The sequence below is a fragment of the Medicago sativa genome, chromosome 6 (assembly GCF_051527215.1).
Source record: "Medicago sativa cultivar Bolivia chromosome 6, Bolivia_mono, whole genome shotgun sequence".
In the NCBI taxonomy this organism is placed as follows: domain Eukaryota; kingdom Viridiplantae; phylum Streptophyta; class Magnoliopsida; order Fabales; family Fabaceae; genus Medicago; species Medicago sativa.
In genome coordinates this window covers 52,166,821-52,238,909 of record NC_140754.1, presented here as the reverse complement: position 1 = coordinate 52,238,909, position 72,089 = coordinate 52,166,821, and the positions used below count along the sequence as shown (strand labels likewise).

At 35.8% G+C, this 72,089-nt stretch overlaps 2 protein-coding genes and 1 pseudogene across 3 annotated transcripts; 1 reads left to right on the top strand and 2 right to left on the bottom strand.

The window, feature by feature from the left end:
- Positions 1-36,534: 36,534 nt before the first annotated feature.
- On the bottom strand, positions 36,535-39,677 carry LOC146915569 (uncharacterized). The gene is made up of 3 exons (XM_085717970.1): positions 39,494-39,677; positions 37,734-38,060; positions 36,535-36,967 (listed from the first exon to the last, which is right to left on the bottom strand). The coding sequence occupies exons 1-3, from the start codon at positions 39,567-39,569 to the stop codon at positions 36,774-36,776; spliced, it is 597 nt and encodes a 198-aa protein (XP_085574096.1). The 5' UTR covers positions 39,570-39,677; the 3' UTR covers positions 36,535-36,773.
- A 5,491-nt stretch (positions 39,678-45,168) lies between these two features.
- LOC146915568 (uncharacterized) lies at positions 45,169-50,062 on the bottom strand. Its single transcript, XM_085717969.1, has 2 exons — positions 49,321-50,062; positions 45,169-45,790 (listed from the first exon to the last, which is right to left on the bottom strand). Exons 1-2 carry the CDS (start codon positions 50,060-50,062, stop codon positions 45,417-45,419), a joined length of 1,116 nt encoding a protein of 371 aa, XP_085574095.1. The 3' UTR covers positions 45,169-45,416.
- Positions 50,063-51,713: 1,651 nt separating this feature from the next.
- On the top strand, positions 51,714-53,608 carry LOC146915567 (nuclear transport factor 2-like; annotated as a pseudogene). The gene is made up of 4 exons (XR_015016613.1): positions 51,714-51,853; positions 52,463-52,704; positions 52,796-53,028; positions 53,250-53,608. The product of XR_015016613.1 is annotated as a nuclear transport factor 2-like (transcript).
- The last annotated feature ends 18,481 nt before the right edge of the window (positions 53,609-72,089 follow it).

Genomic DNA, 72,089 nt, shown 5'->3' with positions numbered 1-72,089 from the left:
TGAATTTCATTTCCCTCCTAAGTTTTACTCTCTTGCCACATGTCTTTTTCTAATTGGCTAAGATAACTCCCCTTTATTTTCATTGTCTATGACAAGTCGCATTACTTCTTACTGGCTAAGACAAATAAAGCCTCGTTGTCATTGGTCAAGACAACACATGCCTCTTTTTCATTAGCCGTGACAGTTCATGCCTCTTTTCTATTGGCCAAGACAACATGTGTCTCTTTCTCATTGGTCACACCACCTCATCTACCTCTCTCTTTCATGAAAGTGTTCTATAAATTTACTTTCCATCAAACTCATATCACTCACACGTTTCTCTCCACATACTCTCAAACCAATATTACCATCTTGTTCATCTAAATAATTTCGAAGTTCTCCACTCCCCCTATTTTGTGTGACGTCAATGGTAAGGTATTTCCACCATTTTTCATATATTCTTCCTATTAGTGGATTGTCCCTAATATTATGGTTTGATCTTTTCAAGCGTTTAATTCAAATCCTTATGAAACCTTATTGTAGATATGGAGCGCTTTATTCTAGAGCTTGTTTTAGAAAGAAAAGTGCCTATGGTAAGAGCTTTTTTCCCCATAAATTCATACTATGTATTAGGTCAGTGTTACAAGTTTGTGGAAGACTTACTCTTGAAATTACTTATTGACGACCTGAATATATTGATTACTAGAAATTCTTTTAATGCTATCAAAGATCGTAAATAAAAGTTTGTTTTAGTTCAGGTTTTACGTAAATTTTTGAAATGGAATCTAGATCAAACAATAATCATGATATAAAATTGCAAGACTGATATAAATAAAAATTATAAGTCACCAACTATATATATATATATATAATTACTGCGATAAAAAAAAAATATTTGATAAAAATTGAATAAAGTTTATATACTTAATATAAATTTGGCCGAGTTTACAGGGCAGATGCATATCTTTGACAGAACAAATTAAACTATATGGAAGGGCAATTAAGAGTGATTTTACTAGCAATATTAGGTATCCTACTAAGTTATGTGACCATCTAAGGTGATCAATGTTTATAATTTCTGCAGGAACCAATGACTGCATCAACAACTACCTTCAACCTCAATATTTTTGACAATAACAAGCTATATCAACCTAAGTCTTTTGTTAGGTTGGTATATCTAGTTACTATCATAAAATTGAGGTTGAAGATAGTTGTCGATGTAATCATTGCTTCCTGCAGAAATTATAAATATTAATTGCCTTAGATGATCAAATAACTCAAACAGGATATCTAACATTGTTGGTCAAATCACTCTTAACTGCCCTTCCAAATATGGTAGTTTGTTATGTCAAAGTTATGCATCTGTCTTGCAAAATCGACAAAAAACGTTAATCCATAGAGCAAAAACAAAAACTAACTCAAGGCAATAAATTATTTGATTGCACACAAATAATTATTGTGCAAACAATAATTATTGTGCAAACAAAAGTTATGCATCAGAAGTTATTTGATTGCACACGGACCTTCATAGTTAGGCATCCACTTGTCCCTCGAGTCTGGTTGGAAGGATAGTATCTTTTTGGGCACAAAGTATCCTTCTTGAAATTCATGAGGACTAACCTTCTTGTTGGAAGCTTGTTTCAAGCTCTTTTGATATAGTTGTACAAGGTCGTCATGCATTTAAATTCAATCAAGCTTGGATTTCAGCAGAACTCCGACGGGACTTCGACCTCCACGGGAAGCATGGCCTTCATGATGTATGTTAATGAAAGAGGGGGTTTCCCCTATTGAAGTGTGTACTGAAGTACAATACTCATGAAAAGCAGATGGTAGCATCTTGTGGAAGTCTTTGTAAACGAAAGCCATCTTCTGGACAATCTTCTTGATTTTTTGTTTATAGCTTCGACGGCTAAGATGCCCCATTAGGCGAGAGATCTTATCGAGAATCTCTTCATTTTCCTCTACTTCAGCTTCAGATATGTGGAACTCAAAGTTTGAAAGAGAGTACATGGTTAATGTGTTCAATGGGTTTTATCAATGCTTAATCTGCATATATGATTGATTTTAGAAAGTGAGTGTATGCAGACATTCGGAAAAGATTATTCATTTAGGTTCTTTGTATTACCATTTTTCCATAAAAGCACAAAATAAAAACAAAGTCGGGATCAAAACGACCTTTTTATTAATGATGGAAAATACATGATGCAAAGAGCCCTACACAAGTTCACTTTCATCTCGGGCGGGACGAAAGGATTTTTGAAAAGCGTCAAACAACAAACCAACCCATTATTTGAACAAATAAGTAGTAGAAGGAACATAAAAAACAACCCAATTACGGCTATCCACTCCATGTGTCGCAATACTAGGTAGTATAATCTGGCAGTGGATTAACTTGCACATCCGAATTCAATCTTTGAAGACAAGATATTGGCTTCAATCAGCTTCTGGACTTCGTTCTTCATAGAGAAACATTGCTCAGTGTCGTGATCGGGTGCCCCTTGATGGAAGGCACAAGAGAGGTCAGCTCTAAACCATGCTCGCAATTTGTTAGGCACCTGAGGAGGCACTCTGGTTTGGACAAGGTTCTCCTTGAGCAATATGGGAAGTAGCTCCGTATACGTAATTGGGATTGGGTCAAATTGCATCCTTGGAGCCTATTGTCGAGGCTGCTGTTGATGTTGGCGTTGGGGCCCTTGCTGGAACTGCGGCTGATTCTGCAAAGCTACCAGTGAAACTACCAGGGTACTAAGTCTCTCCAACTCGGCCTGGAGTGTTGTTACCTCTTCACGAATGCTCGTGGATCTCTTGTTCAAACTGATATGTTCTCTCTTTTTGTTTGCACAAGTGTTGTAGGTGCTAGTTGGCTTTGGACAAGGACAGTCAGACCACTTTTGAAATGGGTTGACCTTTTATGGAAAAGGAAAATTTGTGAGATTTGAAATTGAGACTATGAAATGCAAAATGATGCATGATGATTATGCAAAAATAGACACATTTATTTTATTGAAGGACTTGTCAAAGTAATTGTAACCATCATAAGCAACATTGTTTCATTTGATAATTTGAAATTTTACAAACAATTCCCTTCAGAACAAAAGCAAAGCCAAAGACAAAGTCCCCAACAAAGCTAAGGTCTAGTTTAAGACTTTTGAAATTGTATTCCTCAGTGTTCCTCTTTACAAGGTCCACACTTCTGATGTTTATAAAACTTATTTAAGTCCTTTGATATTTAATGAGAAAAGTTTACGAATATATGCATGTATGCATGATTATGCTACACAAACGGTGAAAACATTGTGAGGTTAGGTCCATAATGATGGAGTCAAGGGTAAACACGCCATTTGGTAAGGACTATGGTTTCACATGTACCTGTATCACGGGTTCTACCAAGTTCCCAAAGTCGATGACCCTCTTTTGGACATTGCCGGCTTACAGGACTGACTCCCGGTAAAACAATGTTTGCAAGAAATTCTCGTTTGAGTGTAGTATCGCGTATCAACTAATTCAAGACTGCTCTTGGTTAGCCACCACACTACGTCCTAAAAAGGCCAAGATGGGTTAAAGGTAACTCTAAAGGTTCTCAACTTCGTGGGACTTCAAAAATAATAACGATAGTCACGACTACTCATGACGACATATTATTACTTTTGAGAGACCTCCATTGAGTGGGGTTATATCACATGCACTCATAGCACAGGACCGCTCCTGGTATGGCACTATGATTGTACCCCGTTCTATCTTATATTTCACTCAAGCCCGGGTGTAGGACTTATTATCTCACCACTCACGTTAGGAAGAAAGAAGAAAGGAGAAAATATATACACGTATTTCCATCTTTTATTTTTTTATTATTTTTAAGCAAGTTATAGCACAAAAAATTAGATAAATTCAAGTTAGGCTCAAACCTGTTAAGAGCATCCCCAGTGAAGTCACCAATTCTGTCGCGTCGTTTTTTGGAGGTCAAGGCTATTTGATTAGCGTTTGAGTCACTTTTTATTTCACGACTGAACTTGTAATTTTTTCAAAAGAAAAACTAACGGAGCAACTAAGTCAACAAAAACTAACTCAAGGCATCAAACTTTTTTGCGATAAGGATTTGGAGCTCTGGAGTAAACACTTCCATGATACAAAGTTAATAATTTTTGCCTTGTAAAAGAAGGGAAAACACAAAGGGAGAAGATCCATTGGAAAACAGTCTTTTATAATGACAAACGCAGTTAATGGGATTAACTTCTCGTCTCCCGTTTTCTCGTAATTGCCAAGTGGATAAAAGAAGGTAAAGAGGCCTCGAAATCGGAGAAAACCAATGGTCTTGAGAGGCACAAAACCTTGAGAATATTGTGAAGGAAGGCAAAGCAATCATAAGAATAGGAAGTGGCAAAAGAACTGAATATGCAGAGTTCAACCAATGGCGAGTGTTGTTTCAAGGTTAAATACAATTTCTTGGCGGTTTCCAAATGAGAAAACGTGGAGGAAAAGAAAAGGCACATGCCTTTAAAACTTCAAGCTTCCAATGGACGTGTCTGGCAGTTAGTAAAAGCGGGACGGAATGGCAGTTCCAAGATTTGGAACGTGACCCACTAAGTGGAGTTTAATGGCATCACTAAAAAGGTTGTTTTTGACTACCTTTAAAATTCTTACATGATAATTTGGTTGATTTGGACCAAAGAAATACACTCAGTGAAGTTCAAAAAATGTAATCTTTCTTCTTCTATCTGAAGATATCAATGAAAAAGACATTTTTTGGGGGGCAATTTGTTAGCCTGTATTATCAATAGGCTATAATAAATATGGTCAATTAGGTTTGACCTAGATCTCGAAGAGAAAGAATTGAGTTCAACTCTCAAGTTCGACAGTCGAAGCGAAGTCCGGAAGATATGTTGATCAAAGGGATGGTTCGACGGAGTGAAGAAGAAGTCGAAGGAAGATTGGCGTCGAAAAGAGGAGCTCATGAGCAGTTTCTCGTCGAAGAGACATTATTTGAATTTGGAATAAGTCTGTAGTAGTTATTGGCAGTTACGTCTCGAACGTGTCTGTAGGTAGTTGCTTAGTATAAATAGCATTTTGCTCTATGGAAAATAGGTCACAATTCAATCATACTGAAAACTTACGCTCAAAAAATCCGCCCGCATAAGGAGAAACGAGCAGACAAGTCCTAATGTACGAATCTGTGTACCATTTTACTTTCATATTAATGCAATTCTAGTTTAGCTTTCTAGACTCTTTTCCTTTTTTCTTTGTTTAAACCTTTTTCTTTTAAGCTTTCTCATCGATCCTTTGAAGATAATCCCGACAGGTCTTACCCTACTGGTTTTCGACGGTTATATTCAGAGTTCGCCATTAGTAACAGGAACAATCACGGTTTTATTGAAAACAATCAAGCACAAAATGCCTTGAGATTTGCTGGTTGATCTCGCTCGCCTTTGTTTTAAATCAGTTCAATAGTTTACCAAAAACCAGAGTAAACACCCTTTTATTTTAATGCATTTGCATTTTACCTTTTCCTTGAGTTTACGTGCGTAAACTTACTTTTATCTTGCTTTATTTTAAGCCTTTTTATCGCACTCTCAAACCTGTCGAGAGACAGTGCCTTATCTGTATCAAACAACAACCTGAGTGCATTTCGTGGCCTTTTTTCAAACTTTTTTTGATAAAACATTTGCACAACGATCTTGAGATTTCTAGTTCGATCTCGCTTGGAATAATCAAAAATAGTCCCCGTTTGCCAAAATCACAGGCAAATAGTAGTGAGAAGTTGAAGTCTTGCACTTTTCACCTTAGACGTGCCTTCTTGTGCAGTTTTGAGAATCTCACAAGCATCCTTAGCCACAGTACATTGTTTGATCAATCTGAACATGTTCTTGTCTACCCCATTGAACAATGCATTCAATGCATTGGAGTTTCCAAGTGCTAGTTCATCTTCAGCAGTGGTCCATTCTTCTTTTGGTTTCAAAACAACTATCTTGTTTCCATCTTTGTCAAGAACCACATGATGTTCCCAACCCTTAGAACTGCTTTCCAGGTCCTGTTATCTATAGATTTGAGAAAATCAATCATACGTAATTTACAATAGTCATAGTTTGAACCATCCAACAGAGTGGTCTATTCATATCCTCCTTCCTAGTCCATAATACTAGAAATAAACTTCCTGAGGCTGACCCCAAAACAGGCAGGGTGCTTGCTCTGATGCCAATTGAAATTCTAGCGCGTTAGTTAGAAGATGTTCTATGCCATGTTCCAACACCAGGCACACATAAAATGGATGTTGAGTTTAATGTTTGAACATCATGCTAACAATTATAAAATACTCAAAAATGAATGACAAGAAAGTAAAAGGCACAAAAGGTTTGTTGACCCAGTTCGGTGACAATCACACTTACTTTGGGGGCTACCAAGCCAAGAAGGAAATCCACTAGTGTAGTCCTTAATTATTCTAAAGTTCTTAACAAACCACGTTTACAACTTAAGACCTAGGACCTACCCATCTTGATTTCAACCTAGGAACTCCTAGATCTAAGATCTCATCTCACTTCCCAAAAACAATCACAGCCCTTGTGATTATAAGATTACAACTCAATATAATGAAGTTACCTTCAAACACAAACTACGACCTTGCTTCAAAGCTTTGGTGTAGCAACAAGTTACAACTCAATAAACAGTCCTTAACATGTATCAAGGTAATACAAGAAAGGATCACAAATAACAAAAACACATTACTAAACTTGCATCAAAACGATACAAGAGAAGACACGCAAAGAACACGACTCAAACCCCTAAAAGTTATTCTTTTGAATGACGGCTTGAATACTTAATTAGGTCTTGAAGTCTTGTATATATACTGAAGCCATATGGGCTAAAAAGTCTTGATGGGCTTCAGAACAATGTAGATCCTTCAGCTGATCTACGTAACCAGAATCAGTAACAAATATAGAAAGTCCTAAAAGGTAGCAACATCTTTAGGAACCACCAAACATATCCACAGATTCCTTAAAATATTGTTAATCCTTTAGGAATAAAAACACAGCAGATTCTAAACAAATAGCGCGTTGCATGGCCAGCAAGAAATAAGGACGTGGATTCCTTATTAAGATAAAGTGCCCGTACATCTAGGCATAAAAACAGGGCACACTAAATCGTGCCAGGATGTTGGAACATTACATACAACATCTCATAGAAATGCCAAAACATGTTGGAACATCGTATCCAACATCAACACATGGATATTTGTTTTAGCAATAATGAAGCCTACACAAATACCCAACACAAAGATAACCTAAACCTGTGAGATTAAGCGAACATTCTCCCTAAATGGTTCCCACTGAGTATGACGGATGTGAGGGGTGTTAATACCTTCCTCTCGCATAACCAACTTCTGAAGCCATCTAATGGTTCACAGACCATGTTCACCCAAGATTTTATCGATATTTTCCTTTCCCTCTTTTGGGATAATTAAAGTTCGGCGGCGACTCTATTATTTCCCTCTTTTGGGATAATTGACAACATCAGTTGAAAAACTTGAGAGATAAGAATGATGGGGTACTCTAACAAGAACTTGAGAGATATGAGGGACTTAGCCATGAAAGCTCAAGAAGAATGGAAGATGAAATATCAAGAGAAAGTTCAGAATCTTCGAGAAACTACTCAATAGTACAAAGTGCGCCTACAAAAAGAAGTTAATGAGGGACGGAAGTTTGAGAAGCTTTTCATTCAAGAAAAGCATAAGAACACGAAAGACATCCAAAGATATGAATAGTTCTTGGCATGACACATAGATTCACAAGAAAAGCATAAGAACACGAAAGACATCCAAAGATTGAGAGGATGGAGGATGGTCTGAAGCAACACAAGGTAGTTATTGATGTGGCTTAACATGATGCGGCATTTTGGAAGAAAGCTTTTACTAAACTAGTCGACCTTTCCAATGTGATCATATCCTAATTTCCTGAGAGGTTGAAGGTTGTTGAGCGGGAATTTCCTTTCTTTAGTGTTTCTAGAGGGATTAAATATTTTGTGGTATACTGCAGAGAACTCCTGGGAGATTACAAGAATGAGATCAGGAAGGCTAGAAGACGTCTTTGAGTGTACATTTGATTTCTGTTTGTATCGATGTAGCGAAATTTGAAGTATCAGTATTTGTAATATTTGTTTGACGATATCTTTGCTTATATCGATGTAGCAACTCTTTTGGAAGAATCAATGCAATTATGCGTTTGGTGTAACACCCTATTTCTAATAAGCGGTAAAACGCGCGAATATACAAACATATTCTAGAAATAGATGCTACGTCTCCGAATAAACCACAAGTACATACATGCATAAAGATCATGTTACACAACATAGCAGCGGAACATACATATAACTCACAAAACATCTCCACATCTCAACAAAATACAATTGTATTCTCCAAATCTCAAATAACAAATAACATCTCAACTCCAAAATATTAGGTCCAAAAATAAAAACCAACTTGCAAGAACTATCCTAGATCAGAGCCCTACTCTAGACACTTGCATATAAAAGAGGAACTCCACTCCTCGGCATCATCAAGCAAACAACTAAGCATCCTGCACGCCGTCTACCCGTCCATACAGAAAGGTAGGCGGTCCACCACAGACCACTGAGGGTTAGCATTACATCATCATAATCCACGAAAAACATTTATCATGAACATTGGAAATGAAAGAATATATTCTAGAATAACAATCCATACATATATTCATAAGTAATCACAACACATGCATATTATCATTCCAAGTTTATCTCCACAAGTGTATCATACACGTATCACCTATACATAACCCTCCCTCCTAGAATACTAGCATCACATGATTATTATTATCCCCCATCACTTACATTTCAAGCTATCACATTATTATCATAGCATAGCATGCATGTTCAACCTCTAATCAAGTCATCAACAAAAGCTCATCATTTATCAACATCAATCAATGAAAACATTACTCACTTCATTACTCATCTATCATGCTTATCTCAACAAGTACAATTCATCATTTCAAGTTACAAGCAATCAATCATCATCATCAAAGAAATCACCGCATCTTATGTATATACATATACAATTCTCACCTCATCATTATCATCCAATCAATTATCATCAAATAGATTCACCAAGTGTATAAGTACAAACAAATAAGACATGCAATTAGAGCATAATCAATTATTCACAACCGTCCACAAAATCCACCAATGTACATATACACCAATCCACATAATCACAACATTCACCAAATTTCACCAACACACAATTCACCAAGTCATATATTCAATTATGACACAACTCATCAATTAGTCAAATGCATGCAATGTTCTAGACTCTTCTCTAGATGCATGTGGTACCAAACTCCTCCAAGGTCGTCACCTTATGATGCAACAAAAACATCATTATCAACGGCTATAATCAATGGCAATATGGATACAAGTATCCGGTCAACGGCAATATGGATATAACATCCGACACGACATATGATGCATGAACATATGACTCAATCCACAATGCATATGTTCACAACAATTCAACGGCTATAATCAACGGCTATAAGTCAACGGCTATAATCATCATCCAACTATATCATATAGTTCATATCTCCACATAGTTCCTTACATTCCAAATAAAAGAACAATCACAACATATGATCACAAACATCATATTCATCACCTAACAACCATTCATACATCATATCATAATCATATCAATCTAATCATAGAGGGTTCATAAGCAATTGGCCCTCAATGATCATTTTCAATCAAGTTCGTCTCAAAAATCACAATATTGAAAATAATTGAGCACCTAAGCCAAAACCAAGTAAACAAGTTCAATTGCCTATGCCATGTATTCTCATAAGTCACATATGCGTGCAATAGAGATTACATAAGCAATTCATCGGCCAAACACAACGAAATTATACGATTCACTAAGTTCGTCTCTTAATTAATTCATTTCAATGCCAAGCAACATAAGAACTCAATAGACCCCTTTAAACAAAGTTATTTCCTTCATAAAACACCCCTAGATGGTTAGGATAAAGCCCCTACACTTTGGAACAAGTTTGGAAGCAATTGGATTGAAGAAAAATGCATTTTTAGGGTTCCTTGTCAAACAGGATCGTGGCACGTGGGTCTCCTATCGTGGCACTATTTTTCCAGAGTCAAAAACACTAAAATTTCTGGGCAGAATCGTGGCACGTTGGTCCCGCATCGTGGCACGTTCTTAGTTTGACAGACAGCATCAGATTTTTAACCTTCACGTTTTCGAGCATAAAAATCAAACCGTTAATCCGTTTTCGATGCCGTTTTCGCCTACATTCTCCTAACACTTAGCTCTATCATAATGTACAGAAAAATTCAAGTTTTTTCAATTTTCAACCATCCCAAAATCATTTTCCAAAACCTCACATCATACTCATTTTTCAAAACGGTTAACACTCGAATTTTCACACGAAAATCCCGTTTTCTCCCAAACGACTCGACTAACAAAATCACAACATGAAAACAGAAATTCTACCAAGTTCAATTCATCCATCAACATCAAAAACTCAGCCAACAACTTCATATATCAAAATTTCATTTTGGTCCTTCACATGAACAACTTAACACAACTTCACAAATTTGAACCACAACAACAAATCTCATCATAATTCTCCAATTCATGATACCCAATGCATCAATTCATCAACAACACATCTAACAACAACAACAACAACAACATCTAATCATGAAATCATCCACAATTTAACAACCACAACTTCATTCTTCATCAATTTCACACAAAATCATATCATATTCATATATATCCATTTTGACATACAAATTCAACAACAACAACACAATTATCATACAAATCATGTTCTCAAACATAACAACAATTATGCACGAATTTACATCAATTAAAACCAATTCATCAATTTCATGAAAATGGGTAAAAGAGAAAAGTTATGAAATTATGAGTGAAGCCTAACCCTCTTACCTTAATTCTCCACAATCAATAGCTAGTGCCTCACTTTAGCTCCAACCCTTGATTCTCTAGCCTCTTCTAGCTCTCTCTAGTCTCTTCTCTTCAAAACTCTTTTTCTCCTCTTGAGCTTTTCTCTCTAACTCTCTCTAATTGTGAAATGAAATGAAATTTTTTGTAACCCTATCTCTTCACTAACACAAGTTTATAAAGGCTCACTTAATGGGCTTATCTCACAAACCTTAATGGGCCTAACCCATTTCTAATTCAACCTCAAAAATGTTACTACTCACTTACCGGTAAAATATAACACTAACGGTCACTTAACGGTAAATAAAATAATTACTACACTCTCCAACACTTAGTAAAATAAAACCCTCACTAAGCACTAAAAATAACCTTCGGCAAAAATTACAAAATTACCCCTGCCCTCAAAATGACCAAAATACCCCTAAGTCCAAAATGACTAAAATACCCTTCTAACACCGAATTCTACGATTCCCAACCAAAAATACACACAGAGGCAAATAATCACATAAGCGCACATATAACAAACACAAATAAATAATAAAATAAATCTAACGAAAATCGGGCTGTTACAACTCTCCCCCACTAAAAAGAATTTTCGCCCTCGAAAATTACCTGAAGGAAACAACTCCGGATACGAAACCTTCATCCTACTCTCCGATTCCCAAGTGGCACTCTCACCCGTCGGTCTAACCCAAATCACTTTAACCAAAACGATCTCCTTGCCACGCAAACGCTTCACTTCACGATCCTCAATCCTAACTGGCCAAGTCTCAACAGTCAAATTATCCCTTACTTCCAAATCATCCACTTGGATCACATGAGACGCATCATACACATACTTCCTCAACTGAGACACATGAAACACATCATGAAGATTCGACAAAGATGGTGGTAACGCAATCCGATACGCTACAACCCCAACCTTCTCAACAATCTCAAAAGGTCCAACAAAACGAGGAGTTAACTTCCGACACTTCAAAGCACGTCCAACACCGGTTACAGGATTCACTCTCAAAAACACATGATCACCAACCTGAAACTCAAGGTCTTTCCTCCTCTTATCATGATAATTCTTCTGCCTACTCTGAGACGCTTTCATCTTCTCTTGGATCATCTTAACCTTTTCCGTAGTCTCTTGCACAACATCCGGTCCTAACAAAGCACCCTCTCCTGACTCATACCAACACAAAGGAGTTCTACACCTCCGACCATACAAAGCCTCAAACGGTGCCATTCCAATACTAGAATGAAAATTGTTGTTGTAAGTAAACTCAATCAACGGTAAACATTCAACCCAACTGACACCTTGCTCCAAAACACAAGCCCTCAACAAATCTTCCAAACTCTGAATAGTCCTCTCCGTCTGACCATCAGTCTGGGGATGATAAGCGGAACTCAACCTCAACTTAGTCCCCAAAGCAACTTGCAAACTCTCCCAAAACTTAGAAGTAAACCTCGGATCCCGATCCGACACAATACTAGAAGGAATACCATGCAATCTAACAATCTGCTCAATGTAGATCTCAGCCAACTTCGCCACAGACATACCGGTCTTAATAGGAACAAAATGTGCCGACTTCGTCAACCGATCAACAATCACCCAAATTGAATCAAAACCCTTAACAGTCTTCGGCGACGCTCCCACAAAGTCCATTGATATACTATCCCACTTCCACTCTGGCACAAACAACGGTTGCATCAAACCTGACGGTCTCTGATGTTCAATCTTGGACTTCTGACAAACCAAACAAGCATACACAAACTCTGCGATCTCCTTCTTCATTCCAGGCCACCAAAACAACCTTTTCAAATCTTGGTACATCTTAGTCGCTCCTGGATGAATACTCAAACTACTCCTGTGACTTTCTTCCAAAATCTGCCTCTTAAGCTCAAGAACACTTGGTACACAAACACGATCACGAAACATCAAAACACCGTTCTCATCCAATCTAAAGTCTCCACCCTTACCTTGATTAACCAACACCACTCGATCAACAAGTTCCAAATCTTCCTTCTGACCATTCTTGATCTCCTCCAGAATATTACTTGTCAGCTTCAACATTCCCAACCTCACACCATCCGGTGTCAACTCACTAACCAAACTCAAATCTCGAAACTGTTCAATCAACTCTAACTCTTTTACCATCAAAGCAGACATATGCAACGACTTCCTACTCAACGCATCAGCAACAACATTAGCCTTTCCAGGGTGATAACTCAGCTGAAAATCAAAATCCTTAAGATACTCCAACCACCTTCTCTGCCTCATATTCAACTCTTTCTGGTCAAACAAGTACTTCAAACTCTTATGGTCACTGAACACTTCAAACTTAGAACCATACAGATAATGCCTCCAAATCTTCAACACATACACCACGGCTGCTAATTCCAAATCGTGAGTCGGATAATTCTTCTCATGCACTTTCAACTGCCTCGAAGCATAAGCCACAACCTGACGATTTTGCATAAGCACACCACCAAGACCCATCTTAGAAGCATCACAATACACAACAAACGATTCCTTCGGATTCGGCAAAATCAACACTGGAGCTGAAGTCAACCTCTTCTTCAACTCTTGGAAACTCTTCTCACACTTAGCATCCCAAACATACGCTTGCCCTTTTCGAGTCAACTGCGTCAATGGCAACGCCAACTTAGAGAATCCCTCAATGAACCTCCGATAATAACCTGCCAACCCAAGAAAGCTTCTAACTTCAAAAACAGACTTAGGTGATTCCCACTGCAACACTGCATCAACCTTCGACGGATCCACGACAATACCACCTTTAGAAATCACATGACCAAGGAAACTCACTTTCCGCAACCAAAACTCACACTTCGACAACTTAGCAAACAACTTATTCTCCTTCAAGACTCCCAACACAATCCTCAAATGCTCGGCATGCTCTTCTTCAGACTTCGAATACACCAAAATATCATCGATAAACACCACCACAAAACGATCCAGAAAAGGATGAAATATTCTATTCATGTACTCCATGAAGACACCTGGCGCATTAGACACTCCAAATGGCATCACAGAATACTCATAGTGTCCATACCTCGTTCTGAACGCAGTTTTGGATATATCTTCCGCCTTTACTCTATTCTGATAATATCCTGACCTCAAATCAATCTTACTGAACACTTCTGCACCAACCAACTGATCCATCAAATCATCAATCCTCGGAAGCGGATATCGATTCTTGATTGTCACCTTGTTCAACTGCCGATAATCCACACACAATCTCATGCTACCATCCTTCTTCTTAACCAACAATACAGGAGCACCCCACGGAGATACACTCGGTCTGATAAACTATTTCTCAAGCAACTCTTCCAATTGCTTCTTCAATTCACCCAACTCTGATGCAGACATCCGATAAGGCGCAATCGAGATAGGACTCGTTCCCGGAACCAAATCAATTGCAAACTCAACTTCCCTCTCCGGCGGTAATTCGGTAATGTCGTCCGGAAAAACTTCTGGAAACTCTTGCACTACCGGCAAATCACCAACTCCTTTCTCACTACTTTCCTTCAAGGAAGCAAACATCATGAACACACTAGCTTCACCATCCAAGGACTTCTTCACTTGCTCCGCGGTCAAGAGCTTCCCACCTTCCTCAGCCACCGGCTTAGAAAACGTTACACTCTTGGTCAAACAATTAATGTTAACACCAAAAGCCAACATCCAATCCAAACCGAAAATCACATCCATAAGTTTCAACGGAAGACACACAAGATCCAACTCAAAATCTACATGAACCTTAACACAAACCACAACCAACTGAGCCTCTGCAGCCAAAGATACCTTCCCTTGCCAGACCCAACGAACCTGAAACAAACTGCTACTCCCCCACTACGCTCAAACCCACCTAAAAGAACGGAACAACACAACAAGTGTCGACAGTACTCCCGTACATGTCGCATACAACAGGAAATTCAACGGGTTTAGGTCTGGACAAGACCAACCAGGCTCTGATACCAACTTGTAACACCCTATTTCTAATAAGCGGTAAAACGCGCGAATATACAAACATATTCTAGAAATAGATGCTACGTCTCCGAATAAACCACAAGTACATACATGCATAAAGATCATGTTACACAACATAGCAGCGGAACATACATATAACTCACAAAACATCTCCACATCTCAACAAAATACAATTGTATTCTCCAAATCTCAAATAACAAATAACATCTCAACTCCAAAATATTAGGTCCAAAAATAAAAACCAACTTGCAAGAACTATCCTAGATCAGAGCCCTAATCTAGACACTTGCATATAAAAGAGGAACTCCACTCTTCGGCATCATCAAGCAAACAACTAAGCATCCTGCACGCCGTCTACCCGTCCATACAGAAAGGTAGGCGGTCCACCACAGACCACTGAGGGTTAGCATTACATCATCATAATCCACGAAAAACATTTATCATGAACATTGGAAATGAAAGAATATATTCTAGAATAACAATCCATACATATATTCATAAGTAATCACAACACATGCATATTATCATTCCAAGTTTATCTCCACAAGTGTATCATACACGTATCACCTATACATAACCCTCCCTCCTAGAATACTAGCATCACACAATTATTATTATCCCCCATCACTTACATTTCAAGCTATCACATTATTATCATAGCATAGCATGCATGTTCAACCTCTAATCAAGTCATCAACAAAAGCTCATCATTTATCAACATCAATCAATGAAAACATTACTCACTTCATTACTCATCTATCATGCTTATCTCAACAAGTACAATTCATCATTTCAAGTTACAAGCAATCAATCATCATCATCAAAGAAATCACCACATCTTATGTATATACATATACAATTCTCACCTCATCATTATCATCCAATCAATTATCATCAAATAGATTCACCAAGTGTATAAGTACAAACAAATAAGACATGCAATTAGAGCATAATCAATTATTCACAACCATCCACAAAATCCACCAATGTACATATACACCAATCCACATAATCACAACATTCACCAAATTTCACCAACACACAATTCACCAAGTCATATATTCAATTATGACACAACTCATCAATTATTCAAATGCATGCAATGTTCTAGACTCTTCTCTAGATGCATGTGGTACCAAACTCCTCCAAGGTCGTCACCTTATGATGCAACAAAAACATCATTATCAACGGCTATAATCAACGGCAATATGGATACAAGTATCCGGTCAACGGCAATATGGATATAACATCCGACACGACATATGATGCATGAACATATGACTCAATCCACAATGCATATGTTCACAACAATTCAACGGCTATAATCAACGGTTATAAGTCAACGGCTATAATCATCATCCAACTATATCATATAGTTCATATCTCCACATAGTTCCTTACATTCCAAATAAAAGAACAATCACAACATATGATCACAAACATCATATTCATCACCTAACAACCATTCATACATCATATCATAATCATATCAATCTAATCATAGAGGGTTCATAAGCAATTGGCCCTCAATGATCATTTTCAATCAAGTTCGTCTCAAAAATCACAATATTGAAAATAATTGAGCACCTAAGCCAAAACCAAGTAAACAAGTTCAATTGCCTATGCCATGTATTCTCATAAGTCACATATGCGTGCAATAGAGATTACATAAGCAATTCATCGGCCAAACACAACGAAATTATACGATTCACTAAGTTCGTCTCTTAATTAATTCATTTCAATGCCAAGCAACATAAGAACTCAATAGACCCCTTTAAACAAAGTTATTTCCTTCATAAAACACCCCTAGATGGTTAGGATAAAGCCCCTACACTTTGGAACAAGTTTGGAAGCAATTGGATTGAAGAAAAATGCATTTTTAGGGTTCCTTGTCAAACAGGATCGTGGCACAATTTTTCCAGAGTCAAAAACACTAAAATTTCTGGGCAGAATCGTGGCACGTTGGTCCCGCATCGTGGCACGTTCTTAGTTTGACAGACAGCATCAGATTTTTAACCTTCACGTTTTCGAGCATAAAAATCAAACCGTTAATCCGTTTTCGATGCCGTTTTCGCCTACATTCTCCTAACACTTAGCTCTATCATAATGTACAGAAAAATTCAAGTTTCAACCATCCCAAAATCATTTTCCAAAACCTCACATCATACTCATTTTTCAAAACGGTTAACACTTGAATTTTCACACGAAAATCCCGTTTTCTCCCAAACGACTCGACTAACAAAATCACAACATGAAAACAGAAATTCTACCAAGTTCAATTCATCCATCAACATCAAAAACTCAGCCAACAACTTCATATATCAAAATTTCATTTTGGTCCTTCACATGAACAACTTAACACAACTTCACAAATTTGAACCACAACAACAAATCTCATCATAATTCTCCAATTCATGATACCCAATGCATCAATTCATCAACAACACATCTAACAACAACAACAACAACAACATCTAATCATGAAATCATCCACAATTTAACAACCACAACTTCATTCTTCATCAATTTCACACAAAATCATATCATATTCATATATATCCATTTTGACATACAAATTCAACAACAACAACACAATTATCATACAAATCATGTTCTCAAACATAACAACAATTATGCACGAATTTACATCAATTAAAACCAATTCATCAATTTCATGAAAATGGGTAAAAGAGAAAAGTTATGAAATTATGAGTGAAGCCTAACCCTCTTACCTTAATTCTCCACAATCAATAGCTAGTGCCTCACTTTAGCTCCAACCCTTGATTCTCTAGCCTCTTCTAGCTCTCTCTAGTCTCTTCTCTTCAAAACTCTTTTTCTCCTCTTGAGCTTTTCTCTCTAACTCTCTCTAATTGTGAAATGAAATGAAATTTTTTGTAACCCTATCTCTTCACTAACACAAGTTTATAAAGGCTCACTTAATGGGCTTATCTCACAAACCTTAATGGGCCTAACCCATTTCTAATTCAACCTCAAAAATGTTACTACTCACTTACCGGTAAAATATAACACTAACGGTCACTTAACGGTAAATAAAATAATTACTACACTCTCCAACACTTAGTAAAATAAAACCCTCACTAAGCACTAAAAATAACCTTCGGCAAAAATTACAAAATTACCCCTGCCCTCAAAATGACCAAAATACCCCTAAGTCCAAAATGACTAAAATACCCTTCTAACACCGAATTCAACGATTCCCAACCAAAAATACACACAGAGGCAAATAATCACATAAGAGCACATATAACAAACACAAATAAATAATAAAATAAATCTAACGAAAATCGGGCTGTTACATTTGGTGCTTATGAAAGTGTGATTTCTTCCTTCGTATATATCCCTAAACGCTTATGTAGACCATGATTTTTGGGTGTCAATCCATTAATTGGTTTTGAACCTTCAATCGTTTGGACTTTTCAATCTTTATTCGTGGGAAGGGAAAAGATGAATTTAAAACCCTTTTTTGGATCCGGGGGTTGGTTTCGATAGAGGAAGGTGTTAAGCACCTCTAAAGATCACGGTACTCCGTGAGAACCTCTTTCTAACTTTATCTTGTGCTAGATCGTTTTTATTTGAAAATTTCTTGTCTAAAGTCTAAGTGAAAGAATGGAGGGAGAAGAAGTAGGAGTTTTTGTTATTTTTATTTGATCGATTTGGAAGGAATAAACCCTCTGCCTACGTACCCTTAAAAGGGATCAGAACCGATGTAGTTCTCTCTTAAAAAATATTTTTGGTGGGTTAGGTTGATTTTAATTATTTTTGAAAATGGTTTTAAGAAGGGTTGCGAGACCTCAAGGTATAGAAGAGTAAAATGGAAGTGAGGTTGTTTCATTTTATTTATGAAATTTAGTCTAAGCTTATTTAAGATTCGTTAGGAATTTGATTAAGAAAAGACAAAAGGAAAAATCAACTTGGATTTGGATCCAAGGTTTATTAAGAAAATATTTTTGACTTTTTGCTTATTTGATTTTTTTTTGAGGTAAAAAGAGATTTTCTAAACTAACGGTAAGATAGAGTAACGACATGGAAAAATAAAGCGAGCGTAAAGCGATAAATAAAGTGATATGGTGTCGGTGCAAGTGTCGGTGTGTGCAATTACTACGCTATTACATTCCCTTCCTAGATCCATTCTAAGGCAAGAAATAAAAAATGCGAAAAGTAAATTACATCAATTACCTAGAATACACACTAATATTATGAAATTTAAACCAAATAAAATACCCAAAGTACTAATAACAGAATAAGAATACCAAATGCGACAAAATAAGCATGTATGTTAAATAAAGCAAGTTTAAATCAAATATGCATGCAATGATTTTTTTAAAAGCCTACATAAGCTATAACACATACGATGAAGATTAAATCGATAAACAAACCATGTAATAAAGACAATGCATGACATGAAAATAATTTGAACAAAAAAATGCATGAAGGCATGATTGAAATTTAACAACTATATAGTAACAATGCATGATTTAAAAAAATAAATTGAGTTAAAATTGCACGAAACCACAACCAGACATTAATATGTAAAAAGATCTTTCAAAGCAAACAGAGGGGGTACAGTAGTGAAAAGGGGGTGCAGCCGGTAAAAGTATAGAGAAAGTTAAACAGAACAGAATAATTTGGCTCAAATCCAAATCAGATATGAACCATCAGATGAATCAGATGGCTCAGATCTGATCCTAGAGAAGTTGTATCATAGCCTCTAGATTAAAATTAAAAGGAACAGATACAAGCGAGCATTGTAACAAAGTGAGGAAACACGCACAGAATTTAAAGCAATTAAAAAGGGTATATAACCGAAAATTAGTAACAAAAAAAACATAAAACACAAACTCCCTTTCTCTTAAAAAAATTTCGCTCTCATTCTTCTCTACTGAAACAAACAGCGCCGCCCATCATCATCTTCTCCGGCGAGATTTAACATTCCGGCACGGTGGCCGGTGGTGCACCACCGTGCCGGAGTTTTTAAAACGCTCCTTTTTCAAAAAAACAATTACATATTCGCACATCCTTTTTCGTCCTTTTTCAAACCTTAACTCAGAAATTTCAAAATCAAAGCATACAATTCCAGATCTAGACAAAAAGGATGCGAAAGAGTACCTTCTTTTCTCTGCTGGTTCAATTCGACACGCTCTTATCCTTCTTTGTTTCACATTTTCACGAGCTCCTCCCTCCCGTCTCGGCTTCTTCGTTGCGATTGATTCTGAACCTTCTTCTTCTTTGTTTTACGTTTCTGTTTGTGAGTGTTGTACGGCGACGAGTTCGACTCACGATCTGTATGGCTTGTGGTCGAGATTGCTTCTTCTCACTGAGAATTGCTCGTACTCTTCTTCTTCGATTCAACACGTCTTGGTCTGAACGTTGCTCGAAAATGGAAGATGACGTGATGACGAAAATGGCGCAGCTACTTCTCTACGGTGGAGGAAACGAATGATTCAGTTTGGTGATTGAGTTTTTATGCTTGTCTGATTAAAGTTGTTTGGTTATGAGGTGAATGGTTCTGTTGAAATTATTATAATATTGTGTTAGTTGAGATTTGGATTTTCGATTTTATGTGATGGTGGTTTAGTGAAATGGTTGTTGTTTGTTGATTTAGATGATGGTGTTGTTTTGGTTGTTTGAGGAATTTGAAAACGTGCTGTGGTATGGATATTTGAATTGAAACGAAAACCTATTCATGCTTGAAAGTGTTTATGAATCTGGAAAAAAGTGTTGATGTTCTTGAGGAAATTTGGAAAGAAGAATGATTTTGATGCAAAAAACTCATGTTGCAGCTTTCAGATGTGTTTGTGAGAAATTCAGTGTAGCCCCCCTTTTGCCAATGATTGGCACCACTACTTATAGGAAAAAACTAGGTTAAGACTAGTGAATGGATTGGACAAAAATACCCTCTCAAAGGGACCTATGTTACTTGGCCAGCAAGACACTTGTGACTTGAACAAAAAGTTTTGAAAAGAGGACCAATAAACAAAGGACACATGGACTAGATTCTAAGGACTAAGGACCTAAAAACAAAATAAATAGAAGCTTGGTAGCGAAGAAAGAAACGTGGCACCTCTTTTAATGAAAATGATAATAGAAAATAAGATAAATGCTCAAGTAAAGGATAAAATAAATACTGAAAATAATTAATACGGCTAATAAAATAATAAAAAATAATGAGAACAAAATGTCCCTTGAGGTATTTTAAAATACCTCTCTGCCAAAAATTCGACTGAAATGGATAAAATAACGCGGTGTTTCAAAATGTGAACAAAACTCTTTTAATGTGGTTTAAAAATACGAACAAAAGGGAATTTAATTAAAAGCTTTAAAAGGAAATAAAATAACAAGACACTAAATGTTAAAAAAAAAAAAGAGCGCGTAAAAGTAGAGAATTTAAAATGCCTAAAAAGACAAATACAGTGATTTAACTTACACAAAAACTTGACCAAAATGATTATTCACTTCAAACTGTAAAATAAAAAGCTTTAAGATTTTAAATGACGACTAAAAGACTTTAAATGGTTAAAGCGAAAAAGAGTTCCAGTCGTTTTAAAATATGACTAAAACAACTAACTGGTCCAAAATTGGGGTATGACAGATGCCCCTATTTAAGTTTCTTCGTCACGAAGATTTGAAAGAAGATTTTTAAATCGATGGGTCGAAGAGACTTAAATACTTAAGTACACCACTTTTGGACCAGTTGAAGTGCTAATAATGCAATGCTCATGAGTGTTATGGTATGCATGCGTACAATGTCATTATGAATGCAACAACGACGAACATATACTGATTGGGGTATAAAACTGATAAGAAACACTGGGGAGATAAAGCCTGTCTATTACCAACTGACGCGGTAAAGACGAAAATACAGATGATAAAGCTTGTCGGAATGTAAAGCTTGAACAGACGGTAAAGCTTGGATGGAAGATAAAGCTCAGACAGCAAATAAAGCTTAAGACGGGAAGTAAAGCTTGAGACAGAAAGTAAAGCTTGAGATATAAAGTAAAGCTTGTCTATTACCAACAGCCCGTGGTAGAGACGAAAATAGGGAAGATAAAGCTTGAACAGAAGATAAAGCTCAGACGGAAAATAACGCTTAAGACGGGAAGTAAAGCTTGAGACGGAAAATAAAGCTTAAGACGGAAAGTAAAGCTTAAGACAAGAAATAAAGCTTGAGACGGAAAGTAAAGCTTGAGACAGAAAATAAAGCTTGAAACGGAAAATAAAGCTCAAGACGAAAAATAAAGCTTGTCTATTACCAACAGCCCGTGGTAAATGATGAAAATGCAGAAGATAAAGCTTGTCTATTACCAACTGCTCGTGGTAACGACGATCAAACAGAAGATAAAGCTTGATTATTATCAATACCGGAGTACTTTAAGCAGGGTACTGGCGAACTGATTAGCATTGGTAAAGTGATCATTTGATGGGACCTGCCACTTGAACACAAACTGATTGGTGACATTTATGAATTAAACACCTTGGGGATGACATTTTGTGTATTGGAGTAAGACGCAGGAAAATAATGCCACTATGCATGAATGATATTTGTATGCGTGCTATGTATTCATGGATGACTGAATGCATATGAGGCTTATTTGACAGTATAATGGTGAGACTGTTGAGACAAGATTGGGCAGGTCCAAAGAAAGTGGTCCGACATCACATTACAAGCATTCAACACTCTTCATTGGGGATAACATCACTGGGGATGAACCAAACACTGACGGGGTAAATCCCTTCAAACCACTGACGGAGTAAAGCCTTTCAAACCACTGATGGGGTAAAGCCCGCATTCTTAACCATTGATGGGGAAAAAACCCAAATTCAAACCAAGCTGATGGGGTAAAGCTCATATTCAAACCAAACTGATGGGGTAAAGCCCATATTCAAGCCAACTGATGGGATCAAGACCCATAATCAACTACTAAAAGGGGAAAGGGTCCTATAACCAATTACTGAAAAGAGAATGCCCCATAATCAAACCGCTTGAAGGGATAACAACCCATTGATCATACTGTTGAGGGGAGAATGCCCCGTAATCAAACCACTGAGGAGGTACCAAATACCAACCCATTAATTGAAACACTGAAGAGGTAACAAATACCAACCCATTAATTGAAACACTGAAGAGGTAACATACTCTTTAATCAGGCCACTGAAGATGTAACATATCATCAATTCAACCACTGGAGGGGTAACAACACATTAATTATACCGCGAAGGGGTAATGACACATTAATTATACCGCTGATGGGATACAAACCAACAAACAAAACTGTTGATGGGGATAAGACCCAATATAATGTCTCAGTTGATGGTGAAGTAATCATTCCTTGGGGTGAAGCCCACCAATCAGAAACCTGACAGAAGTCGCCATTTAGTCAAACCACAGGCCAAAGATGCCATTAATCAAGCCACTGGCGAAAGTTGCCATTTATCAAACCACAAGCAGAAGTCGCCATTTGTAAGCCAGCACAAAGTGCATTCTTCCATTTGGTCCACTTGAATTGTGATGCCTCTGTCTTTATTTTTTTCATCTTATTTTTTTTGAAAATTCCCTAACTTTTGCCTGGACCGCCCTTTCGGGTTTTTAGTCCACCGGGAAATTTTTTTTTGTATGCCCCTAATTTTTGCCTGGACCGCCCTTTCGGGTTTTCAATCCACCGGGACGCTCATTTTTGGTTTAAGCCGCCCTTTCGGGTTTTCGACTTAGCGAGCCTCTTTTTGTATTCTTTTTTCCTTTTTTTTTTGACAGAGGTCATCTCACAGCTTTTGGTCATACCTACCTTGCAGAGTTTAACTGCCCTTGAGGCGAATGTTGATGTATGTTTCTACTACTCATGAGCTCAAAGAACATGTACCTGTTGTTTAGGCTTTTCAAAAGACATTTAAAAAAAGTTTTAAAATTTTTTGCTTTAAGTATTCACCTCAAAAATAGAAGAAAATTATGCAAACAGAATAAATGAGAATTTCAAACAAATGGGCACAGGTTCAAATTAGACGTAAAGGAGTGGTGACCTGCCAAAGGCGTGGCTCCACAGATTTTGAAAGTTTGGAAAATGGTAATTATATTGGAAAGGTACATTGAACACAATAACCGCTATGCTCTCTAACAACTTTGAATTCCACTGTTCCGAGTCTTTGATTTGCAGATGCTTCATGTCGGAGATCCTTTTGACAGTTAAGATGCCCCAGATGAATCATATCTGATTTGATGCAGTTACCTTGCCATAAGACGGAGATCTTTTGACGACTAAAGTGCCCCAAGTGAGTCATGTCCGACCAGATGCAGTTACTTTGTCATAATCCTTAACTTTTGCATAGGTCGCCCTTGCGGGTTTCAACCTATCAGGATAAACACACATTTTTTATCATTTTTTTTATATGTCTCTAACTTTTGCATGGACCGCCCTTTCGGGTTTTCAGTCCATCGAGACGCTCTTTTTTGCCTAAGCCGCCTTTTAATGTTTGCGACTTATCGAGCTGATTTTTGATTTTCTTTCTTCATGTCTCTAATTTTTGCATGGACCGCCCTTTCGGGTTTTCAATCCATCGAGATGCTCTTTTTTGCCTAAGCCGCTTTTTCAAGTTTGTGACTTATCGAGCTTTTCATCTTAACAAAGTATTTCTTGACTGCATTGGCATTCACAGGACATACAAGTTTGTCAACGTTCTTTGTAATTAGGCATTCCTTTGCCCCTGGAATTCGGTGATGTATTTTTGAGCACAAAGCCACTTTCTTGACATTCACGGGGACGAGCCTTCTTTGTCGAATACTTGATATAACTGTCGGTGGCACACAACAATAACACTTTTGAATTCAACCAAGCTTAGCTTTCCTTTGAACCTCTATTGACGGGACTTTGACCTCCCTCTAGAGCACTGCCTTTATATTATATACTGAGGGATGGTGGGGGGTTGCCCCTGTTAAAGTGTGCACTTGAAGTACAATATCCCTGCAAGGCAGATGGAAGCATCTCGTGCCAGTCTTTGTGTATGAAAGTCCTCTTCAGGACGATCTTTCTTGATATTTGCAGCTTCGATGGCCAAGATGCCCCAGTTGGCGAGAAATCTCATTGGAAACTTCTTCATCATCCCTTTTTCAGCCTCGGACACAGGGAACTCAAAGTCGAGAGAGAGTACAGGGTTTAAGTGTTCAACGGGTTTATTAATGCATGATTTGATTATTGATATAAACACTATGAATATGCAAATATGTGGAAATGATTAAAGAAAAAGAATTTTGGTTTTTTGTATTACCATTTTTCCAGAAAAAGCACAAAATAAAAACAAAGTCGGGATCAAAGCGACTTTTTAATTAATGATGAAAATACATAAAGCAAAAAGCCCTAAACAAATTCACTTCCGTCTCGGGTGGTACGAAAGGATTTTTTTTTTGAAAAACATAAAGCAACAAACAAACATATAATTTGAACAAATGAGTAGTAGAAAGAAACATCAGCAAAGACCCAATTGCAGCTAAACATTCCATGTATCAACATCATGCTCCAAGATCCGATAGCGGATTAACTAGCAGATTCAAACTCAAACTCTTCAAAAGGTATGACGTCTTTTCGGATCAACTTCTGAACTATCTTTTGAAATGCAAAACATTGTTCAATATCGTGACCTGGTGCCCCTTGATGGAAGGCACAAGATAGATCAGCTCTATACCCTGCTGGCAATATTGTCGGTACTGAGAGAGGTGCCTTGGTGTGGACCAAATTCCTTTCAAGCAACCTTGGGAACAGATCTGCATACTTCATAGAAATAGGATGAATCAGAGTTCTTGGAGCCTGTTGTCGAGGCAGCTGTTGGTATTGCTGAAACTGGGGCTGATAACCCGGATTTTGAACAGTGTTGGTGATGGGCTTAATAGCAGCAACAGAGTGAGAAACCGGATACTGTTGTTGACATTGTTGAAACTGGGGCTGATAACCCGGATTTTGAACAGTATTGGTGATGGGCTTAATAATGGCAACAAAGTGTGGAGCTAGATGTTGTTGCTGAAGTAGCACTTTTATATCCGGGTCTTCGAAGAAACCGGTGTTATTTTCAATCAACTTCTGAACTTCTTCCTTCAAAGCGCAACATTGCTCAGTGTCATGACCTGGTGCCCCTTGATGGAAATCACATTTGAGATCAGGGCAATACCAAGATGGCAGCGGATTCAGCACCCGATGAAGTGGCCTGGTTTGAACAAGTTTCTTCTTAAGCAGGATGGGAAGCAAAGTTGTGTATTTGATACGAATTGGGTCAAACTGATGCTTTCCGAGCCTGATTTTGAAGAATAAGTTGCTGAGGAGCCTGGTTCTGGGAGGTAAACGACTGAGGAGCCTGATTCTGGGAAGTAAATGGCTGAGGAGCCTGATTCGGGGAAGTAAATGGCTGAGGAGCCTGATTCTGAGAAGTAAATGGTTGAGGAGCCTGAGGAACCTGTTGTCGAGGTCGTTTCATGCACATTGGCTGACATAATGGCTGAGACCTTTGCTGAACAAGCGGTGGATCCTTTGCAGCCATCAGTGAAGATACTAGGCTAGTTAACCTCTCTACCTCAGCCCGAAGTGTTTTTACCTCTCCACGAAGCTCATGGACCTCTTGCTCAAGTTGATCCATCTTTTGTGTTTGAGCGAGTGTTTGCATATGACAGCCGAACTTGGATGAAGACATCGGACCACTTTACTGATGGATAAACCTTTGTGGACAGAAACAAGGTATGAGACACAGACTAGAAACTATGAATGCGAATGATGCATGACATGTTTATGCAAAAATGTACAATTTTTTTTTATCGAAGAATTTGTCAAAGCGAATTGCAAACATTGCAAAGGAGCATGGTTTCATTTGAAGATTTGTAAAGATATTGCAATCGATTCTATTTTCAAAAGGTAAGAATGAAACCAAGGAAGAATTTCTTTAACAAAAGCAAAAGCTTAGTTAAGATTTTTGAAGTTGTAACTCTTTTGGTGTTCATTCTTACAAGATTCATACCTTTGATGTTTACAAGACGACTTGTCTAAGTCCTTCGATATTTTTATGGATGAAAAAAAAAGGTTTATGGATGAATGCATGTATGTATGACTATGCACGGAAAACATGATGAGGTTTAAGATATACAATGTTGGAGCTTAGGGACAACAACGCCATTTGGTAAGGACTATGGTTTCAATTGTACTCTGTAACAAAGGTTCTACCAAGTTCCCAAATTACAACTACCCTTATGAATATATCGGTGTATAGGAATGCTCATATTCCAATATCATCCACAAGGAAGTCTAGTTTGAGTGTAGTATCGCATGACGACTAAATTCAAGAATGCTCTTGGTTCAGCCACCGCACTACATCCTAAAAAGGCCAAGATGGGTTAAGGGTTACTAAGGTCCACGACTTCACCGGATACTCACATTGAAAGTAATAACGCCAACACGAATGCTCATGTTAATAAGACTACTACCTTCCGTGAGGCCTCCGCCGAGTAGGGTTATCACTTGTAAACATGGTCCAAGAATACTTTTGGTATGTCACTATGATTTTACCCCGTCTTATTCCTATGTTTCACTCAAGTCCGGGTATAGGACTTGTCTCACCACTCACGTAAAAATATTCTACAAGGTATATACAAATAATAAATCACAAAATAAAGAAAGAATGGTGGGCTTAACCCGCGTAGGATCCCCAGTGAAGTCGCCAATTTTGTAGACCATGATTTTCGGGTGTCAATCCATTAATTGGTTTTGAACCTTCAATCGTTTGGACTTTTCGATCTTTATTCGTGGGAAGGGAAAAGATGAATTTAAAACCCTTTTTTGGATCCGGGGGTTGGTTTCGATAGAGGAAGGTGTTAAGCACCTCTAAAGATCACGGTACTCCGTGAGAACCTCTTTCTAACTTTATCTTGTGCTAGATCGTTTTTATTTGAAAATTTCTTGTCTAAAGTCTAAGTGAAGGAATGGAGGGAGAAGAAGTAGGAGTTTTTGTTATTTTTATTTGATCGATTTGGAAGGAATAAACCCTCTGCCTACGTACCCTTAAAAGGGATCAAAACCGCCGTAGTTCTCTCTTAAAAAATATTTTTGGTGGGTTAGGTTGATTTTAAATAATTTTGAAAATGGTTTTAAGAAGGGTTGCGAGACCTCAAGGTATAGAAGAATAAAATGGAAGTGAGGTTGTTTCATTTTATTTATGAAATTTAGTCTAAGCTTATTTAAGATTCGTTAGGAATTTGATTAAGAAAAGACAAAAGGAAAAATCAACTTGGATTTGGATCCAAGGTTTATTAAGAAAATATTTTTGACTTTTTGCTTATTTGATTTTTTTTTTGAGGTAAAAAGAGATTTTCTAAACTAACGGTAAGCTAGCGTAACGACGTGTAAAAATAAAGCGAGTGTAAAGCGATAAATAAAGTGATATGGTGTCGGTGCAAGTGTCGGTGTGTGCAATTACTACGCTATTACATTCCCTTCCTAGATCCATTCTAAGGCAAGAAATAAAAAATGCGAAAAGTAAATTACATCAATTACCTAGAATACACACTAATATTATGAAATTTAAACCAAATAAAATACCCAAAGTACTAATAACAGAATAAGAATACCAAATGCGACAAAATAAGCATGTATGTTAAATAAAGCAAGTTTAAATCAAATATGCATGCAATGATTTTTTTAAAAGCCTACATAAGCTATAACGCATACGATGAAGATTAAATCGATAAACAAACCATGTAATAAAGACAATGCATGACATGAAAATAATTTGAACAAAAAAATGCATGAAGGCATGATTGAAATTTAACAACTATATAGTAACAATGCATGATATAAAAAAATAAATTGAGTTAAAATTGCATGAAACCACGACCAAACATTAATATGTAAAAAGACCTTTCAAAGCAAACAGAGGGGGTACAGTAGTGAAAAGGGGGTGCAGCCGGTAAAAGTATAGAGAAAGTTAAACAGAACAGAATAATTTGGCTCAAATCCAGATCAGATATGAACCATCAGATGAATTAGATGGCTCAGATCTGATCCTAGAGAAGTTGTATCATAGCCTCTAGATTAAAATTAAAAGGAACAGATACAAGCGAGCATGGTAACAGAGTGAGGAAACACGCACAGAATTTAAAGCAATTAAAAAGGGTATATAACTGAAAATTAGTAACAAAAAAAACATAAAACACAAACTCCCTTTCTCTTAAAAAAATTTCGCTCTCATTCCTCTCTACTGAAACAAACAACGCCGCCCATCATCATCTTCTCCGGCGAGATTTAACATTCCGGCACGGTGGCCGGTGGTGCGCCACCGTGCCGGAGTTTTTAAAACGCTCCTTTTTCAAAAAACAATTACATATTCGCACATCCTTTTTCGTCCTCGTTTCAAATCTTAACTCAGAAATTTCAAAATCAAAGCATAAAATTCCAGATCTAGACAAAAAGGATGCGAAAGAGTACCTTCTTTTCTCTGCTGGTTCAATTCGACACACTCTTATCCTTCTCTATTTCACATTTTCGCGAGCTCCTCCCTCCCGTCTCGGCTTCTTCGTTGCGATTGATTCTGAACCTTCTTCTTCTTTGTTTTACGCTTCTGTTTGTGAGTGTTGTACGGCGACAAGTTTGACTCACGATCTGTATGGCTTGTGGTCGAGATTGCTTCTTCTCACTGAGAATTGCTCGTACTCTTCTTCTTCGATTCAACACGTCTTGGTCTGAACGTTGCTCGAAAATGGAAGATGACGTGATGACGAAAATGGCGCAGCTACTTCTCTACGGTGGAGGAAACGAATGATTCAGTTTGGTGATTGAGTTTTTGTGCTTGTCTGATTAAAGTTGTTTGGTTATGAGGTGAATGGTTCTGTTGAAATTATTATAATATTGTGTTAGTTGAGATTTGGATTTTCGATTTTATGTGATGGTGGTTTAGTGAAATGGTTGTTGTTTGTTGATTTAGATGATGGTGTTGTTTTGGTTGTTTGAAGAATTCGAAAACGTGCTGTGGTATGGATATTTGAATTGAAACGAAAACCTATTCATGCTTGAAAGTGTTTATGAATCTGGAAAAAAGTGTTGATGTTCTTGAGGAAATTTGGAAAGAAGAATGATTTTGATGCAAAAAACTCATGCTGCCGCTTTCAGATGTGTTTGTGAGAAATTCAGTGCAGCCCCCCTTTTGCCAATGATTGGCACCACTACTTATAGCAAAAAACTAGGTTAAGACTAGTGACTGGATTGGACAAAAATACCCTCTCAAAGGGACCTATGTTACTTGGCCAGCAAGACACTTGTGACTTGAACAAAAAGTTTTGAAAAGAGGACCAATAAACAAAGGACACATGGACTAGATTCTATGGACTAAGGACCTAAAAACAAATTAAATAGAAGCTTGGTAGAAAAGAAAGAAACGTGGCACCTCTTTTAATGAAAATGATAATAGAAAATAAGATAAATGCTAAAGTAGAGGATAAAATAAATACTGAAAATAATTAATACGGCTAATAAAATAATAAAAAATAATGAGAACAAAATGTCCCTTGAGGTATTTTAAAATACCTCTCTGCCAAAAATTTGACTGAAACGGATAAAATAACGCGGTGTTTCAAAATGCGAACAAGACTCTTTTAAAGCGGTTGAAAAATACGGACAAAAGGGAATTTAATTAAAAGCTTTAAGAGGAAATAAAATAACAAGACACTAAATGTTAAAAAAAAGAGCGCGTAAAAGGAGAGAATTTAAAATGCCTAAAAAGACAAATACAGTGATTTAACTTACTCAAAAACTTGACCAAAATGATTATTCACTTCAAACTGTAAAATAAAAAGCTTTAAGATTTTAAATGACGACTAAAAGACTTTAAATGGTTAAAGCGAAAAAGAGTTCGAGCCATTTTAAAATACGACTAAAACAACTAACTGGTCCAAAATTGGGGTATGACAGCTTATAACAACTGTATGTCCATATTTTCCTAAAAAAAACAAAATAAAGCATAACTTTTTTTTTTGCATTCATAAAAAAATTATCATCTCATTTTCATCTGTTTACATCAACAGTCATACTCCCAACGCAGTTACTGGACATGAAGTGTTTCAAGGTTCGTCATGGAAAACTGGCAAGAGCAAGATGATTCCCTAAAGGGGGAGGTAGCCCAGTTGGCTAGCAAATTAGATCAAGTTTTGGAATTGTTGGCTAACTTGAATCAGCCAGCACTGTCGGTCGTGACGGATATGCCCACACCTGTGGTTGTGGTTCAACCAATGGGGTCCTCAACAGTCAACGTGGAATGGCCACCATATGGTTTACCTCATGGATATACCCCACCAGGGTATGTACCTACGCCAGTTGAAGTTCCACCTCTATTCATGCCCGACCAAAGGGTGAAGTGCAACGCTCTACTTCTATTAAAGCGATAAAACACGCGAATAATACATTTATTCAAGAAATAGACATTACGTTCCCCAAAATATCTCAAAACATGCATAATAAAAATTCCGCAAAATTCGCAGCGGATATAAAACATACATCTCCAAAATATACATGTCATAACTCAAACATACGTCAACTTATAAAATCTCCAAATCCCGACATATGGTTAAAATCTCAACAACATAATCAATCCAGGATAACATAAAGACAGATATCCTAATCATAGCCTAATCTAAGACTTTAAACAGAAAAACCAAGGAAGCTCCCGCTATCCTCAAGCAACTCACCAAGCTAGCTAAAAGATAGGCGGTCAACCACTGGCCACTGGGGGTTTGCTTCACACCAATCATAATCAAACATAAGCAATTGAAAAGATATCCATTGAATTAAGTTTCAAGTAATTAGACAAGAGATAATTCGACTTCACATTGTTCATCAATACAAACAAGTTCACAACATCACCTTTATACAATTATTCAATCACATCAAAATCACCAAACACATAGGAAATTAGGACTCATGCACAAACATATTATACGCCTAGACACGACTCCTATATGGAGATGGAACCATCACCAACAACAGTCGTCACCCCATGATGCAACAAAAACATCATATAACCATTGAATACAAAGTATTCAAATCACTCCACTAGATATAAATATCCAAAGCCACCTCCACTGGATGTAAACATCCTAAGACTCATGATGCATGAACATATGACACACCATACATATATTCAACAACACATTCACCAACATCATCACCATTATTTACCATATATGCATCAATCGACATCAACTACATCATTACAATTCAACAACTCATACAATTTCTCACAATTCAAGCAAAGGAAAAAATACACCATACTATGATAAACATCATATTTAACACCTATCAATCATTCACACATCTTCATATAATTATATCAACCTATTCACAAAAGATTTGCAAGTTGTTCGGTTTTAAAGATCATTTTCGACAAAGTTTGTCTATCGTTTCACAACTTTAAAATAATTGAAGCAACACAATCAAACTAAGAAAACAAGCTCTAATGCCTCAACTATGTATACTCTTAAATCACATATGAGTTCAGTTGAGTATAGATGTGCGTTTCACCGGCTAAAAACGATGAAATCATAAAAATCACAAAGTTCGTCTCTCTATATCGTTTTTCCAAAAGAATGCCATTTTCAAAGCAACACAAGTTAAAACTCATTGAAATCAATCACAAACTTTTTTGAAAATTCATAAAATCAGTATGCAACCTTAACCCCACCCCTTTTCCTTAAGCAAAACAAGTTTCGGAAAAATCAATGTTCTTCACGTTGTTCAAAAGTTTGAAGTATGATTTATCAAACCACTTTCAAATCAATTCAATTGATGTTTACAGATGTTTAAAAAGCTTAATTACATTTAATTACATCAAAAGAATCAGTTTGGAATGGTCCGGATCGACCCCAAAACCCTAAAACGACAAAATCATGAGTTGCTGTACTGAGCAACTCGCCATGGCCACCATTTACTCGCCATGGCGAGTTTGACAGACTGCTTCACTTGCCAAAAGTTGGAATTGGTTAGACCAATTCGGGGCTCAAACAAGGTGGATCTCGGTATATTTGCGTTAATGGAAGTGTTATGAAGGTTTTCCATTGATTAGATTTGCTTAAATCGTTGTTTTTGGGTTTTTGATTGTTTTTTTGGTTCGAAGTTGTTGTTTACGTTTTTCTCTGTACAAACTTCTATCTCGAAATCAAAGCATACATTCATTATTAGTGCGAAAAATCTAGCAAGATGGTATATTTATTCGTGAGTTTTGTGGTCGATTTGTGTTTTTGAGTGAAGTTGTCAATGGTGTGTGTTGGCCGCATGAGCTATAGAGGAAGAAGAAGTTGACTTTCTTTCGCAGGCCCCAATTCTTTATTGTTGATTTATTTTAGGCTTAATAGCAGTTTTGGCCCCCTACGAAAAAAAACTACAAAATCGCCCCCTAAGTTTTGCATCTGTGGCACTTTTGGCCCCCAAGGCCAATTTTGACTCGGTCTACGCTGACGTGGCACCGTAAGTGAGGTGCCATGTGTTATTTTTTTTACCAAAAATTAGCCTTATGGGGCCAAAACTGCTACAGTTGCAAAACTTTGGGGGCGATTTTGTTGTTTTTTTTCTTAGGGGGCCAAAATCGCAACTTCGTGAAAGTTCGGGGAAAAAACTACTATTAAGCCTTTATTTTATGAAATCTACTCTTTATCCAAACAGTTTTGCTCATTCCCAAAGTAAATACCCTTTTTACCCTTATGTGACTTAACCTACGCTAGTACCAAATGCTACGTGACTTAAGTAACGTAGCGTGACTTAACCTACGCTAGTACAAAATGCTACATGACTTAAGTAAGGTAGCATGAGTTAAGTCACGCTAGTGTTAACACTGGTTCAAAGCATGCACCAAAACAGACAATGAGTAGTGTGAGTTAAGTCACCTAGTTTTAACACTAGCGTGAGTTAACTCACGCTGGTGCTGGTGCTATGAACGCACCAGACCTGACTGGCAATGGCAGTGGCAGTGGCAGTGGCAATAGCTACTGCCTTGTTCCTTCATTCCCTGTTTAGAGAACATGCATTCATTCAATAATAATTTAGGTACAACCATTCATTGATTCAACCAAAACTCATAATTTAGAGAACATGCATTCATTCAATAATGATTTAGAAACGCAATTTAAACAAAAATTAACTCAAAAGTCATTAAGAGGCACAACCGCGCAAATGTAAATATCATACAACCAAAATGTCAAGAAAAAAAATACAAATAGCAAAAAAAAGTCATAAAAACAAGACACTACTGCTGCTCATGTGGACTATGACTCCTAGACCTCCTCCTCGGAACCTGCTGATGGTCAAACAAGCTATAATCGGTCCGAAGGCCCTCCAAAATGCCGAAGAAGAGTGGATTTGAAACCACCTCTGGAACCTACATCGCATTCTCCATTCTGGCTCTCATGCTGCTGATGACCTGCAATGGATCGGGAGGATGTCTGGCCCACTCCTGGTCAACAATAATATCCTGGTAGACAGGTCTCGGCATGACGTTGTCAGGCTCTGGAGCAGGGTTGACGATCAGAGAATGGTATACACGGTAGAACCACCTAATGTACCTCTCTGAATGCTTCCAAGGCTCGTCGTCTAGGACCGGAGCACCCCTCTGCTGCTGGGGAACGATATGCAGAGCAAACTCCAAGACGACAGCAACCACATCTGTTGGGGTAAGAGGCATAACCGTAGTAGGAGGTCGGGGAACGGTCTGAACATGTCAGTACTACCTCATAACCCGCTCCGGCAAGTGACACACCATCTTTTTGAGACGAAAGGGGCCAAAATTGTCATTTTTTTGAATAGGGGGCCAAAATCGCAACTTTTTGAAACTTAGGGGTTGAAAAGTGTTGTTTAGCCTTATTTTAATTATTTTATTATTCTTCAATGCTCATCTATTTATTTATTCATTTGCTCCATTCACACATGGTTTATTTGTTCATTTATTTATTTATTCCAAGTCTTGCATGTATATTTACTTACTTGTGTATTTACCGCATTCTCATTCATTCATTCATTCATTTTCATATTCATATTGCATTCACTTATCTTCTACCCCTTCACTTTTCTTCTCATTTTTGGACTGTCTGGTTAAACACAAATGATACTTTTATAATAAACATAGTGAAAAAGGTTTGATCTGACAAATGACTTTTCACACCCGGATAATTCTTGCCCCTGACGCATGACTCGTGATCTTGGGATTATCCTCACTATTAATTTAAGATATTTTCATAATAAGGAGAATGAAAAAGGGTTGATCTGACGTATGGCTTTTCACATCCCGGATGGTTCATAACCCTGACGTATGGCTCGTGACTTGGGATCATCCTCATTCAAAAAAAATTAAAATCAATCCAACACACTTAAATTTCTTTTTTAAGGAAAAATGGATAATTTTTTATCCATGCCTCGAACACATGCAAAGATTAAGTCTCCTAATGCGAGCACACAAGCTTTTGTTGTATCGGTGGAATGTGATATAAACGTTATTCGTTAATAACTTGTTTTCTCTAACCAGATATTGTTTTATTCATTCCTCTGACACATACACATGCCTAAGCCTTCTAATGCGAGCATACAAGCATTGTTGCATCTGCGGAATGCGACATAAGCATTATTCGCTGAAAATAACCAACCCAAAAATCTTTTTTTACAAAGAACTACAAAGTTTTGAGTTTCTCATTGCACACAGGAATACGTAGGAGCACGATCGCAACATCTCGTCAAGCACCCCAAATAAATAAAAAATCTTTTTCTTGTCTTAATAATGTAGAAGTGAGAAACCAGCACATAGACAGATAACTTAAACCTGTGAGAGTAAGCGAACCTTCTCCCTAAATGGTTTCCGTTGAGTACAACGGATGCGAGGGGTGCTAACACCTTCCTCTCTCATAACCAACTTCCGAACCCATCTCATGGTTCACAAACCATGTTCACCCAAGGTTTTATCAATATTTTCCTTCCTTTTGGGATAAATAATATTCGGTGGCGACTCTGTTATCGTTTCGAGGGTTTACACTTGTGACCATTTATTTTTTTTGCGCCGCGACAGATGGTGATATTGTAAACGATGTAAAGAAGAATTATAAAGGGCTAAGTGAGGTAAGTAACCACGAGATCCCTGATTTTAACAATGTATCGAAAGATATCCAAATGAATGAAGTCAGCTAGAGTAACAAATTTCCTATTATGTACATTGTTGGTTCTTAAAGTGATACAGTGACAGAGAAATACTATACTCGAGAATATACAGGTAGAAATCTTTTGTAATTTGAAGATGTTTTTATATTTCTTTGTATTTTTTTTTCTTTTTTGTTTTAATGTTTTACAGAGTTATGTTTACGTTTCTCCAGTTTTTTTTTTTCCTCCTTTTATTTCTTGAATAAATTTCTAGTTTCTTAAAAAAAAAAAAAAAAAAACTCAATTATAAATAGCTTTATGTGACGGATCCATGATTTAGTTGATCAATAACGTTCATTAATTTGAAAGAATTTCTTGGCAGGCAAAGAAATAAAATGGTTGGTTCAACATCATAACAATTATATAAAATTGAAGTTGCTATTGCACTTCAATTATTCATTTATTTAAATCCTCTCATACAACAGTTACACACATTATTTTGAGTGGACAACAAAATATATTACTAATACATTCCAAAACCCTATATATTATTTGTGATCAACTTCCTTATTATAAATAAACTGGACATAATATAACTCAATAAACATTAAATATATTTATCATAATTTATTTCTTTGTTTTGCAAAAGCTCTCCTACTTAGAATGGTGGGATTGTTGGTGCAACTGGAGGTTCAACTGTGAGTTTCATGGCTTCAGAGGATTCTGGAGATGTAGCTATGAACTTTCCAGAATGCAATGGTCCTGGTGCAACAATTCCAGAGCTTTTGATCTCAGCCATTTCTCGACGAGCATTAGCACCTTGAGCCTCACACAACTTTGGAAGAAACACACCTATACATAATTAAAAGAAAATTCAATATGTTTTTTTGTAATGCAAATCAAGATTGAGAAATTTAAGCATCATTTGATTCAAATTAATATAAAGGCTTTGATCTTATTTAACAATTAAAATATGTAAAATTATAATTCATGAAGATAATGATGGTATATACCAAGGTTGTTAAAATCGAGATTTTGCTTCCCGTCGGAAGGGAGGAGCAAAATCGAAATTCATAAAATCGCAATCAAAATCGAATGATTTTACTCAATTACTTTTGTAAAATCGATATTGAAAATCGTAAAATCGCAATCAAAATCGATGGATTTTACCGAATCAAAAATGCTAAATATATGTTATAAATCGTATAAAGTCATAAATGACTCAGTTTAAAGTCCACAAAATACATGTACATAAATGACTCAAAACAAAAATAATGTTAAATATATGTTAGAATTTGTATATTGTCATAAATGACCCAGTTTAAAGTCCACAAAATACTTGTACATAAATGACTAAAAAAATGGACAAAATCCTTCAAAATCCTTTAAAATTCTACGATTTTGTATGGATTTCACGATTTTGATGCGATTTAACTAGGATTTTGCTTGTTTTGGGATTCTACTATGAATTTGAGTCATTGAAAGTGAATAAAGTTGCAAAATTATGAATTTTATGATTTAAGTCGGAATTTTGATTACAATGTTATATATACAACAAATTAATTTTACAAATGTATAAAATGAAAACTCTTATTAATATTGTTCAATATATGTGTACCTTCACCAGCAGCAAGGTTGAAGTAGAGATCAACAATGTTGGGACAACTTTTGTAACACCGAGGAGAACAAAGGTTTTTTGTGAAACTAGATTCAAGAAGAGAATCAGATGATATTCCAAAGGATTTTCTGTCCAAACCACAAGACTTAATGCATTGGTCACTTTCAATATGGTCCTTTAATTTATCAGCTTCAATCTCTGATGTTCTACATGTATATTTTTCTTCACCATTTCTCTTTACATGCTTCTCAAGCACACAACGTTTTCCTGCAGATGACACTGCAAATGCGCATGTGTCTTGGTTCAAATTCTCACATTCTATGCCTCCTGCAATATTAATTTCACCACATATTAGAGATCTATATGAACAAAACAATTATTTTAGAAATATTGATTTTTTTTTCTTTATCTTCAGATATATACACGAAGAAAATAAAACTTCCTCAGTCACATTTATAAAAAAATTTGCTTTTTCAGTTATACTAAGAATAACTGATGTATATACACTATATTATAGTCCAGATACATAAGTTGTTCAGTGAGCATGAAAAAAACAAAATTTGCTTATAAATGTGATCGGATGGGGTAATTAACACCAAAAATTTAAGATGAAAATATAAATTCATATTTGACTTTTCCACTAAACTTAATGAGAGAATTAGAGACAGATTTTATGCCTTGCTAATTCAATTTTTCTATCAACCATTAAAAGAAAGGTTTAAATATGCTTTTGATCCCTATAAATATACCAAATTTTCGTTTTAGTCCCTCTAAAATTTTCCTTCAACTTTTAGTCCCTATAAAATTTTCAATCACTACTTTTGCTCCCTATTATTAAGTTAATTTTTGTATTTTTAAATGAAATGTGAAGAATATTGTAAGAAAAAAATCCCAAAAAAATTTATAATTTTTTAACATAACACAAATTAAATATGAATTTTTAACCTTAAAAAATATAAAAATTCATATTAAATTTATATTTTGTTAAAAAATTCTATTTTTTTTTTGGAGAGATTCTTATAATATTATTAATTTTTCTGCATGATTTCATTCAAAAATATGAATTCTACATATGATTTTACTTTAAAAGAGGGAGCAAAAGTGAAGATTGAAAACTTTTAAAGGACTAAAAGTTGAAGAAAAATTTTAGAGTGACTAAAGCGAAAAGTTGACATATTTATAGAGACCAAGTTTAGTTATCTAGAAGTCATTATCAACTTCTATGAATTAATTCAAGTCAAATAAGGTGAAAATCACCATCAAATAAGGTGAAAATCACCATCAAAACTATCAAAATAAGGTGAAAATCACCATCAAAACTATCTAGTTTAGTTATCTAGAAGTCATTCTCAACTTCTATGAATTAATTCAAGTCAAATAAGGTAAAAATCACCATCAAAACTATAAAAATTCAAAACTCTTACTCTGTTTTACAATTTTCTATTTCCAGCATTTAAATTCAAAACTTCACTAAAATTGAATTCATTTTTTTTAATATGAAAGTATTTAAATTAGAGACACACACCTCCATGTAAGATAGGACGAAATTTCATAGCAAGAGTAGAATTTCATACAGAAAGTCTAACAACTTGTATGTCAATCGCACAATTGATTATAACTAAACTAATTAACTTGTTCAAAAAAACTTAACTAATTTAGGTTAACATGAATGGCTAAAATTATCTTATTTTATGAAATATGAATTTATAAACTTAAGAAATGAAGTTTAAGATCATGATGGGTTTTGAGAGATCACTTACCCAGAGTTCCTTCCACTGCAACAAAAAATACAAAGGCAACTATTACCAAATTTCTCATGCTAATGTTAAGGGCCATAGCTCAAGCACAAGAAGGTGTCGTTGGGAATGGCCTAAACACCTTGGGAGTTTGGTATAATTGACTATGCCAACTTTATGGTAATAGGAGGAATAATATTGTTGGGATGCATTAGCTTTAGTTACCGAGTGTATTTATAGTGATTTTCTAGAGAGGAACTTTTGACACGTTTTCAAAAGAGTAAAGGAATAATATTTATTAGTTAGTTGAGTTTTCAATGAAGTCATAAAATAGGGTAGAAAAAAATAATGGTACTACAACATTTAGACTCGATTATAAAAGCAAAAAAAATTGCATTAGATTAATTTTCCTTTTAATATTTTTTTCTCAAATATATCAAATCTTAATCTCTCAATGTACATGGCGCGATTACTGTTAACAATTGCAATGCAATAATTCAAGATCAAAACACGAATCATGTTTGTTTAGGATTTTTAGAAAAATCATTTTATTAAAAAAAAACTATTTTGACCCTAAAATGAAAAGCTATTAGGATTAGCTTTTTTTCAAAATCTATTTTTTTCAACAACAAGGAGGTAACACATGTCCAAGTTAAAACTCTTTTTTTTTTTTAAAATGGATTTTTATGAGTAGTAGGCAAACAAAAATAACTTCAGATTTTTTTTTAAAATCTCTAAAAAAAAATATTCTTTTAACATAAAATCTATTTTTTTTTTAAAGCTGAAACAAACGCACTCTTTACCTACCTTACTTTCATATCGAAAAAAGTTGAAATACGGTAGAAATTAGAGACAGATAAAAATAAAACGAGTCTTTAAAATTGACATCTCTAACACAATGCAAGAAAATTAGTAATTAACTTTGCATTTACTATAAATTAATTCAACTAATGTCCTCGCATAATTTTTTTATAGATGGATTAAATGACAAAGCTATTATAAACTCACACTTATAAAGGAGAGGAGTTGGAGTTCGAACCCCAATCGTAATGTTCGACCTAACAATTTTGATATTTTTATCAATAGAGTTAGGACTATGGGACAACATATTTTTCTTTTTAATGAAAGAAAGAATGGAAAACTGTTCAACCAAAAAAATGGAAAACTGGTACTCCCTCCGTCCCAGTTTAATTGACCTATTTTGGTTTTTCACACAGATTAAGAAAAATGTATAAATAAAGGAGAAAGTGGAATATATTGTATTGGGAATGATAAAAGTAGTATTATTTAGTGTTATATTGTATTGGGAATGATAAAAGTTGTATTGAAAATTGAAATGAGTCAGTTATTTTGGGACACTTTTTTTTAGAAAATGGGTCAGTTATTCCGGGACGGATGGAGTCCTCGTTAATTATTGTTGTTAGCTTATACACCCTCCGGTCACTATTATAAGCAAAAAACAATATTGTAGGTTCATTCATTTAATGATGTATGTGGTCTTTATTATAGACCACATACATCATTAAATGAATGAATCCAGAATGTTGATTTTTGCTTATAATAGTGACCGGAGGGTGTAGTCAATTATAGTTTACTAGTCATCTATAGTCAATTACCGCTGTAGTCTCTGACAGGGTCACAAGTCTCTGAGGCGGGTGTGATATTTTACTAGTCATCTATAGTCAATTACCGCTATCAATGGAGGATAGATTGATAGACAATTGTGACACTACATACAATTCTTTCAGCAACAAAAAAAGTTTGATAGAAAACAAAATAGTATTGATATGGCTCCTCCTATTGCGTCAATACCGTATCGAGAGGGTTCAACGTTTTGAGCTATATAATATACGCAATGAAAATAATATGAGTGAACAAAATTCAAAGTCAATCATGGGGTCCCCACGTCCTTCTTGATTGACTTGAGACATTGAAGTGTTTGAAGTGTGTTCGTCTTAAAATATCAATTTTTATCCTCTTTGATGTTAATTTGAATAGGCCGTTAATTTGACTTCTTCAATGAAACAAGCACAAATCATATCTGTCTCAAAATATACGACGTCTTGAACATTTCATACGTATTAAAAAATGTAATTAATTTGTATGAGAAATATATATTATAAGTTATTTTACAAAATTGTCCTTAATAAAAGGTATGAGAAAGATCAATTAAAGAGAAAAAAAATAGAGTAACATATAATTAAAGATAGAATAAGGAAAATAACATTAATGTTTCATTGATATTGTAAAGTGACATATAATTTAAGATGGATGAAGTAGTAAGCAAGTTTAAGAACTTTTTTTTTTAGGTAAAATATAAATTAAAATAAGTTTAAGAACTTATACAAAGGCGTTGTGAATATTTAAGAGAACTTTTTTATATTAAAAAAAGTAATTATTTTTTATATTTTTATGGGAATTCAATTATTTTTTCCTATCATCCTCTACTATATATCCTCTACTATATATAAAGAAAACTACCCCTTTCAGCACACTTTTGGGTTGGACTTTTCTTTCCAAAAATACCCTTAATTTCAAATATAAAATAACGCGTGGATTAGTAATCCATGTCACTAATTGTCCACGTTAACCCTTTAAACTCACAAAAAACTAGCACAAAACAAAAACTCATGTTACTTTTTTATCAACCACTTTTATGTTGTACCTCTGTGTAGTTCCCCTCAATACAGCCAACAAAGATTGTCAATTATTTTCATATCCTTTTCATTTTTATCAGCCACTTTTATGTTGTACCTCTGTGTAGTTCCCCTCAATACAGCCAACAAAGATTGTCAAGTATTTTCATATTCCTTCCAAAAAAAAAAACAGTATTTCCATATTATTTTATTATTTTATTAATATAAGCTACTCTTCCTTAGCCTTTGATCAATTGTAACAAACGTGAGAAAAAATAATGGTAAAGATTGGACTTTAAATCCTCTAAATAAAGATTAGTAACAAACAAGAGCAAAAATTAATATCAAATATTGGACTTTAAATCCTCTAAAAAAAGATTAGTATTAAACGTGAGCAGAAAATATTGTTATAGATTGGACTATAAATCCTCTAAAAAAATGATTAGTATCAAACGTGACCAAAAAATAATGTTAAAGATTGGACTTTAAATCACTTTAAATCCTCTAAAAAAAGATTAGTAACAAACGTGAGCAAAAAATATTGCTAAAGATTGGACTTTAAATACTTTAAAAAAAAATTAGTAACAAACGTGAGCAAAAAATAATGTTAAAGATTGGAATTTAAATCCCCTAAGAAAAGAATAGTAACAAACGTGAGCAAAATATAATGTTAAAGATTGGACTTTAAATCCTCTAAAAAAAGATTAGTAACAAATGTGAGCAAAAATTAGTGTTAAAGGGCAGATCATTTCCAACGTCGGAATCTATCTTCCACGGCATGTTTTCTGCCATGGTCAATTATATGTAGCTTTATCAAGAGGAGTTTCTCAAAATTCAATCTTTATTTTATATGGTATGATGTTAATAATTACTATTAGAATAAACAATAAAAGATCATTATTTTATCTTTATTTTATATGCAGGCAAACTAAAATATGTTGAGTTCATAAATAATTGTTAAATGCATTGACAATATTTTGTTTATAAATCAATATATCAATAATTTCCATTAATATTTAAAAATTTAAAAATTTAATCAAAATTAAACAAACAAACATAATAAAATAGCACGTTAGAAAGAGCGAACAGACGGTACGATTTCTGCTAGTACGATTTCTCCTTAACCACTGCGTCGAGTTTTTTTTTTTCGTTGGAGGAAAGGTTTCATGGAAGGGGTGTGTCATTTTCCAAGGCGGCATAAAGGGGTGGGGATATGGAAGATTGGTCTGAGATGAGAAATAGACGGAGGAAAGCGATGGAATCGGGATCACATGTACAATACAGACAGCGGGAGGACAACATGAATGGAGGTTTTGAAAGCGATGGAGGATAGGTGCAGCACATGTATCGGCAAGGACGGTATATTGGGATTACAAATATGCAGAATAGGAATCGTTTTTCTTCAATTGCGGCTTCAGCTGAATTGCGGCGTGGCAGGTCCCGAATTCGAAGGTTTGAGCGTAATGCATTTGTTGCTTCATGTGGGATAGTCTGGCATGGGAAAGGAAGGTCTAAGCGTGATTTCTCTGTTGATTCATTTGTGTCCTTTTGGAATGGAAAGGGAAGGAACATCGAGCAATATAATAGGAAGCATGATGACTATTTAGGGAGGGCTAGTTATGCAGGTACAGTAAACCGAATGCAAGGAGGTTATCAACTGCAACTTCATGATAACATTGTTAAGGAGGACGCGGGACGCGTCGGTATCATTTTACATTGCAAATATTCCTGAGCATTAACAATATGTTTATCTAAGAAAGAGTTCGGAGGTTTATGGGATGCTATCTGATGTTTTTGTTTCTCGAAGACGTAATGTTAGAGGTTAGAGATTCGGTTTTACTAAATTTGATAGAGTGCGAGATGTCGATAAATTATGCAAAGCTCTTGATAATGATATTTTTTGGGATAACCAGTTATTTGCTAAAGTGGCCACTTTCGATAGGTGTGGGAATAATTCAGGCGGTGGTGTTGTTTTGGGTGAGGGAGAAAAAATGCGTAGAGTGGAGTGAGGAGGAAAGGGAGAAGGGGGTGATTAAGAAGGGGGGTCGATTTTGGTGGGGGGGGGGGGGGGGGGGTTAATTTGGTGTGGAGAATGAAGTTAAGGATTATGGTGAGTGTGTTAAAGGGGTGAATTTAACGCGTATAGTAATGGGGAAGAATAAGGAGACGGGGTTATCTCATGATTTTGTTGAAGAGCTGGAGGTGGAAGGAAGGAAATATAAGTCTTTGTCTGACGATATTTTGTGGGCAAGTAGAGGTTTGACGACCATAATTAATAATGGTATTACTGTTACATCGTTACGACAATATTGCTCTGATGTTGGGTTTAAAGATTTTATGGCTATTTCTATGGGAGGGGACAATGTGTTTTTATATCATAAGGGAGATGTGGTTGTGATGTCAGTGTTTAAGGAAGTGGATGAATTTTTTAATCAGTATTTGCACAATTGCTGGCCTTGGTCAACAGACAATGTTGTAACTTATGAAAGAGCAGCCTAGGTGAGATGTTATGGTATCCCTATTTAAGCTTGGAATAGTGTATTTTTTGTGGAACTAGCTTCGGTTCTAGGTAGGCTTCTAAGGATTGATGATATGACTTTCAATAAAGAAAGGTTGGACTATGCTAGGTTGTTGCTTACTACATGTGTTAAAAGAAGTAAATATTTCATAAGATTTTTGGATTGACGGGAAGAAATGTTCTATTCGTATTATCGAAGATCTTGAATTCGGTTTAGAGGATGATGCATGTATGGTTGAATCTGAGGAGGATAATAAATTGGTGCATTTTGAACCGGTTTATATACATGATGACGAGCCTCTTGTGGAAACTCTTGTGAACCATTTGAAAAGTGATTGTAATAAGGAGTTACAAAGTGTCTCAGCAGGGGATGCAGGTGTGAAGTCTAGTGTTAAGATAGGGTGCAATGGAGCAACAAATGTTGAAGCTAAGAGTGAGGCTAACAGCTCTTCTGCGAGTAAGGAAGTTAAGAAATTATGTAATTTTAAAAAAATGGTGATTCTAGTAGTTCGAATGACGTGAAAAAGACAGGGGGGTTGATGGGTTTAAGAGAACAAGCAAAAGAAATGAACAGAGAATTTAATGAAAAGATGATGGATTATCAGATTGTAATAACTTGGATCCACAAATACAGGAAAATGAGAGCAAAATAGAAATAACAAGGTAGCAAACTGATAGTAGCTACCAGTCCCTAAGCACGTAGGCTTCCCAAATCACCAAAGGTGACCCCACAAGATCATAACAGATTTTTCCTCCCCTCTATCTTTCCTCTGCTACAATATATATAACATTCTTATGCATTCTTCTTTCCCACGTCATCATTTACTCCTTTTGTCCTTTTCCTGGTGTAAACCTTCCACACTCTTGGTTTAAGCCCAACATCAAGGCCCACTTCACTTATTGCATTTCTATCAACTACTTCACTTATTGCATTTCTATCAACTCCCTCCTCCTTAAAGACAGCCTTGTCCTCAGGGCTGAATTCAGGGAACTGTCCACGCAGAAACTCATTGCCCTCCCAGGTAACATCATCCATAGATTTGTGCTTCCATTTGACCAAACTCTGATGGATTTCAGTACCTCCCTGCACTGTAATTCTGGAGCCTAACACTTTATCCGGGTACACATTATCAGCATCACTAACTTCCAATTCTTTAGGTAATTCACCTTGCACCTGATATTCTCCCACATCCTTTTTTAGCAGAGACACGTGAAACACGAGGTGTATTTTTGACTCAGCTGGCAGTTTCAGCTTATACGCTACTTCACCAATTTTCTGTTCAATCTGGAAAGGGCCATAGAACCTGGCAGCTAACTTCTGGTTAATTCTTTTTACCCATCCCCCCACTTCAAAACACAAATCTCTTCTCTTCTTATTAGCATATCTTGCCATCTGCTCTTGAGCTTTTAGTAGGTGCAGTTTGAGTTGATTGAGAGCTTCATCTCTCTCACTGAGTTCTACTGCCACAGCAGCCACTTTAGTTTCATTGGACAGAAATTTTAATATAGTAGGTGGTTGCCTGCCATACACAACCTCAAAAGGAGTCTTTCCAATAGAGTTGTGGTAAGTTGTGTTGTACCAAAACTCAGTCCAAGGGATCCAATGAGACCAAGTCTTAGGATGATCAGAGGCAAAACATCTCAAGTAACCCTCCAAACACCTATTGATTACCTCAGTTTGTCCATCAGTTTCAGGATGGTAAGCTGAACTCATTTTTAACTTAGTTCCCTGCAGCTTGAACAACTCCATCCAAAAATGGCTTACAAATAAAGGGTCTCTGTCACTGATTATTGAACTAGGAACCCCATGTAGTTTGACTACTTCTCTTACAAACAACTCAGCAATGGATTTTGCAGTGTATGGGTGCTTGAGCAACATGAAGTGACTATACTTGGATAGTCTATCCACAACCACTAATACAGCTTCAAATCCTTTATACTTTGGCAGCCCAGTAATGAAGTCTAAGGATAAATCTTCCCAGACTGCATTGGGAATTGGTAAGGGCTGCAACAATCCTCCAGGTGTAGTAGCACTGTACTTCTGTCTCTGACACACATCACATGCTCTGACAAAGTCCCTGATGCGCCTCTGCATTCCCACCTAATATAACGTGTCAGCCAATCTTCTATATGTTCTCAAAAATCCAGAATGTCCTCCAGTGGGAGTGCTGTGAAACTCTTCTAGCAGCCAAGGGATTGAAGGTGATTCAGGTGATATCACCAATCTGCCATGATACAATAATATCCCTTGTTTCACCTCAAATCCTGGTCTCAGTTCTGGTGTCTGTTGTACCTCTGCCATCAGTTTCTGAACATAGGAATCATGAGCTAACTCATCCAACATCTTCTTTTTATCAGCCCACACAGGAAAGGACATGATAGTATTCATTTCTATTTCATCATAACATCTGGACAGCGAGTCTGCAGCCCTATTTTCCAATCCTGGTTTGTATTTAACCTCAAATTGATATCCTAACAGTTTGGCCAGCCAACACTGTTGATCAGGGGAAGAGATTCTTTGTTGCAGAAAATGCTTCAGACTTTTATGATCTGTATACACAATGAATTTTTTGCCTAGCAAATGTGTCTCCAATGCTGAATGCATAAGACAAGAGCCATCAATTCCTTCTCATAAACAGATTTTGCCAAATTCCCATCTGAGAGTGCCTTACTGAAGAAAGCAACCGGTTGCCTCTGTTGCATCAATACTGCACCTATACCCCTTCCAGGAGCATCACATTGAACCTCAAAAGGCAATTCAAAATTTGGAAGCACCAAAACAGGAGGAGATGTCATGATTCTCTTCATTTCACGGAATGCTCTCACAGTCTCTTGATTCCAAGAAAAATTATCCTTCTTTGTCAATTCTGTAAGGGGTTTTGACACTTTACCGTAATCCTTAATGAACTTCCTATAATACCCTGTGAGACCTAAAAATCCACGTACCCCCTTCACATTCTTTGGTTCTGGCCACTCAAGGATGCATTTTACCTTCTCAGGATCCACAGCTACCCCTTCTCCAGAAATAATGTGGCCAAGATAATCGATTTGTGCACAACCAAATTTACACTTTGACTGATTTGCCACAAAACAATTATCCAGCAACACTGATAAGACCAGCCTCAAATGCTGCTGATGCTCCCCAATATCTCTGCTATATATTAAAATGTCATCAAAGAATACTAACACAAATTTGCGTAAATATGGTCTAAAAAGATCATTCATATTGGCTTGAAAAGTAGCTGGGGCATTCATCAACCCAAATGGCATAACTAAATATTCATAATGACCATTATGAGTCCTAAAAGCAGTTTTATGAATGTCACTCTCATGTACCCTAATTTGATGATATCCAAATTTTAAATCAATTTTAGAAAACAAATTAGCACCATTAAGCTCATCTAATAATTCATCTACTATAGGAATTGGGTACTTATCTGGAATGGTAGCCTTGTTCAGAGCCCTATAATCCACACACATCCTCCAACTCTTGTCCTTCTTTTTGACCAGTATCACAGGACTGGAAAATGCACTCATGCTTGGTCTGATAACTCCTGCTTTCAACAACTCTTCTACTTGCCTTTCAATCTCCTCTTTTTGGTGGTGATGATATCTGTAAGGCCTTACATTGATAGGACCATGTTCTGGAAACAAATTAATGTGATGCACTTGAGTCCTTTCAGGAGGAAGCTGTATCTGATCTTGAAACACTTCATGAAATTCCTCCAGAATCGCATTCAGCCCTTCAGATACCACCACTTTGTCTGCTTCTATGGACTGGAAATGAGTCCACCACCAATCTGTTCCCATTTTGCAGTGAGTGTCTCCCAAAAACGTGTTCAAATAACTCCGTCGTATGTTCTTGTTACCTTGACCTTGTAACTTCACCCACTGATTCCCAATAACAAATTGCATCGTGAGTGCCTTCCAATCCATAAGCACCTTCCCTAATGTGCTCAACCAGGAGACACCCAACACCACATCTAAACCTCCTAACTCCAACACCAAAGCATCAACGACTACCTCAATCTCTCCCATCCTCATACGAACTCCTTTACACATCCCTTGAGTCAGAATCTTGTGTCCATCTCCCAACTTAATTCTCTTAGTTGCGACAGGCGTGATGACAAGTCCCAGTGCCGTAGTGACCTTTGGTGAAATGAAGTTATGACTCGCTCCACTATCAATCAGCACTAGGAGATCAACATTCTCAATCCTACCTCCAACCTTCATGGTATGATATTCACCCAAACTTCCCAGAACACCCATATACTTATACTCCACCTCCACTTCCCCTTCGCTATCCTCAGATGCATCTTCTAAATTCACAATTTCACCTTCATCATTCATCGTTTCTCCTTCACCCAATATCAAAACCCTTAGCGTCCGTTCTGGGCATTTATGCAACGTAGGGTGATACTTTCCACCACACATGAAACACAAACCCTTTGCTCTCCTTTCTGCGATTTCATCATTTCTCATGTTTCGTATTCCTTTCCAATTTTCAGAAGATGCAGTACGAGTTTCGTTATCCCCTTTTCGAGCCATTGATGCGATAGATGCACTGGGATTACCGTTGGATCCAATTGAACCCGTTTTCTAAGTTGGGTTAGATGAACGGGTCGGATCCCTAGAATTTGACCCACTTTTTCCCTTCAGCAACCCGGCCCAATCGTTTTGGCCAAAACGATCGTAGCCATTTTTCTTGAACACACGTTTCTCACCATCATCGTCTTCCTCCTTCAATTCTTCTTCTACATCTTTAGCAATCCTCATCATTTCCATCCTACTACGAGGATTCAGGGTACGTACTCTTCTTCTGATCTGAGGCTTCAATCCGCTCATGAAATACCCCAGATACTGTTCTTCCGGGAGCCTTCCGACTTGAGATGATAACAACTCAAAAGCTTCAACAAAATCCTCCACACTTCCTTTTTGCCGAAGAGTTGATAATTCTTCGAATGGGTTCTCCAACCGCCTTCCGCCGTAACGAGCAATCAGCGCACATTTCAACTTCTCCCATGATAACGCATCCTCTGTCTCCATCAAAAGGTTGAACCAATGGATGGTTGAACCTTCCATGCTCAATCGTGCTAGCTTCACACGCATATCATCAACGGTGTTCTGAACGTCGAAGTAGATCTCCGCTCGTGTGATCCACCCCACTGGGTCATCACCGTTAAACAACGGAAGTTTCACTTTCTTCCCGGCGAGACGTGATTCGCTCTGAACTGAATCACCACTAGAGGTTTCACCCTCCTGAGTCACCCCTTTTTTTCCAATATGTTTGCTCAATTCTGTAAGAATCAGACTTTGTTGATGCATTTGTTGTGCATGTTGCTGCATCTGAGAAGCAAGACTCTCCAGTGTGGTTGTTACAGTTTCCATCTGAGTTTCTAATGCATCAATTCGGTCACCCATCTTAGGTTTTCTTGGCATCTACAAATCTCTGGTGGTGGTGAGATTGATCCGGTAGGTCGGACCAATTTGATGGGTTTAAGAGAACAAGCAAAAGAAATGAACAGAGAATTTAATGAAAAGATGATGGATTATCAGATTGTAATAACTTGGATCCACAAATACAGGAAAATGAGAGCAAAATAGAAATAACAAGGTAACAAACTGATAGTAGCTACCAGTCCCTAAGCACGTAGGCTTCCCAAATCACCAAAGGTGACCCCACAAGATCATAACAGATTTTTCCTCCCCTCTATCTTTCCTCTGCTACAATATATATAACATTCTTATGCATTCTTCTTTCCCACGTCATCATTTACTCCTTTTGTCCTTTTCCTGGTGTAAACCTTCCACACTCTTGGTTTAAGCCCAACATCAAGGCCCACTTCACTTATTGCATTTCTATCAACTACTTCACTTATTGCATTTCTATCAGGGGTAAGGTGGATCCAACAGTTCCGAAACCAAGAAGAAGAAAATTAGTGTCATATGTGCTTGATTTGAAAAGGGTGGCTTGATTGTTTGATAAGGATAGAAACGCGTTGATTGGTTCCAAAGGCAAAAGTTATGGTGCATAAGCCATAACTTATGCACCATGCATAAGTTAATCACAACCATCAGATAATTGGACACTTGTAATGATCCTATGGTTCTCACCTCAGACCCCACAATCAGTCCCCACAATCTTCTCCTACCTCATACAACTCAACCTTGCTCGCGCGCCACCTTAACCTCCGTAACTCCGACGTCGTTTTCCGGTTGATTCACAGCGGGATTGCGCCGACTCAATGGAAGCAGCTCGCACCAAGGTAACCACCGTTCACCGCCGTAATTGAAAGTCACACTAAAATTGACACTCACTCACTCAAACCGCGTGTGAAGTGAAGAAGAGAAGACAACAGAATCCGAAACAAACTTCACTTCGCTCTTTGACCCATCAGTCAATTCTCAACTTCCAATCCCACTGCCTTCCTCCGCATTTCCTTCCTTAAATCACTTTCTACTTTTACATATTTTTTAACGGGGCTTTTTTTTTTCTTCTGAGAATTGGTAAGGGTGTTAAATTTGCTACTTTGTTCTGTTTTCAATTTTGGGTATTTATATATTTTCATCAATGAATTTTGCAGGTTAACAGTCTTTGATTTCGCCAAGAAAACGCTAGGTTTGTTTCTTGTCTTTTGTCAAATTGTTTCTAGATTCTTTGTTATTTCTTACCTATCATTATGTTTATTACGATGAATAACCCTAACAATGTATAACATCAAAAGAAAATTAGCTAAATCAACTGCAATGACTCAACATTGTTTTAGACATGTTTTTGGGTTCCCCTTTCTGGGTACCAATTTGTTTCTGTATAGTTAGAATTCGCTGTGATTGTCTCAGGAACATGATTTTCATTTCTAGGTTTTTAATTAATTTTCAGAAATTTTCATATCTCTGTGTCTTTCTCCTTGTGTCTCTTTTTCTCAACAGTCTTTGTCAATTTTAGAATGTGTAATGACTGATTTGTTGAATTTTCTTTACAAGATGGAAATATTCCCTTTCAAATACCTAACTTATTGTTTTATATTAAGTATGGTTTATAGTGGAAATCTCAATTTTTGTGATTTTGAATTTAAAGATTATTGGTAACATGGATTTAGAAGGAAGTGTAAAAGATTCAGTGCTTACTACTACTCAAGTCAGCATCGGTGGATTTGACTCTGATGTCAAAGCTTCTGATTTGGTGTCATACTTGGTAATCAGTGCTTTTAATTGTAATCTGGCCCTGTTGTGATTGTGATTATATAGATTGTAGAAAGTATAATGTTGTGAAACTTTCAGTATGTAAAATAAGTTTATTACAGTTACCTTGAAGCTTAGTTGCATACAACTTCCTAGCAATTTACAAAGGTCAAATCATTCGAACCAAGTTCTATTCCTATTCCCCAATAAGTATCAAGACTTTCAACAACCCAGTTTATTCCATTCCCTCAACAAATCCTTAAGACCCCCATTAAAAAATATAATTGAAGTTGTATTGTAATTCAGTTATATTGCTTTAATGTATATATGAAATGAAAATGGTATTTTTGTGAACTTGGATATGATTTCTCCATTGTAATTCAGCTATACCTCATCTTGAAGAGTTAATAGCTACTACTCTTGATATCTCCATTGTAATTACTTGCTGATGCCTTTTTAATTTATTTCCATTGTATGATCCTCTAAAATGTCCATTTGTTAACTCAGATTCTAATAAACATGGATTCGGTATTAGAAGTGGTTGAATTTGAAAACAATGAGCTTAATATTAATATCTCTAAATTTTATACTTTAACGTATCTTATTTCATTTCACCAAGCAGGGAATTGACAAGAAGATACAGTCATCGGATTAAAGTGGACTTAGTGCAGAGATCATATATGTGGATGCACAAGAGTCTTTTGGTGGGGGAGTCGCTGTCTTCGTCACCGAGTTTATGATAGGAAAGGATGGCATTAAGCAGAAATTTACTCAATCTTTCTTCCTTGCTCCTCAAAAGAAGGGCTACTTTGTTTTGAATGATGTTTTCCGATATGTTGATGAAATTGAAATCAAAGAACCCGATCATGATATCGGAAATCCTGTCTCTCTTGACAATGGTAATATGATGCATAAGGTGTGATTTTATTAACGGTTTTTGTTTCCTTTATCTGTTAACTTAAGTTTCCTATTTCCTCAACCTTCTTTCAGTGTCAGATCCTCCTGTACTGGAGACATAAGTTCCAGAGCAAATATCTGTGACTGTTGAGGATGGCGATTGGGAAAAACTAGACGTCTACAATCCAAAAAATGAGCAAGTGTTTGTTGAAGAAGAGGAAGCTCGTGTTGCTGTGGTTCTTGATGAAATTCCTGATGATTCACAGAAGGTAGCTGGATTGGCTTCCCAAATCGAAGAAGTGTCGAAGAAGTCATATGCCTCTATTGTAAGTCTATGTTCTAAAATTCCCTCTTCCTTTCTTACTCTTTTGAGACACTCACTGCTTTACCATCGTAAATGTCACTTGTTATATTCTTAACTATCACACTAGTTGAAATGCTGAAATTTGAACTGAATGATACTTTAATTGTCATTTTATCTAGAAGAGTAATAACTGCTTCTGCTACTAATTATTGAGATTGCTTCTGTTATATTCTTGCATTTTAGGCTAAATGGCTAAGCACGCTGGTGCAAAAGATGAATTTAAAGATTTGAAGATGAGATTTGCTGGTGGACAGTAGGTCAACAATTGATCCTCCTGGAAAGCATTCAGTTGGTCGTGGTAGAAGAAAGCATATAGAGACACGATTCCGTTTTCAAAGTTAGCTAGTATGTTAGTTAGATAACTTCCTCTATAAAAATGTTAGTTAGATAAGTTGGTTGATAAGAAACAAGTTAGTAAGTGAGATTACTTGTGTTACAGATAATGAGTTAGTTTAGAGTTTGTTGCTTACTCACTTTGTATAAATGACATGGTAACAACTAATTCATCACCAATTAAGAATTTTTTGATTCTTCATCAAACACCTCACTCTCTCAATCTGTATAATAATATCTAAATCCCAAAATCTATCATATTGTTCTATGAATGATTTCATCAAAACCCTTTTCTTTCAGCTCGTCCATTCTCTCAATAAAAGTCTTTCATTGTTTTTTAATTCTTCAAGCTGTTAAAAAATTATCCAACCAATTTAATTTTTTAGACAATTAGTTTGGTTTCGTGTAGAACACTATCAAAACCATTAAACCACACTTATGGTTTCAGTAATAGTTTTTATTTAAAACCATTTGTCAATAATAATTTTCACTATTCTTTTATTTTATTTAGCATTTGACAATTATTTTTCTTTCACATACAAGTCTATTAAAACCATTAAAGCGCAATTATATTTAGACAAAGTCAGAAATTCGTTTTACAACGTAAGAAATAAAAGAGAGATGACGAGACTTTACAAAAAAGTGGTTACTTATTGATTAATTCACACTAGGTTATAAGTGTGTACTATTAAGTGGTTACTTAGTAATGATTTGAATGTTTATCACAATTTTTTTATTACAAAACCATTAGACAATTATTTTGGTTTCACATTGAAAACTATCAAAACCATTAAACCATACGTATGGTTTCAGTAATAATTTCAGTGCATAACATGGATCATGATAATGTAATTTTTTATTGTTAATTTAATTGTGCTTGAGTATTTTATATTTAATTAACATTCACGAAGCTGTTCAGTCGGTTATTTGTGAAGTAGGAAATGCTTCGATGTGAAATCTGTTGGTATAAGCTGGAATTCGGATTTGATGAATTATTGAGAATGTTGTGATGAATTGTGTTGTTTATGATCAATCCGGTTCGGATCTGGTGTTAGCATTACTCACGGAAACCATTTTCACTGCAAAATGGTTTTGGAGTCTAACTCACGGAAACCATTTTCACTGCAAAATGGTTTTGGAGTACAACTCACACAAACCATTTCCACAGCAAAATGGTTTTGAAACCAACTCACAGAAACCATAGACATAGCAAAACCATTAGACAATTATTTTGGTTTCTCATAGAAGACTATCAAAACCATTAAACCATAATTATGGTTTCAGTAATAATTTCAGTGTATACCATCTTAATCATTATTCAAAACCATCTAACAATAATAATTTCATTAAAAACCATTACACAATTATCTTGGTTTCACATACATGATTATCAAAACCATTAAACCATAATTATGGTTTCAGTAATAATTTCAGTGTATAACATGTTAAACAACGTTCCAGTAAAGAAACTCATAATCCATACTCATTTCTCTCTCTAACTCATAAAAAGCTTATTCAAAACAACTTAATTTGTGCAAAATAGCTGTTTTGCACAAATAAGCTGTTTTGTATAAATAAGTTGTTTTGAATAAGCTGTTTTGCACAAATAAGCTATTTTGTATAAATAAGCTGTTTCGAATAAGCTGTTTTGAATAAGCTGTTTTGCACAAATAAGCTGTTTTGTATAAATAAGTTGTTTTGAATAAGCTGTTTTGCACAAATAAGCTATTTTGTATAAATAAGTTGTTTCGAATAAGATGTTTTGCATAAATAAACTGTTTTGAATAAGTTGTTTTTGCATAAATAAGTTGTTTTGAATAAGTTGTTTTTTAAAATGAAATCGGAATAATCTGTTTTGTATAAATAAGTTGTTTTGAATAAGCTGTTTTGCACAAATAAGCTGTTTTGTATAAATAAGTTGTTTTGAATAAGCTGTTTTGCACAAATAAGCTATTTTGTATAAATAAGTTGTTTGGAATAAGATGTTTTGCATAAATAAGCTGTTTTGAATAAGTTGTTTTGCATAAATATGTTGTTTTGCATAAATAAGTTGTTTTGAATAAGTTGTTTTTTAAAATGAAATCGGAATAATCTGTTTTGTATAAATAAGCTGTTTTGAATAAGTTGTTTTGCACAAATAAGTTGTTTTGTATAAATAAGTTGTTTTGAATAAGCTGTTTTGCACAAATAAGCTATTTTGTATAAATAAGGTGTTTCGAATAAGCTGTTTTGCATAAATAAGCAGTTTTGAATAAGTTGTTTTGCATAAATAAGTTGTTTTGAATAAGTTGTTTTTTAAAATGAAATCGGAATAAGCTGTGTTGTATAAATAAGATGTTTTGATTAAGTTGTTTTGCACAAATAAGCTGTTTTGTATAAATAAGTTGTTTTGAATAAGCGGTTTTAAAAAAAGTGATCCTAATAATTGTTTCGAATAAGCTGTTTTGCATAAATAAGCTATTTTGAATAAGTTGTTTTTTAAAATTAATCGGAATAAGCTGGTTTGCATAAATAAGTTGTTTTGAATAAGCGGTTTTTAAAAAATCATTCTAATAAGTTGTTTTGCATTTATAAACTATTTCGAATAAGCTATTTTGCATAAATAAATTGTTAAGAAAAAATTTATAATATGGGGCTTTATTAGGCCCACAAATAAATAGATTTTATAGTGGGCTTGACCCCAAATAATTCTTTTCACTTGGGGTGTAGAAAACAATTATGTTGGGTATAGAAAGCAATTATGCACGGTGCATAAGGATCTCCTTATGCACCATAACCACACCCGGTTCCAAAAACTAGCTACTTTATAGAGAATGTCTTGTCGAGAAAGAAACGAAACTAGCCATTTTGAAAAACTAGTCGTTATTTTGTCATTTTTGTTTTATATTAGTGACCAAGTTTCTTCTAAAAAGTAGCTATGGTACTTTTGTTATTGCTTCTTATATTCTGATGTATCAATCAAATCTTCTAGGGCACATTTGGTTTCGTCATTCTTTTTTGTGTTTCCTGGACTTTCCATTCTAAAATCCATTTTGAACTCCATTATGATCAACGGAGGCTCAATCTTGTATGCTTGTGACTTGCTATTCTGATCTGCAACTGAAGTACACTTGATTTTAATTGTGATATCAAAATTTTGATCTTGGATTTAGGGATGAGATTACATCTGAACTTTGAACTGATACCTTCTTATAACTTGATTTGAAGTGATTCTGACTTGTTATTATGATCTCACTAGTATGAAAACTAAAGTGTTTTGGATGTTCAATCTTAAGACATTGTGGTTCATGAGAATCTTATATTTAACCTGATGTGTTGGTGAGACATTTCTGATATATACCTGGTTCATTGTGATTCTGACATAGCATCTTAGATCTTATCTACTTGATCAATCTTATCTTTAACCTGATGTGTTGATGAGACGTTTCTGATATAAACCTGAAGTACTTTATATTAATATAAAATCTTTCTTACCACATCTTATGTTGATATCAATGTTTCTTTGGATGTTTTTTTTTTATTTTGTGCATTTTTGTAATTTCCTATTCTTAGAGAAACATATCCATAAACAAAACATATTAGAATCATTTCGAAATATATATATATATATATATATATATATATATATATATATATATTTTAACAAGGTAAAATAAAATATATTAATCAAGGAGTTTTACCTAGTACAAGGAGTGCAAGGATAGAATTGAAGAGTGCAAAAAGTTGATTAGAGGACCATAATAACCATCTAAAATACCAAACAAAAAGAAAAACTTGAAAGTTAAGTGACAAAACTCATACACAACATTGGATTAAGCCACCAAATACGAAGATCAAAAGTTAAATTTGGACTTTTTGCCTTTAACCACAAAAATTATAAATATTTGAATTTGTCAAACAAGTGAGATATTGATTTTGCCTTATCCTGAGAAATATAAATATTTCTTTCCTTCGAACGAGTCCAAACACATACTAACCAAATCAAATGTAATGAAGATCGAGTAGTTTTGGAAACACCTCCTAGATTACAAAATTGCAGAATATGATCAGAAGAGTGTAACAGGTGTATTGAATGTATTTTGAGCCATTTCATAACTAGGCCCCAAACGATGCAGCCTAGAAATAGATGATCAAAACTTTATGTCGTCATGCCGCCGTTCACACACAAAGTAGCATTAGTTTTAAAAATACCTTGCCAAGCCAGATTATCCTTTGTAGGTAAACGATTATGCAATAAGTGTCAAGCAAGCAAAGAAACTTTTAAAGAAACTAATTTGTTCCAGATTAAATCATTAGTTACCCCCCGAACAGCTGACTCCATCTTAGGCAGCATATGATAAACACCTCTCACAATATAATCTTTGTCTAGGTCTAAAAGCCATTTCCACCTATCTTCCACACCTAACTGCGAAAAAGTGTTATTTAACATCTCACAACACTCTCCTACCTGTTGCTCCCAAGCTAATAGCCGTCACCACCATTTCCAAGCCTCTCCTCATACCGCCAACCTAAAGAATACTTCTCTGTAGCTGACAACAAATGATTATCTGCTAACTCAAAAAGACGTCTAAACTTATCACACAGTGGTCCCCCCCTCCAACAATGAATCCAGCCAAAAAAGCGTTTTGGCCCCATCGCAAATCACCATTTCCAAATTACCATCAAACCAAGTACCCACTTCCAACTCGTCTTTGCTATGGATATCCATCATATGTTTCCGCCAAATTGATTGTAACCGCCCACCTTCCTTAATACGACCACCTTCAAACTCATACCTTGTCCCAACACCTTGTACCATAAACTCCCTTGAATATATAAGCGTGATATTTTTAATGAATTATATTACATAATTAACTCATTGAAGTTGTTATTTAAGGATACTCATTGAAGATTTTTTTTATATTTCCAATAACTCTCGGTTATTTATCTTTGAAAGATATAACTCTCGGTTATTTATGTTTGAAATATATAAATCTTGGTTGAATTAAGTATTAGGATACCTGAAAATACTAAATGGACTTTTTAGCGACTACCAATATAATTCGCCATCACTTTTCCCAACCTATGAGCTTCTCGCGCACCCTATTCTGATTCTAAAATTTAAAATATTTCAACGTATTTTTAAAGTTTTTATGGGGTTTCTATGCAATTCGGATTCTAAAATCCGAACTGCATAGGGTGCATGAGAAGCTTATAGGATGGGAAATGAAACAGTCAATAGAATTTTAGCCGTGTTCATGAATTTGCAATCTCTATTGTTGGTATTTTATGTTTTGTTTTTTTATAATAATTTTAACCTACAAAGGAGGGTGGCTGAAAATCAAGTATCATTCTTGGCATTGTTAGGAAATCACAAGAGGATATTGACTGTCATAGTGTGGGAACGGACAATGCAATTTCTTCTAAAATATGGCATTGTGTTACAAAAAAAAATATTGAAATTGGCTTAATTTCTTCCATTATTTAAATCTTATGAAGAATTTCTATGGAAAACAATGAATATAGTGAATATTCAAACATTAATCTTATGAAGAATTTCTTCCATTATTTAAATCTTATGAAGAATTGGCTTAATTTCTTCCATATTATGAAGTATTATTGATTTCTATCGAAAGACAGTTATCTTCATACAAAAAGCAGTTTTATTAATCTTGTTCATAAAGAAAACAATGAATATAGTGAATATTCAAACATTTTATGGAAAAAGATTACACAACATGTCCTAAGATTTTAAGTTTGATCCAACAAATAATTAATTAAAACTAATCTTATTGTTTACCAAAAACACATGGATACATCCACCTACTCATTTGATAACTATTAGTTACCAGACAACTAGCTGAACACACATCAAAATAGCTGACCCACTAAGAGGCAAACCGCATCTTCAACACAACCTCTTTGTCATATGCCCACCCATTATTGTCATTAGCCTTGCTTATATCCAATGTTCTTTTTTAGGGATACTTATATCAATGTTATTTAATCTTCGTACGATGCACCACTTAAATATCTATCATTACATTATCTAGAATAGAGCACACATGCATAAAAGTTGATTTATTATATGAGAAACACTTATGAAGTACTTTATAACTATAATAAGTAAATTTGACAAATCATGGAAGAAAATAACTACTTAATCTAATCATTTAACATGTGGATATGCAGTATTTAATTTAGGATTAAAAATATTTTTATCCTTTTAAATTAACCAATTTTTGGTTTTAATCCCTTTAAAAAAATTCTACAACTTTTAGTTCTAAATAAGTTTTCCATTTTCACTTTTGTTCCCTCATTTAAATAAACTCATACGTAAATTCATATTTTTAAATAATAATTTACATAAAAATTTAGAATATTATAAGAATTTTTCTATCATTACATTATCTAAAATAGAACGCACATGCACAAAAGTTGAAGTACTTTACAACTATAATAAGTAAAATTGACAAATCATGGAAGATAATAACTATTTAATTCAATCATTCGAAATGTGCATGTGCCATATTTAATTTAGGAATAAATATATTTTTGGTGCTTATAAATAAACCAACGTTTTCTTTTAATCCTTCTAACAAATTTCTTCAACTTTAGTCTCTAAAAGTTTTCCATCTTCACTTTCGTTCCCTCATTTTAAATAAACTCGTATATAGAATTCATATTTTTAAACAAAAATTTATTTAAAAATTCATAATAATATAAGAATCTCTCTATCATTACATTATTTAGAATAGAACGCACTTGCACAAAAGTTGATTTATTATATGAGAAACACTCATGAAGTATTTATAACTCATGAAGTATTTATAAACATTTTTTTTATCTCTCTCTCCATATATTTATCAAATTGCTTCTCTAGATTATTTGGCCTTTTCTTTATAAAGTTCTATTGAGCATTCTTGTCCCCTTTTAGATAATTTGTTTTGTTGATTTTTTGGTGGTGGCCGAGGTTTGAACCTCTGACCTTGCATATATTATGCATTGTCCATACCAACTGAGTTATGCTCACGTGGACATTTGTTTTGTTGATTGTAAAGACTCTTGTAGTCCTTTTTTTTTCATTGTTAATTAATTTTTTCTACAAAAAAATTAAAATAGATAAAAAAAAAGGCTTAAATATGTATTTCATCCCTGTAATTATAGGCCATTTGATTTTTCATCCCTGAGCTTACTAAGGGCATTATGGTCATTTCGCGTGCATATGATTCAATTAGCAGTGCCACGTCATCAAATCAGTGACGTGGCAGTGATTAACTCTGATGAGGGACGAATTTTCAAATGATTAATTTTTACAGGGGCAAAATGGGAGGATTAGTAAGCTCAGGGATGAAAAGTCAAACGGCCTATAATTGCAGGGATGAAATGCATATTTTACCCCAACTATAATAAGTAAAATTGACATATAATGGAAAATAGTAACTACTTAATTTAATCATTTGACATGTGCATGTCCCATATTTCATTTATGGTTAAATATGTTTTTAGTCCCTATAAATATACCGATTTTTTGTTTTAGTCCCTCTAAAAAATTTCTCCAACTTTTAGTCCTCCAAAAGTTTTCTATCTTCACATTCGGTACCCCATTTTAAGTGAACTCATATGTAAAATTCATATTTTTGAATAAAAAATTTCAATTTTTTTTATAATATTATAAGAATCTCTCTAAAAAAAATAGAATTTTTTAACAAAATATTAATTAAATATGAATTTGTATATTTTTGACGGTTAAAAATTCATATTTAATTCATGTTTTGTTAAAAATTTCTTTTTTTTCGGAGAGATTTTTACAATATTATACCAATTTCAACACAATTTTATTAAAAAAATACAAAGGTTACACATGGATTGACTTAAAAAAAGGGACAAAAAATGGTGATTGAAAATTTTATAGTAACTAAAAGTCAGAGGAAAAATTTAGAAGAATTAAAACAAAAAGGTGGTATAATTATAGGGTACAAAACATATTTAAACTTTTAATTTAAGATTGATTTTTTTTAATGGCTTATTGGGTTACGATTGGTCAAGGAAAAATGGATGAAATATTACTTTATTTTGTTCTTAACCCTTTGATTCTTAGAGGAAGGTGACCTTGACAGATCGAAATTTAACCGTAAGGTAAATATAAAAAGACCAAGCATCGTTCCATTCAAAAATCATACTCAACTTCGTTCAAAAGATTTGTATTTTGATGAAACTCATTAATTATTTGAATCTAATCACGTAAGCTAATGAAAATATATTTTAACACATAATTTAGGTGCTACTTTCTTGGAAGTTAGGCAAAGACCGATGAAAAATGTAAACATTGACTGATACGTTAGGAATTGTAATTCAATGTTCTTTTTCTCCTTCACATGCGGAGCAAATTACAACTCTACGCATGGTCAAGGAACGGACCAAATAAAGTTGATTATTTTTTATTTTTGTTTCAACAAACTGTTAAAAGTCATTTATGCATTTCCTTCACAAAAAAAAAAGTCATTTAGGCATTGGTTTTTTTTTCTAAATTATCTTGGAAGAATTGTGTGGTTAAGTTTTTCAACAATCAATAAAAATTACTGTTATATAAAAAATTTACGCCATTTTCAAATTTAAAACCATATAGCAAATTTTGATTTTTTGGTGGAAAAGTCATCTATAAATCTTCAAACGGCAACATAAACCTCACATTTATTATTTTATTTTTTTTTATTTTTTTTTATTTTACTATTTTTGAGGGGAAGAGTTAAGTACTATGAAGTTTCAAACTCAAGTGTAATTCATGGATTGGGTTTCAAACAGGTACAATTCGAGTCACACTGTAAATCATGTAGCTTTGAAGGCTTCCTGCTCAATGGTTTTAGAAGTAGCTAGGCTCCAATTTTCCCAATGCTATAATTTACTTTCATTATCATTGGTTCTTGCTAGAGTATCCATATTAGATGGATGCTAGTTTTTTTTTGAACAAATCAAAATAGAATATATTGCTCAAAAGCAAAGTGATTCACCCTGCACAAGATGTGCTAAAAGTGATGAATCACTCAAAGTCTGTTACAAACCACATGCACCTAAAACAGATGCCTCCACCAAAGGGAAAAAAATAAAACAGATTACATGACACTCATACAAAGTAGTGGGTGTCTCCACCAATCATGAAAGCCAAACGCAATAGGAACAAAGTTCGAAGAGATCCATAAAAAGGAATTCAACTTCACTTTTTCAACAATACTGAGATGATCGATAACCGCATTTTTAAAGATACAGTTGTTTCTCTCCTTCCAAATTGCCCAAATACAAGCAAGCCAAATAACCTTGAGATAAAAATGAGAAGATCGCGGTATACCTACCAAGTGAATAAACTAAAAAAATATGTTCCTTTGCCGAGCTAGGAAAAACACAAGGTATACCAATCCAATGACAGACTGAATACCAGACACTCCCAAATAAGTCACATCCAAAGAAAAGATGATCCGCCGTCTCAGAGTTACCACATCCTGTAACGCCCTACTTCTATTAAAGCGATAAAACACGCGAAAAAGCATATATTCAAGAAATAGACGCTACGTCTTCAACAAAAATCCAACACCTTATGCATGTATAAAAATTCTCAACAATCGCAGCGGATAAAGTCATACATCTCCAAAATATACATGTCATAAGATCAATATACATCATCAAATAAAATCTCCAAATCCCGACATAAAGGCAAAATCTCAACAACATAAACCAACGTTAAAATAAAGGACAAGACGACCTCCTAATCAGAGCCCTACGCTAAGACTCCAAAAACAGATAGACGAGGCAGCTCCGCTATCCTCAAGCACACACCAAGCAAGCAACAAAACTAATCCTGCACACCGTCTACCCATTCATACAAACAGGTAGGCGGTCCACCACAGACCACTGGGGGTTAGCTTCACATCAATCATAATCAACATAAACAAACATAAGCATTCAAGGATTCATGCATAACATATATACATAACCATCCCTCCTAGAATACTAACATCACATGATTATTATCTCCCATTTTATACACCTCAAGCTATCACATTACTAACATAGCATAACAAGCATATTCAATCTCTAATTCAAGTCATCGACATAAGCTCATCATTTATCAACACCAATCAATGAAAGGATTACTCACCTTATTCTTCACTTAGCATACTTAACTCAACAAGTACAATTCATCATTTCAAAGTCATGAGCAAGCAATCATCATTATCAAAGAAATCACCACATCATGTATATATACATATACAATTCTCACCTCATTACTATTACCAAAATGATCATCATTAAATAGATTCACCAAGTGTATAAGCACAAGCAAGTAAGACATGCAATTAGAGCATAATTCAATTATTCACAACCATCAACAAAGTCCACCAATGTACATATACACCAATCCACATATAAAGCACAACATTCAACAAATTTCACCAATGCACAAATTCACCAAGTCACATATTCAATTATGACACAATTAATCAACCATTCAAATGTATGCAATGTTCTAGACTCTTCTAGATGCATGTGGTACCATCACCAACAACAAAGGTCGTCACCCCAAGATGCCAACAGAACATCCTATGTAAGAGTACACCTCCTCTTACAATTCAACTATGTAAAAGTACACCTCCTTTTACATTTCTCATATGACTCAATATGACTATGATGCATGGACATACAAGCAAAGACCGAATAATGCAAAACTCCAACATATATATCTACCAACAACAATGTAAAAGTACACCTCCTTTTACATTGATCAACTTCCACAACAATTGCATTATCAAGTATTTACGTCCACACAATCAATCAAGTCATAATTCAATTAAGAGTCATCACCACATTATCATCATAATTATCAACAAACATCAACATCATCATCATCGCACTTATCAACAAACATCAACATCATTATCATCATAAGTAACATATATGCATTACTCAACATCAACTATGTTTAACATATATGCATTCACCAACAACATCACCATTAATCAACATATATGTAACAATATCACCATTAATCAACATATATGTATTCACCAACATCAACTACACAATATAGCTCAATAATTCCATATACTTTCTCATAAACCAAGTAAAATGGAACCATACAACACTTCATGATAAACATCATATTCAACCTCTAACAACCATTCACATATATTCATTTAATCGTATAACACTATTCACGAAAGATTTATAAGGTAATCGGCTTTAAAGAACCATTTTCAACAAAGTTCGTCTCAAGTGGTAAAACGGCCAACGTTGATATTTTTCAAAACAAAACCATTTGTTCAAATTCGAAAACTTACAATTCAATCTTAATTAACAATGTAAGTATGAGCATAGGCCACTTATGAACTATCAAGCATTAGTTCAAAGATTAGCCTAAGTTCGTATGAGAAAATCCCAAGTTCACATATTCCACAATCCCACCCGAAAATCAAGTTTGGCATGATTAAGACATTGTACCAACTTTACAAGCCTTGCCTAAGTCTATAGGAATTGTAGACCAAGCTTGCAATCCATTATGTTCACAAAAGATCACTTTCTGACATTTTCTGAAAAACCGAAACGACACAAATCCAACTTTCAAACTATTTGGAAAATTAAAGTTTCGACAAAGCCAATGGTGTTCCAGTAGAAAAGTGATTGAAAACAGTAAAAGTACACCTTCAAACGATCGCCACGGGCCCCCATACGTGTAACACCCATACCAGACGTATCTAGAAAGTCTAGCACGTGCGTTAATATTAGTACTGGATACATTAAACTTTACAACATAAACTACATACGAATGAATATTTATACAACAAATTGCGTTCGAACATAAGTAACATAAACATCTCAACCATACATATATAATTCATCCTTAAAATCCAAAGCATCCTGCAGCGACACGAACGCACACTTGTTGAAATATCCATCCGACTTCAAGCTTGCAAATCACACCTGTTTATCTGAAACAAACAAGGATTGGGATGAGACATAATGTCTCAGTGAGTTCCCCTAAATCCTAGGCTATAGGCAACCTCAAGGGGAAACCTACGGTCACCACGTGTCTACATTACAACCTGACGGTTGATTATACGTGTGTGGGGCCTTGCATACTTAGACGGTAGTGCATACTATAGCCGTCATATTCATATCTTACTTGTTATAGGCTTCTCATCTATACATGTCATGGCGGTTGAGGGAACCTAAACCGCATTGCCAAGTGCACGCTTTACGTAACAAGGCTTAAACATAAATAACATAGCATATTCATGACATGATTCTAATCCGGACGATTAGGGAAACCTAAGGTTGTCACGGGCATAGCTTTCTTTACTTGTCCTATACACATCTTGCTCTCGTCTAATAGCATTTCATGCTATTGTTCTTGTTCTTAAACATAATCATACATGGGCTCGATCATGAGCATAAACATAACATAATCATAATCATAATAAACATAATCGTGTCTAAGTTCATTCATTAGGTTAGCGTTGAACAAACAATTATTATCTTGATTCAGTTTACGGATAGTCCCGGGTGGAGTAACCCCGAGATCAATCCCATACATAACCGATGTACGTACACCGGACTCCCTCGGTGTCGTGCGGGTCCCTTGCGGCTTAAACCGTTCCTCTTAGGTCGAGAACCTCCCGTATCCCCCTGGCGTGGATAACAAGAGACATGAGCACCTACGTCTTGTTACTCAGTGACATGCGGGTCCCTTACGGCTTAAATCGTTCTCATAATGAGAACCCCTTGTATCCCCCTGATGTGGATATCAAGAGACATGTCACCTACACTTATTAATCATAGTCTTGACGTACACATAAGTTAATCATATACATACTTGCTTATTTACCTCGGAACCTTGATCGATCCAATTAGCGGTAACTTATACTAGTTCATACTTAACATGGTGGAGAGAAATAACCTATCAATCCACAACTTACATACTTGCTACGTCATTCTAGCTCATGTGCGAATAGATTATCCTTCGCGTCTTACTTACATATGTATTCATGTTCCTATACTTGACATACTTAGGGGTTCATGCTATCTTGCTAGTTCTCAACAACTATGTCGAGGCTCTACATTCAAGCCCTTTCTTATTTCATCACTACCCGGACATATTGCATAACATATCACTTTTGCGTATCATTTATCAACTAGTATTGTTAATTATATGCCATGCCTTTCCCTTGATTAAAACCTTGTTTGGAATTTCACTTTAGGCACTTAGAATTGAGGGGTTCATAGTTTAAAAAGATTCTGCAAGATCGAGCCTCGGATAGCCCTTGCTGGCCACAAAGCGAATTGACAACACATGTTGTGCAGTCAATTTTGCCTGGCCAAATTCTCTCCGCCATGGCGAAAAATTTCGCCATGACTAGCTAAATGGCGAGCTACTCCAGAGAGCCCTGATCCCCAGCTCGTCATGGCGAGCTAAATTCCGCCTGGCGAACTGTAGCAGTCCAGAATTCTGCAGAAAACGTGATTTTGCATAAAAACCTCAATTCAAGTGTTCTAATTCATTCTAATCATCCATAACATCATAAAAACAACTTATATCATGTGCATGGCATCAATTAACAATATTTGATCATAAATGATACAAAGGGGTACCAAAACCCTAGTTTTATAAACTAACATAATTCATGTTTTCTTCACAAGATTATACAAACCCAAAGGTAGGTAATCTATCTATGGAACTCACCTAATCATGTTTGCTTGCTTTCCTTCAAGTTCCAAGCTCAAACCCTAGATTCCTCTTCATTCTTGATTCTTGACTTTCAACCCAAACCATGCTTAGATCCTTTCTTTCACTTGTTTCTTGCTTGCTAAACCATGCTTGATCATGTATTGAAGAAGTATGGATGACTTAGAGAGGAGAGGGAGGCGAAAATTCTTAGAGAGAAGGGGGAGAGAAAGGTTTTCCGAAACCTAGAGAGAGAAGTGAAATGGGAAAATGAATATTTTGGTGCCAAAACCACTTATATACTCCCTTGCGCGCAAATACTTAAATGCCCTTCGTCTCAGTCGTGTTTACCTGACACTGATACACAAGTCCATATTTAACTGATACCACATAATATTAGCTTCCCTCGTACTTAACATTTTTGTCATACTTGCTCTCCATGAATCTTAGTCCTCTGATACATTTAACAGATAAAATTTCCATTAGCTGACGAGAGGGATATTACAATACGACTGCTACCAAGTACCCGGACACGGTGCAACAAGCATGTTGCCCTGTCCTGGGTGCCTGGTGCCAGGGGTGCAGCGCTCAACGCTAGCTCTCTGACTATGGGCGCCTGGCGCCCTAGCTCAGGAGCAGCGCTCCGTAACGCCATTTTTGACCCAAAATCGAATATTTGAAACCCCCAATTGTCAAAAATGATCCGAGGCATAACTCGAGGTTCTAACACGATGAACTCGTTCGTTACACGGCAATTGAATAAGTTTTGAAATTGATTTAAACGGTTTTTCTCAAAACAACAAGTCTTAACAACAACAACAATTCATCTCTTCAATTCAACACAATTCAACAACAACAACCCAATATAATTCATACCTAATCCATGATATGACATTAACAAAAGCAATCATCAACAACCACAACTCATAATCATTAATCCAACTACAAATCAACAACAACATATCATAATTCATCATCAATTTCACACAAAGACACATCATGTTCATATATACCCATTTTGACATACAAATTCTACAACAACAACACAATTATCATCCAATTCATGCATATAATCTTATCATTAAAATTAAGCACGGATTTCTACAACAAAATTCAAATTAATCACTTATCCAAAATAATCACTTAAGCAAGAATTAAGGAAGAAGATAAACTAAAGATTATGATTAAAGTTTAACCCCCTTACCTCAATTCTTCACAAACCTCAACTAAAGCTTCACTTTACCTCCAATTCTTGAATCTCTACTCTCCTCTAGCTCTCCTCTCTTATCCTCTTCAAAACCCTTTTCTCCTCTTGCTCTTGCTCTTTCTCTCTCTACCTCCTCTTGAAAAGTGAAAATGATTATGAAACCCTATTTTCTCTAAAGACTAGAGTTTATATAGGTTCTACATAATTGGGATCAACTCACAATGCCTTAATGAGCCTAACCCATCACTAATCTAATTCAAAATGTTTCTATCCACTTAATGGTAAAATATAACAATAACGGTCACGTAACGGTTCTAAACAAATTACTACACTCCTAGTAACTTAGTAATATAATAATAGCTTTCACTAAGCTTTAAAAATAATTCTCATCACAATTACTAAATTACCCTTTACTCACAAAATAACCAAAATACCCCTAAGTCCAAAATGACTAAAATACCCTTCTAACACCGAATTCTACAACTCCCAACCAAAAATAAACACAGAAGCAATTAATCACATACGAGCATATACAACGTATATTAAAACAATTAAGAATAAATCTAGCGAAAATCGGGCTGTTACAACTCTCCCCCACAAAAAAGAATTTTCGCCCTCGAAAATTACCTGAAGGAAACAACTCCGGATACGAAACCTTCATCCTACTCTCCGATTCCCAAGTGGCACTCTCACCAGTTGGTCCAACCCAAATCACTTTAACCAAAACGATCTCCTTGCCACGCAAACGCTTCACCTCCCAATCCTCAATCCTAACTGGCCAAGTCTTAACTGTCAAATTATCCCTTACTTCCAAATCATCCACTTGAATCACATGAGACAAATCATACACATACTTCCGCAACTGAGACGCATGAAACACGTCATGAAGATTCGACAAAAATGGTGGTAACGCAATCCGATACGCTACAATCCCAACCTTCTCAACAACCTCAAACGGTCCAACAAAACGAGGAGTCAACTTCCGACACTTCAAGGCATGACCAACACCGGTTACAGGATTCTCTCTCAAAAACACATGATCACCCACCTGAAACTCATTGTCCTTCATCCTCTTATCATGATAACTTTTCTGCCTACTCTGAGACACCCTCATCTTCTCTTGAATCATCTTAACTTTTTCCGTAGTCTCTTGCACAACCTCTGGTCCTAACAAAGCACTTTCACCTGACTCATACCAACAAAACGGCGTCCTACACCTTCGACCATACAAAGACTCAAACGGTGCCATTCCGATACTAGAATGAAAACTGTTTTTGTAAGTAAACTCAATCAGCGGTAAACATTCGACCTAACTGACACCTTGTTCCAAAACACAAGCTCTCAATAAATCTTCCAAACTCTGAATAGTCCTCTCTGTCTGACCATCAGTCTGGGGATGATAAGTAGAACTCAACCTCAACTTAGTTCCCAAAGCAGCTTGCAAGCTCTCCCAAAACATAGAAGTAAACATCGGATCCCGATCCGACACAATACTAGAAGGAATTCCATGCAATCTAACAATATGCTCAATGTAGATCTCAGCCAACTTCGCTACGGACATACCGATCTTGATAGGAACAAAATGTGCCGACTTCGTCAACCGATGAACAATCACCCAAATCGAATCAAAAACCTTAACAGTCTTCGACAACGCTCCAACAAAATCCATATAGATACTATCCCACTTCCACTCCAGCACAAACAATGGTTGCATCAAACCCGACAGTTTCTGATGTTCAATCTTAGACTTCTGACAAACCAAACAAGCATAAACAAATTCCGCGATCTCCTTCTTCATTCCAGGCCACCAAAACAACCTCTTCAAATCCTGATACATCTTAGTCGCTCCTGGATGAATACTCAAACTACTCCTGTGACCTTCTTCCAAAATATGTCTCTTAAGCCCAAGAACATCTGGTACACAAACACGATCGTGAAACATGAAAACACCGTTCTCACTCAATCTGAAGTCTCCACCCTTACCTTGATTAACCAACACCACTCGATCTACAAGTTCCAAATCTTCCTTCTGACCATTCTTAATCTCTTCCACAATATTACTCATCAGCTTCAACATTCCCAACCTTACACCATCCGGCGTCAACTCACTAACCAAACTCAAGTCTCGAAATTGCTCAATCAATTCCAATTCCTTAACCATCAAAGCAGACATATGCAACGACTTCCTACTCAACGCATCAGCTACAACATTCGCCTTTCCAGGATAATAACTCAACTGAAAATCGAAATCCTTAAGATACTCCAACCATCTTCTCTGCCTCATATTCAACTCCTTCTGATCAAATAAGTACTTCAAACTCTTGTGGTCACTGAGCACTTCAAACTTAGAACCATACAGATAGTGTCTCCAAATCTTCAACACGTACACAACTGCCGCCAATTCCAAATCATGAGTCGGATAATTCTTCTCATGCACTTTCAACTGCCTCGACGCATAAGCCACAACTTGACGATTCTGCATAAGCACACCACCAAGACCCATCTTAGAAGCATCACAATAAACAACAAACGATTCCTTCGGATACGGGAAAATCAACACTGGGGCTGAAGTCAACCTCTTCTTCAACTCTTGGAAACTCTTCTCACACTTAGCATCCTAAACATATGCTTGCCTTTTCCGAGTCAACTGCGTCAATGGCAACGTCAACTTAGAGAATCCCTCAATGAACCTCTGATAATAACCTGTTAATCCAAGAAAGCATCTAAATTCAAAAACAGACTTAGGTGATTCCCACTGCAACACTGCATCACCTTTCGACAGATCCACGACAATACCACCTCTAGAAATCACATGACCAAGGAAAATCACTTCCCGCAACCAAAACTCACACTTCAACAACTTAGCACACAACTTCTTCTCCTTCAAAACACCCAACACAATCCTCAAATGCGTAGCATGCTCCTCTTCCAACTTCGAATACACTAAAATACCATCTATAAACACCACCACAAAACGGTCCTGAAAAGGATGAAATATCCTATTCATATATTCCATGAAGACACCTTGCACATTGGATACTCCAAATGACATCACAAAATACTCATAGTGTCCATACCTTGTTCGGAACGCGGTTTTGGATACATCATCCGCCTTTACTCTAATCTGATGATATCCTGACCTCAAATCAATCTTGCTGAACACTTCCACACCAACTAGCTGATCCATCAAATCATCAATCCCCGAAAGTGGATACCAATTCTTGATCGTCACCTTGTTCAACTGTTGATAATCCAAGCACAACCTCATGCTTCCATCATTCTTCTTAACCAACAACACTGGAGCACCCCACGGAGAAACACTCGGCCTGATAAACTACTTCTCAAGCAACTCTTCCAACTGCTTCTTCAATTCACCCAACTCTGATGCAGACATCCGATAAGGCGCAATCGAAATAGGACTCGCTCCTGGTACCAAATCTATTGCAAACTCAACTTCCCTTTCTGGCGGCAACTCGGTAATGTCGTCCGGAAAAACTTATGGAAACCCTTGCATTACCAGCAAATCACCAATTCCTTTCTCACTACTCTCTTTCAAGGAAGCAAACATCATAAACACACTAGCTTCACCGTCCAATGACTTCTTCACTTGCTCCGCGGTTAAGAACCTCCCACCTACCTCAGCTACTAGCTTAGAAAATGTTATACTCTTGGTTAAGCAATTAGTGTTAACACCAAAAGATAACATCCAATCCATACCAAAAATCACGTCCATATGCTTCAACGGAAGACACACAAGATCCAACTCAAAATCAACAGAAACCTTAACACA

Bases quoted from the DNA above. Each gene is read 5' to 3' on its own strand.
- LOC146915569 (XM_085717970.1), bottom strand. From the start codon at position 39,569: ATGGCCCTTAACATTAGCATGAGAAATTTGGTAATAGTTGCCTTTGTA. The intron at 38,061-39,493 runs GTAAGTGATCTC...TTAATATTGCAG, and splicing joins TGCAGTGGAAGGAACTCTGG to GAGGCATAGAATGTGAGAAT. The intron at 36,968-37,733 runs GTACACATATAT...AATTATGTATAG, and splicing joins CAACCTTGCTGCTGGTGAAG to GTGTGTTTCTTCCAAAGTTG.
- LOC146915568 (XM_085717969.1), bottom strand. From the start codon at position 50,062: ATGCCAAGAAAACCTAAGATGGGTGACCGAATTGATGCATTAGAAACT. The intron at 45,791-49,320 runs GCTACGATCGTT...ATCAGGTGCAAG, and splicing joins ACGTGTGTTCAAGAAAAATG to GTGAATTACCTAAAGAATTG.